At 33.3% G+C, this 69,727-nt stretch overlaps 3 protein-coding genes and 1 long non-coding RNA gene across 5 annotated transcripts; 2 read left to right on the top strand and 2 right to left on the bottom strand.

The window, feature by feature from the left end:
- Window positions 1-9,204: 9,204 nt before the first annotated feature.
- LOC110664619 (glycerol-3-phosphate acyltransferase 1) lies at window positions 9,205-11,662 on the bottom strand. Its single transcript, XM_021824367.2, has 2 exons — window positions 10,432-11,662; window positions 9,205-10,249 (listed from the first exon to the last, which is right to left on the bottom strand). The coding sequence occupies exons 1-2, from the start codon at window positions 11,152-11,154 to the stop codon at window positions 9,359-9,361; spliced, it is 1,614 nt and encodes a 537-aa protein (XP_021680059.2). The 5' UTR covers window positions 11,155-11,662; the 3' UTR covers window positions 9,205-9,358.
- Window positions 11,663-17,883: 6,221 nt separating this feature from the next.
- LOC110664618 (callose synthase 7) lies at window positions 17,884-42,860 on the top strand. The gene is made up of 42 exons (XM_021824365.2): window positions 17,884-18,496; window positions 21,328-21,428; window positions 22,557-22,669; window positions 22,781-22,868; window positions 22,973-23,083; window positions 23,198-23,350; window positions 24,253-24,342; window positions 24,485-24,576; window positions 24,671-24,794; window positions 25,072-25,206; window positions 25,298-25,374; window positions 25,450-25,531; window positions 28,079-28,201; window positions 28,279-28,396; window positions 29,153-29,484; window positions 29,620-29,672; window positions 29,897-29,957; window positions 30,769-30,850; window positions 30,941-30,990; window positions 31,081-31,167; window positions 31,352-31,450; window positions 31,671-31,765; window positions 31,856-31,937; window positions 32,021-32,178; window positions 32,342-32,465; window positions 32,594-32,703; window positions 32,814-32,925; window positions 33,020-33,171; window positions 33,488-33,597; window positions 33,675-33,791; window positions 33,889-33,957; window positions 34,062-34,248; window positions 34,342-34,453; window positions 36,851-36,973; window positions 37,054-37,172; window positions 38,552-38,635; window positions 39,213-39,325; window positions 39,395-39,624; window positions 40,493-41,290; window positions 41,400-41,450; window positions 41,662-41,847; window positions 42,262-42,860. The coding sequence occupies exons 1-42, from the start codon at window positions 18,283-18,285 to the stop codon at window positions 42,514-42,516; spliced, it is 5,772 nt and encodes a 1,923-aa protein (XP_021680057.2). The 5' UTR covers window positions 17,884-18,282; the 3' UTR covers window positions 42,517-42,860.
- A 4,221-nt stretch (window positions 42,861-47,081) lies between these two features.
- LOC131174500 (uncharacterized) lies at window positions 47,082-48,487 on the top strand. Its single transcript, XR_009144821.1, has 3 exons — window positions 47,082-47,363; window positions 47,466-47,623; window positions 48,072-48,487. It is a non-coding gene; the product is annotated as an uncharacterized LOC131174500 (long non-coding RNA).
- An 8,692-nt stretch (window positions 48,488-57,179) lies between these two features.
- LOC110646059 (probable receptor-like protein kinase At2g42960) lies at window positions 57,180-62,615 on the bottom strand. 2 transcript variants are annotated; one of them, XM_021799376.2, is made up of 8 exons: window positions 62,068-62,615; window positions 60,699-61,448; window positions 60,509-60,613; window positions 60,221-60,343; window positions 59,662-59,832; window positions 59,429-59,558; window positions 59,082-59,291; window positions 57,180-57,766 (listed from the first exon to the last, which is right to left on the bottom strand). In XM_021799376.2, exons 2-8 carry the CDS (start codon window positions 61,355-61,357, stop codon window positions 57,644-57,646), a joined length of 1,521 nt encoding a protein of 506 aa, XP_021655068.1. In that variant the 5' UTR covers window positions 61,358-61,448; window positions 62,068-62,615; the 3' UTR covers window positions 57,180-57,643. The 2 variants fall into 2 exon arrangements, with proteins under 2 accessions (XP_021655068.1, XP_021655069.1); XM_021799377.2 differs by having other exon boundaries at window positions 60,699-61,429.
- Between the last annotated feature and the right edge of the window lie 7,112 nt (window positions 62,616-69,727).

The raw sequence follows: 69,727 nt of genomic DNA, 5'->3' as shown, positions 1-69,727 counted from the left end.
TTCCATAAATCCCCTAAATCCGAACATTAAATCTTACCCTTAGACCTAGATAAACACTTTGGGAGCAAGAAGGCAGAGAAAAACTTGGAGAATTGAAGAACTAGAGAATCTACAAAGTGAGGTAAGCACATCAATTTGAAAGTTTGAGATTTAATTATTGTGTTTTTAGCTTGAATTACTTAGAAATTCATTTAAAATGAAAAGAAAATACTTGTTGAGGGATTATATAGAATTTTGGCCAGCTAGGGTTTGGTTGGACAAAGTATGAATTTGTTTGAGTTAAACATGTTAGGAAGCATAATTGAGTTAAGGAAGCATGCTTATAAGTGTTTAATTAGCTAAATGCAATAAATAACATGAATTAGGGTTTTGGACATTAGGGTTTAGAGACCAAAAATGTGAGAAACTTGTAAATGGTGTCTTTGACCTAATGTGAGGTGAGAAATAGTCATTTGTGACCTAATTAAGTGTGTTACAAGTGTTGGAATTAAAGTCAAATTCGGAGGGAGTGTGGTCATGCTACTGCAGCATGACCAAGTCAACTTTGAAGGACCAAAAATGAAATTTTATAAGTCCAATTGATATGGGACCAATTGGGGATGAAAATAGGTGCTAAATGACACAATTTTCATTTAGGAAGCATGCCCAAAAAGTGACTAAAACCTATTGTACAAATTGATCAAAGTTGAAAAATTGCAGGCTGCCCTGCACAAATTGACCAAATGAACAGTGTTTGTTCATTTGGTCATAACTCGAGTTAGGCAGGTCAAAATTATATGAAATTTTACTAGTGGTTAGATGAGATATACATCTAAAACTTTAATGAAGAACACAAACCCAAATTATGCCATTAACCCAATCAAATTACTGAGCAAAATTGAATCACCGAACCTGCAGAACTGCAGATTTATCATATGAACAGTAAAGTTTCAATGGCTATAACTCTCTCTAGAAAACTCCGATTTAGGTGATTCTTGAACCGATGGAAACCTGAGACATAGTAGAATATTTAATATGAAGAAAATTAGACCAAATTATGGACTTAACTTGATCAAATTGCTAACCGAAGTTGGATCAATAAATCTGCAGAACTAAATTCTGTAGCATGAACAGTAACCGTAATTTGGATATAACTTGAGCTACAAAACTCCAATTAGAGTGATTCAAAAAGGAGAATAAACTTAAGACAATAGGAAACATTTTCTATGAAGGAAGTTTTGCCAAATTCCAATAGAAAAGTGACCAATGGAGCAATGCAACCTTAGACACCAAAACTGAAAAATTGACAATTTTGCCTAAAAGACTTAAGTGTTGAGAAACTGACCAAAACCAACAAATTTAGTGACCAAAATGTGGTATGTGGGTGAAGTTGGAATTCCCATACCTATTAAGCCTTAGAAAGTCAATAATTTGACTTGAATAGTGTAGTGAATAGTAACCCAAAACACAAAAATTTCAAGAATGTCGAGTTTAGCACATTAGAGCTAGGTAAAAGTGAAGTTAAATTTATTTTTGGATGCTAAGTTATGGTACTAAAACACTGTGAAACTATGTGTTTCAGCTGAAAAAAACTTGGAAGCTCGGAGAGACTGAGTCAAGGCCTAGAGGCGACTCACGTCAGGTTTGTGCACAATAAACTTTATTTGAGCATTTTGTCATTGAAAAATTGATTTAGTGTAATTAATGAAAATTTGAAGTTAATTATGAATTGTGTTGCCATCTTGTGAATGAAGTTGTGACTTTGGAAATTTATTGGATTTCTCACGAATCATTTGAATAAAATGTTTGAAATTAATTTTTGATTCACACTTAGCATGACAGTATCTTATTATTCCTTCTCCATTTATGGGGTGAGATCAGTTATCTTTCCTCCCTCTCTGGTTTAACAGTTGAGGTTGTAGATCGGATGAGTACTCATTAGCTAGCTAGCCACCTCCCTCATTGATTTCGATTAGTGGAGTTGTAGATTGCTTTATCGTGTTGTACAACACGGCATTGATCGAAAATTTTGTGTCATTGCTTGAGTTGTGTATTAATTGGCAACACTGTGTTTCTTAAATTATTTGACTAAATTGTGTTATTATGAGTTTTGATAATTTGAGAAATATTTAAATTGTGTTTTATTAATGAATGATTTATGTATTGTATTAAATTTTTTTTTTTATTTATTGTGCACCACTGAGTATTTTTATACTCAGCGATAGTTTAATTTACTGTCGCAGATAAGAGCAAGGAGAAAGCAGTAGAGTGAGCTGTGAGATTGACAAGAACTTCTTGATCTCTTTTGTACGGGTATTGTTTTATACCCTTGTAATTATTTTGATGTAAATACTGTAATATCATAAGTATCAAAGTAAAGTGAGCAGTTGTATAATAAATTGTAATAATATTATTTTTTGATTTTATATCTGTAAAGTTAATTTGTGCATACAATATTGATGAAATGATATGAAATAATTTGTTTTGATAATTTTGAGATGTATTGACTTGAGAATATTTGGAGGTTGGGAGTTAGAAAAAATTTATTGGAAGTGCTTTTTACAGGTTTTTGAAGAACGGTTTTCTCTAAATACAAAAGAAACTCTGTCAAAATTTTTATAAAATTTGTGGTAAAATTAAAATGGACAAAAATTCTTACTAGTTTATAAGCTTTGAATAAATGATTTTAATTCCTATCAAAACGCTCACCACTTCCAAGATGTAAGAAAATAGTTTTAAAATCCCTTGTAGTGTACTTAATGAATTATCGGTAGGTGAAGTTTGGTAGTTCATTAGGTATTCTACGGGATCATGTTATGCCTTACAGAGGGATAAGGTGTGATAGTTGTGGTCATACTCTCAATAGCTTGTCAGATAGGCTGTATGATCTATTTACTTTAGTCAAGTTTTCAAAGGAAATTTGAAATTCGTTAGAGTTCAAATACAATACAGAAAAATAAGGTGTGAATAAATTTCTTATCATAAAATATTTTTGAGTTCCAAATAGTTAATAATGTGTCTATTATCGATAAGTAACATATCCTTCCATGAGTTATGTATCCTTATTTCAAAACTTAAGAATTTGAAAGTGGTGGTTCCTAAGTCATTACAAATAGGAGGAATAATAGCAAAACTTACTCCTAGTTTGAATGTTTATACGAAGAAATTTTTGCACACTATATAAGACTTTTTCTTAAACAGATTCAGAAATACTTGCACATTGAAAAAGTTTTTTATGTGATAATTTGTCTTATATTGATGACATACTTATAATTAGAAGAAATATAAGGCTATAATAAGATGCTAAAGCTCACGATGAATGTGTTAAAGAAGTTAATAAGATTTATATGCATAAGTTGAAAGACACCTTTTGTATGCATAAATATTATTCGTGTTGATTGTGTTTATCGCTAACAAAGTGGAGGATATTGTTAGAAATAGTTAGTGATAGGAAAAGTTGTTCCATAATTGAAAGAGTTATGTCTGTTCATTAAAAAGCATCAAAATGAAATGATTATTACCAATAATTAAATCTCTTCTAAGAGGTATAAGTGAACAAATATAATTGTTCTAAGAGATACAGAGTGAACAGTTGTATTTGTTCTAAGAGGTGTAAGTGAATAGATGTAATTATTCTAAGAAATACAAAGTGAATAATTATGTAATTGTTCTAAGAAATACAAAGTGAATAATTATTTATGTTCTAAAAGGTATAAGTGAATATATATAATTATTCTAATAGATAAAGTGAGCTGTTCTATATGTTCGAAGAGATACAAATGCTTTATAAAAAGCAGTTTGGAATATAAATCTATTAACTTTTCTCTTTTATCTCTTCTCTTCTCTTTATTTCTACCTGTAATCCATATTATTATTCTTTAATTTATTCTTAGGAGAATTCTAAAATTTATTGTCTAAAATTTTGTTTTGGCTGTTATCCTGGAGGGATTTACTTAAACTATCTTGAACATAGACATTGGTCTATGGTGATAACGGTTGTAGAACCTCTGCAGAATTAAGTTACCATTTATGACCCTATCGAAAATTGATGCCTTAATTAGATGTCCCTCGAAAGAAATAATGAATATGTCCAGTTATTATTCGAGTGATGACTTCTATCTATCTATGCATTTGTGGCATAAATACTTAGTTCTGTGGTAGTAGTATGGGAAGACGGTGCTCATTAATAGACTTGATTTTATTAAGATTGTATAAATTGCATGTCTATAAAATGTTGTCTGAAGAAGTAGTACTTAAGTGAGACCGATGTGACTCCGCCATATTTTCTGGGCATTACCTAGTGCACTTCAAGCGATTCTAGTAGATAATCTTTCACCTAATGGCATATGATCCCCCATGCCGCATAAAATATATTAGCAACCATGGTATTTAACCTTGGAAGAAAGTTCAAGGGTTTTTTGGATATTTAAAAATAACTAAACTATTGATTGTTTTGTAATAAACTTCAAATTGTGTTAAAACCATATAAAGAGCTGTATCCATACAAAGAGTTGTGTCCATTGGCTAAAAGATATAACTGAATGAAGAAATGCAATTATTCTTAATAGTTATATGCATAAAGGGATAAATTTATTAGCCAAAATGTTGGTATACTTTGAGTAGTAAATATAAGAACCTTACAAGTCATTTGTAAAGAGTGACAAAAGGACAAATGAGTATGCATTTGTGTATGTACAAGTTTGGCCTATTTCTTCATTTTTGGAGGCTTTCGTTTTAAATAAGTTGTAGAGTAATTTGGTTCTACAAATAAGGTACACATCTAAATTATGAATTATCTATGGTAGACCAGTGAAACAAATATGGTAAAGATTCTAGGGTTATACAGATGCCAGTTCGATAATTAGTACTAAGGTTAATAAGTCAACTTTTGGCTGAGTGTTCATCTTGGGCGAAGGTGTTAGTTCATGGGCATTAAAGAAATAAACTTGTATAACTCATTTTATAATGGAATCTGAGTTTATAGCTTTGGCAGCTGCATGTAAAGAAACATAATAGCTGAGAAACTTATTATCGGATATTAAGTTGTTGCCACAACTGATGCCATCTATTTCTTTACATTATGAGAAACATGAATATATGACACAATTAGTCTCTGATGATGTTATTACCATGTTTATATTAAATCTTGTAATAATCTAGTAGATCCTTTAACAAAAGGGCTCTCGAGAGTTATGATCTTAAATACATGTGCTGTATTAAGATTTAGAATATTTCATTAAATTTACTAGTGATGGGAATCCTACTTTATAGTATTATTATTAAATAAAGTTTAAAGGGTAACAACAAGTCATTGGTAAATGTTATAATTAAATATTTAATGTGTTAAGTTAATGGAATGAGGATGAGTGTTTATACTCTTAATAAAGTTTAGTATTATAACAAATGAAACTTCACCTATATGAACATAAGAAGTGGTGCCGCTTCAACAAAAAGTGAGAATAACTTTTATAAATGTTCATGAAAACAGAAGGTAGCACAAGACCATATTCATGCTAAAATTTTGGTAAACTTTAATTCGAACTAATTGGTTCATGTGTGTAGTATTTCCGATTCTATTTAATAGGAATCTAGGTTTAAGCTAAAGTCACCATAATTTCTTTAGAACTTTGAAATACTTACACTAAGGACAAGTTTAAATCAAAAGATACTTTTTATTATGCATGAAATAATGGGATCTAACAATACAAGCTAAGTAGGAGATTGTTATAAATAGCTTGTATATTAGATAATAGAGAAAAAAAAAATTCCCACGTTGTTGAAATACATGAAAAGAAAAAAGTGAAAAATATATATAGAATCATATATGTATATATATTATTATGTTGTGGCACTCGGCACGTATTCATGTGAAATAAAATAATTATCTTATTTTAATTCTCATATATAAATTACGAATATATGTATTTGTTAATCAGTAGATGTATCTGTTAATAAATAGACATGTTTATTACACACAAACAGTCATAACTGTTAAAAAATGTGTATTTTAATGAACGAATATAATTACATCTGTTAGAAGATATACCGATTTAAAGAAACAGTTATGTCTGGTGGAAATAAACAGATATGTTTGTTTGGAATACGTGTCATGACTTTTCATCATCTATAAATATGGATGAGTTTTCAATTCAGATACATATTGCTTCTATTTCTTCTTCTTCTTCTTCTTCTTCTCTTTTAGTCTCTCTAAATTCGGTTAGTATAAAGAGTTCTTAAGGGAAATCTTTAGGAGTTGCTGTTTGTAGATTTAAGACTTTATTGTATCCTGGAGTCATATTACCATAATTTTATAGCAATCTAACAGGGACAATTAATACCTTAAAGATAATAATTCATCACTTCTCAAAGCATATTTTACACCCACTGTCTCAATAATTATTTATGTTGTGCTTCTTTTCTACATAAAAAAAAAAAAAATGGTAGCCAACCACGCATCCCAGTATAGCATGTAGCCTGGGAAAGATAATTAACAATGTTCCCATGAATTTAGTATAAACCAACTGCTCACTGCAATTTATTTATTAGTTCCACAGAGTCTCTTCACCGTCCCAACTAGAAAATTATTACAATTGCAGATTATTCAGTGAACAGAAAAATCATATGGGGAGAGAATTTGGAACAATTGGTTTAAATCGGGGATCATCCTTTTGATTATTAGTAATTCTCCAGCCTCAATTCGGAAATATCTGAGGGATATATAGGGATGGGCAGAGAGAGAACACAGACATCTCTCTATTTCTTTGGCTTCGTATTTTTTTTTTTAATTTGAATTTAATTCAAAATAATATATTATTAATTCATTCTATTAAATATTTTATATATAAAAAATTATAAAAAAGACAATAATTTATTTTAAAGGAATAGTTTATATATATATATATATATATATATATATATATATATATATATATATATATATATATATATATATGTCCTTAAAAAGAGCATTAGCTGCTAAATTTAGTATAGTGGTTGATGGCATATTACTCAATTTCAAGAAATTTTTATCTAAATCTGCTTCATTATAAATTGAAAATACAATCATATGAGTCTTATATATTTAATAAATAAATCTCATTATACTAAATATATGATAAATCAAATTTAAATAAGAAAAATCCTTTAATTTCACATCACTACTCCAATTTCAACTTGAAAAAAAAAACATTAGAGTTAGAAGTCGTCATTTATTAATTATTTCAATGAAATATCCATTATGTTAAAAAAAAAAAAAAAGGCTAGCGGCTGGCTACTGTTTTAGCTTATAGTGTGACATTTTTTTTATAAAGAATTAAATTTGAATTGAAATTTTTCTTTTTTAAAAGTATTTAGAGAGAAATATATATAACTTTAAGAGGAAAATATAATATTTAAAAGTGAATTGGCTTATTACTTAAAACAATTCTGCATTTTTTTATAGAATATTATTTTCAATCATGTTTTCGTATAGAATTATATGCCATTATTTGATAAAGGGAAAAATTTATCTAAATTTGACTTATAATGAATCAAGATATAAATATTTTCGTTTCATTTATTTTATATGCAAGCCGATCTCATATTATATATATATGTGTGTGTGTGGTATTTTAATTTTGTGAATTTCATGTTGGTCAATTAATAAGTAAATTATTCTAAGTTAATTAACACCACATCTAATTTAAATCCAATAGAAAAATTTGTTGATTTGGCTTGAAAATAAAAACGAGGTTTCTTTCCCCAATTCTATTCATTATCTCTCTCAAGCTCATCCATTCATATGAATTTCTCCAAACCCAACTCTTTCCTTCCTCCCTTATCCCATTGATAAAGCAACTATATATTAAGTGAAATTAACCTAATTATAAGCAATTCACGTGCTTTATCAAATGGTATTATCTTCTCTGTCCTGTGTGTATTCTTAATTGACAACTAAAAGTAAAGGGGGTGTCACAGAAAGCGATATGTGCCTGAAAAATCTAAGGAATAGAGGTGCTTGAGTGTTCTTGAAGGACAATATGACTGCTTTCTATCGTGCACTATGGCTGTCTTTGGGGAGGATGACATAGGAGTGCTTGGAGAAGCATGATAAGAATTAAAAATTCTACCCCTCTTAGTATGGTGGATCCTTATTTATAGAGCAAGTGGACTAATGTTTAGAGGACATATGTAAAGTTTCAGTAAGTGAGCTGTCTTAATCACTGAAGTTTGTTTTAAGGTCCAATCAAGTTATCTTTAGAGCAATGATGGCTCAGGGGCACGAGGACCAATGATAGCATGCAATGCCCAGTCAGATTGGCGTAATTGACGGCTCATCCGACTAATTTCTTCCAGGGCTAGTGGGTGTGCCAACCTACTTATAGAGGACTCTCCGACTTAAACAAGTCAGAAAACTACATGGACTACACCCACACGGTAATAGAGCTCAAATCCTTACTTTTACGAGCAGCATGTAGGACAAACATAAATTCGACAATCATATAAAAGACTTTAGTCCTAATAGTAATGTGTTTACCTGTTGCACCAAGTATTTCATCCCAAGACATTCATCACAAATTTGTTTATTTAGTCTGAATGAACATTGTCGATATGATTGCCCTTAAAGTGAATTAATGGTTGTCTTCATTTTCCATCATGTGAACTATTTGACTACTTTCGATGCTGAGGTTGACTTGACAACTTCTTTCATTCTGAAGTGAAGTCAAGACTTGAAGGGTAATATTATTAATTGGGTTTTTATTTCATCGGGCCTAAGGGATATTCGACCTTTTTAGAAAGAACGGGCACCCTTTTTGAAGGGCTCATACAGTTACACCAAAAGATATCTGACTCCTCTTTGAAATGTATATGTTCCTACTAAGGATTCACCATTCCTCTCAATAGCGTACGTACGTTTCCTTCATATGCACATACGTGTTATTTATTTAAGGACTTGTTCATTTATTTAATATCATTAATCAATTAAAAAAACTGTAATTAAGTGATATTATCGAAACTATACCACTAAAATTAAATTCAAAAGTCATAGAGATTACATATGTTATAACTGGAAAAAAAAAGTATGAAAAAAATTCAAGAGGCCATCACTTAATTTAATTATAGTATACATTTTTGTTCCTCGAGTACTCCACGAAATTTCCCTCAACTTAATTTGACAATGAGTGTTTAGTCATATAAACATCATTAGCTCTAATAGGCGTACTATTGCTTGAGGAGCAACAAAAATGACCATGCCAAAGAATATATTAACTAATTATACGGTAACTAATCATATAAAGCATCATAATAACAAAAATAAAAAAAGAAAAAGAAAATATCTAAAATGGAAGCCCATAAATGCGTAAAGGTTGATTCGTTGATAATATAATATGAAAAATATCTAGGGTTTCCTATTATTACCCTGGACAACACCTTCATTGCCTGCTAGCATCATATACTTATCTTTCCTTGTAAGAGTAGTGCACTCAAATCCCAAAGCATCAGCCAACAGTCTTTGGATATAATTTGCCACTTCACAGCTAGATCTTCCCCCAGCACAAGTGAGCTCTATGGGTAACTTGTCAAGGATATGAATTTGATAGCAAGGTCTAGGGTTCATAAAGAAGAAAATTGGATCCAAGCATTTCAAACCACTAGCAGTTGTCCCATAAAACATGCTTACACGAGTATTGACGGCCACAGGGACTATCTCATCAGCTAACTCTGCAAACAGTGAACTAAATCTCAACAAATATGGCTCTCTACAAGTGGTCCCCTCAGGACAAACCACCAAGTCTCCTTCACTTAACAATCTTTGCATGGTCTCCCCATCTCGTTCTCTATCTCTGGTCAACCTCACTGTTCTAATTGGTGCTATTATTTCAGACATCTTGCTCAGGCTATATGTCACAGCAGTCAATGGTTTACCTAAAGATAGGCTGAGAAAAACTGGGTCCAATAGTGTCCTATGGGTGCAAACGTAGAGGACACCCCTTTTGTGGCCTGAACTTTTTGCAGGAGGGTAGCACATTTTGATCTTCAGCTCTACTCCACTTTGAATGCCCATAAATAAAGCTAATTTGTAAGGAAGGAAAATACCAACAAGGAGTCTGAAGATAGCGAGAATTATTCCAAGGGGAAGCCACATAAACATTAATAGAGCTGCTAATGGAGTGGGCAAGAAAGCTAGCCTACCATCATGAAATATAAGTGGCTTTGGGTATTTGTCCCTTGTCATTACTGAACTACTCTCACTGTTCTTGTTTTCTTCTTTGTACACCACATAGGCTTCCTGTCACATTCACATTCAAAAATCATATAAACAACACAAGGAGTAAGACCACATATTTGCCAGTGTAGAATTGTTGCAGAGCGTTCATATTTATACCATACAAAAGGTAAGACAGGAAAAAGAAATGGTTTTGCTTAATGGTGCTTGAAATGAAGGTTGTTGAGAAATGAGAATATATATACCTTGCAAAGAGAGATGAAGAGACGGTCAGGGAGGCTTGAACTTCCAAGGCCTATCTCAGGCGTTTTTTCTCCAAAATAATCCTTGAGAGCTCTGTGCTTTACTAGTAAACCAGAATTAGACAACAAACCAGTGAAGTAACTTCCAACAGTGTGCAACTCTGTACCCATCACTTTGTTAACCCTCAAATATTCCTTAAGAAATCCTTCCACCATCACCCTAGGGACGCTTGTGAAAACAATCCTAGTTCCTGTTGAAGCCAACAACTCATAAGCCTGAAGATGAAGATTCTCTAGATAAAACTTTGGCAAAACTGCCCTACCAACACTCTCAATATCCGTTATCTTGAGCCCACAGAAGGTGATGAAGATCATGACCCTTAACTGGAGCTCATAGTCCAAAACCCACGAAAGGAGACATGATAGCAACAGCAAAAATGCTCTAAAAATGCTACCACCTTCGAAAGCAACTAGCATGAAATAAGGAAAGAAAGAGCGGGTTCTTAACAAGCCCCCGTGAATATCACACACCAATGTATCAGACCCTCTATTCTCCAAACCGCACTTGCTCACATTAGGAAACAACTGAGCTTGTTGCTGTGATGATTTTTGAGATGGGTTCTTCAATAAGAAGCCATAACTTCTCATCTTCCTTGTAGCCCTGTACCATGAGTTAGCTAAGAGCTCGGACAAGCTGACCCAGTCTGCTAGCTTGAGAATCACCATTTCTGGAAGACCGTGGATTTTTCTTTCTATGTCAAACTGCCTTAACGAAGGAAAAGAAGGTTGAGAGCTTCAGTTTGAGAGGAAGAGAATAAGTAAAATAATTGAAGAGTGTTGTGAAAAAACAGGGAGGGATGCAGAGGATATTTATAGGAGTCATTAAAGGGCAGTGCATGGGAGGAATTGACCACAGCATTTGAGTTTGGTTAGCCACACCGCTGGCATTAATTGCAATACAAGTCACACAACTTTTAATTGCACATGATTTTTCCTTCTATAGCATGGCTAGGCTGGCTTGTTGGTGACCGTCCTCGTAACTTTATGGTTTTTGTTTGAATTTTTCTCTTTGTGGGCGTTCGATTCTCATGCAATTACAATCGAAATGCGTGCAATTTTTTAAGGCCAACCATGAGGTGCAAGTCCAGGTTTGCCCTTGTGAACACAAACATTGAAAGTTGGGAAACTGTATCAAACTTCAGGCCTCAACCCAAGGGATTTCATTTCCAAACCACATGTGGACACAGCTGGAGTTAGATGACCCATCATTTGACTTTTTTAGCCAATTCATGAGCCGTAACAGTGAAAATCTACAACAATTTTCAACTAGAATTTATGGCCTTTTGATTTTTGGTAGTAGTAGCAATCAACCATTTCTGCTAGCTTTGAGATCGATCACACCAATTGGTTTGTTTGATCACAACAATTGCGTTTGATTGATATCAAAAGAATATAATGCTCGAAATCACAACCTCCTTGATGCTTAATTCTTTTTACATGGTGGGGGTCCTTGAATCCCTTTGAAGAATTTAATTAATTAAAGCTAATGTTGAGAGCTCAACGGCATTTCACCAAGAACTTATGAGACTTTCCTCTTTGATGTGGTAGGATATTGTATAGCAAATAACGGCCTCAATGAAAATCAAATAATTTTGAATAAACAATTAATCTCTGAAAATTAACTCAAGCCTTTTTTTTTTGGTTGATGTGGCAGTTAAATTCATGCCATTCTTGTTTATACGTAGAGAAAACAGATTATCTATTTAATTAAATATCAATCATTTGAATTTGGACACTTGATCCTGTCATGCATACTGTTCGAATGAATTTCGGTCATATGGTAGTTAGGTTCATGCAGTTCTCCTTACCTGTTTGGTAGACCTTTATCATTTTATTTTTATGTTTGATTCCTAAATTCAGTTCATATACTTAAAACATAAACATGTGAGATCTATATATTTAATAGGTGATGTGTCTTGAGTTTATGATAAATTAGGTTTAGATAAGAAAAATTCTATCAATCTGACCTTCCAATCTCGTGAGAGAATTTGATGAATCAAATCAATAAGAGAATGATATACCAGTTTTGGAGGGTCACACATCATTACATTGCAATCGCAGAATGGTGACCTCCTTATATGGCTCATAATTCTGCTTCAGTGATTAAACATTTCTCAAAACGAGAAGCAAAATAGCACGAAGCAACTCTCAACCAAAAGCATTGCCGCCCTCCATTTTGATTTCCCCCAATATATACACTATACATTAAACTGAGTTCTCTTAGGAACTAAACTTCCCTGTCAACATCAACATTCGAGGGAAGATAATTTTATTGCGTTAAGAGAGTAAGAACCAGTAGATGACACTAAACAAGAATTTTAGGTCAATTAGATGAAAAAAGTCAAACTTTTTTTTTTATTAATTGCAATTATATTTGAACATTCTAATTTTGAATCACATATCCTAATATTTAATATTGAGAGCAATTATACCAAAACCTCATAACTTTATAATTCATTTTGTTGATCACAACAAAATGCTTTAACTATAATTTTTTTTTTACTTAATTTTATTATCTATTACCACCCAATGAAAAAATTCAATATACCCAAATTGATTTTAAAATTTTGACTATAATTAATTTCAATTTTAAAAGTTAAGATATATGATATAATATTATAACGTTTGGATATAATTACAAATTAGTAAAAATGTTTGATCTTTTCTGTTCAATACGCTTATTTTTTATTGAGATTATTAGAAAATCATTTTTCACCAGGAAAAGAATCAGGAAACAGCCCCACAATATATGAGAAATTAAATATTTCTCACTTTCAAACATTTCTCACTTTTTTTTAAATAATTGTACAAAACAACTTAAATAAATTTTGAAATTTGAAAAATTAATCAGGCTTTAATTTTATCTAATTTTAACCTCTTACTATTGTATCAAACATTTAAAAAAATAATTTTATTTGATAATTTAAGAATTAAAATATTATTTAAAACACTAAAGTCTAAGTAAATTAATTAAAAAAAGAGAAATTTAGTCAATAAATAATTTTCCATTATAATTATTATAGATAGAGCAAATACAACTTCATTATTAATTATCATAAAACTCACATAAAAACAGCATAATTATACATCAATCAATCAATGAACTATACAAAGAAAACATAAGAAATTGAAGAATATAATTCTTTATAAATCTCATTGAAGCGTATGTAGCATTTATATAGTGAATCTACGGATTTATTTTTGCTTAAATCTAATCTATTATAAACTCAAGACACAAAATATATCATGAGACTCGTTTATTAAATGCGTAAAATTTCACATATTTATATTTTAAGCTTATAATAAATTGAATCAAGATAAAAATTTAATGTGAACTGACATGTAACAAACTAACTGCCCATAAGAAACTAACATGCACGCATATTACTAGTAAATGATTTTTCTAATCGTTTTACTCTAGCTTTGTCACTCCAAGAAATAAATACTTTGGTTAAAAAAAATATGTTTAGTATGAATAGTGGCAGAGCTTGAGTTAAAAAAAAAGATTGTAATCGACCAAATCGGCTGCTAATATGTTAAAATCAGTTACTAATTGATTTAGTAATCGATTCAATTGGTTGTAATGAGTCTGATTGTAAATAGTAATCGACAACCAAATTAATTATAAATAACAACCGACAATCAAATCGATTATTAAATTAATTAAACTTAAAAAAAATAAAATTTTGGTTAAAAAATTATAGTGATAACCAATTTACCAACTGGAACATAATCAGATGTAAAAAAAGTTAATATTTTTAATTTTATAATTTTACAATCATTTTGTAAATTGGTTGTCATTTGAAACTAATTTAAACAAGTAGGATGCTAATTAAATAATATATAGATATAAAAAATTAAATTTTCAAATAAGAAATAAAAATTTAAATAAATAAAATTTTCAAAATTATTAAAATAGTAAATTATTAATGAAAATTAGTAGTAAAAATTAGTATAAAAATAATATAAAAAATTACTAATAATAACTATTATAAAAAATATAAACAAAAAATAAAATATAAAAACATATTTATAAGACAAATTACCAAAAAAATACCAAATATATATTATAACAACAAATTTACTAAAAATCAATACTACAAATAATTTGCTAACAAAAAATATATTTATACAAAAATTTTTATTTTATCCAAAGAAGAATAAATTAAATAAAAAAAATGAGGAAAAAAATGAAGAAGAACAAAAATGAGAAAGAAAAAAGATAATGAAAAAATAAATGAGAAACAAAAATATGACAAAGAAACCAGATGATAAAGAAAATATGATGAAAGATAAAATAAATACAAAAGAAAAAAGATAATGAATAAGAAAATATAGGGCAAAGAAAAAGATAAAAAAATAAATGAGAAAAAAATATAAAATGTATGTTAAAAAATAAAAGATTATGAATCAAATGACGAGAATGAAGAATATGATAAAAAAAAAAAAAGAAGAAAGAGAGATAAAATGAGTAATAGGGAAAGAAAATGAGTAATAGGAAAAAAAAATTAGTAATAATTTATATAAGCGAATTAGCAATCAATTTTGGCAATCGATTGTCAGTTGCTAATTTTTTTAAAAAAATTGAGAAAGGATTTTTAAAGAGAAAATTTTGCAATCAATTTGCAATTGATTGCAAAATCGGTTACTAATAACAATCGATTTCAATCGATTGCTATTAATAACTGATTTTGTAAATATGTTGCAAATCAAAATAAAACAACAAAAAATGGGCATAAATTTTTTGGGAAAAAAATTAGTTGATGTTAGCAACTAATTTGCAAATCAGTTACAAAATAAAAAAAAATTTGACAAAATTTTTGAAGGAAAAAAAACCAATTACAAAATCGGTTATAAAAATCAGTTGCTGTTAGCAATTAATTCGCAAATCGATCGTAAATAAAAAAAAAAGAAAATAAAAAATTAAGCAAAAATTTTCTAAGGGAAAATCAGTTATTATTAGCAATTGATTCATAAATCGGTTGCAAATCAATAAAAGAAAAAAAAAATAGATGGAAATTTTTGACAAAAAATTTAGCAATTGTTTATAATTGATTGCAAAAATTGGTTGCTTTTAACAATCATAATAAATCAGTTGCTAACTCTAGAATTAATTAAAATAATTCTTTACTAATCGATTTCTTAATATGTTGTTAATAACAATCGGTTTTAAAATTAATTACTAATCGTATATTTAAGGTTTTTCTAATATCGATTAATAACTGATTGTTAAATCAGTTCCTAAATTTGTTTAAAATTAATTATTTTATTAAAAATAATTTTGAATATATGACTAATAATTTAAAATTAATAGTTATTATTAGTAATTTTTTATAATATTTTTATACTAATTTTTAGTACTAATTTTTATTAATAATTTATTATTCTAATAATTTTAAAAATTTTATTTATTTAAATTTTTATTTCTTATTTGAAAATTTAATTTTTTATCTGTTTTTTTAATTAGGAACTAACTTTTTTAAATTAGTTTCAAATTGCAACCGATTTATAAAATGATTATAATATTATAAAATTAAAAAAACTATTTTTATTTACAATTGATTATGTTTCCACTGTTAAATCAGTTGTTACTATACTTTTTTATCAAAAGTTTTTTTTTTAAGTTTAATTAATTTAGCAATCAATTTAGTTGTCAATTACTATTTACAATTAATTTGATTGTCGGTTACTATTTATAATCAGACTCATTGTAACTAACTGAATCAATTACTAAATCAATTAGTAATTAATTTTAATAAATTATCAACCAATTCAATGGGTTATTAATCTTATTTAAAAAAAAAAAAACTCAAGCTCTGCCATTGTTCACACCAATAAAACAGTTATAGTTGGCATAATTTTATTTTTTATTAAACGTTTTTTTTTTTACCAAAGTATTTATTTCTCTGAGTGACAAAGCTAGAGTAAAACGATTAGAAAAATCATTTACTAGTAATATATGTGTATGTTAGTTTCTTATGGGTAGTTAGTTTGTTACATGTCGGTTCCCATGAAATTTTTGTCTAGATTTAATTTATTATGAGATTAAAATATAAATATATAAAATTTTACGTATTTAATAAATAAGTCATGCTATATATTTTATATATTGAGTTTATAATAAATCAAGATGATAATGTTAAGGTGGATGAGTGGTCATACTAGACTATATAAAGTCCGTAATGAGAGTATTAGAAAAAAGGTAGGAGTGGTGCCAATTGAAGATAAGTTGAGAGAAGGGAGATTGAGGTGGTTTGGTCACGTGAAACGTAGACATACGAATGCTCCAGTTAGACAAATAGAGCACATTAGGTTACAGGATAGAAAGAAAAAAAGGGATAGACCTAAATTGACTTTGAGGAGAGTAATACAACATGACCTAGAAGTATTACACATTTATCAGGATTTAACCCAAAATCGTTCAGAGTGGAGAAAGCGAATCCATATAGCCGACTCCAAATTTTTGGGATAAAGGCTTAGTTGAGTTGAGTTGAGTTTATAATAAATCAAATTTAAATAAAAAAAATTAGTTGCTAACTCTGGAGTTAATTAAAATAATTTTTTAATTTAGTAATCGATTCTTTAAATCGGTTACTGTTATAACAAATTTTAGCAATCGATTTCTTAATTAGTTACTAATAGTTGCCGATTCTAAAATTGATTACTAATTATAGATTTAAGATTGTTGTTGAATATTGATTAACAATTAATTATTGAATCGATTACTAATTTTTTTTTAAATTAATTATTTTATTAAAAAAAATCACAATTAGTTGAAAAATTAATTACTAATAGTAATCATTTTTAGTTAATTACAATAATTAGTTATAAAACTGCAATTTTTTTTGTAGTATTATTTTTTGTGAGAGGGAATATAATGGAGAATATAAAGTTATTATAGTAATATATATATAATTTTATTATAATAAAAAATTTATAGATTTTATGGTAAATAAAATTTAGATTAGCTAATAAATAATTAGTAAAACAAATTAAAATATTGGTAAAAAGTTAAATTCACAATTAAATATTTGAAATGTATAACTAATAAATTGAGTTCGAATGCATTAATTTAAAGTAAAAATAAATAAAAGAGATATTAAAATTAATTTGTAATATATTATAAATAAAAATTTATTAAAATTTAATTTATCATAAATTTATTATGAATTTATTAATATATAATATATTAATACTTTGAAAATTTTGGGAGGCCTTGAGCAGCTCCGCTTTTGGGCGTAGTTTGGATTCTAGATCAGACCAATCCGGATAAATTCAGATTCAAACTGATCAGAGGAAATAAACAGTAGGTTTCGGCCCGAAACCAGAGCGGTCGGTGTCAACCCGCGGGAAAAATAAAAAAGAAATAGCAGCCATGTTTTCTAATTTCCGGTTGTGGCTTTCAATTCCTCCAGTCCAAACGTATTCTGTTACTTTTAACAAAAACAACAAAAGGCAGCAGCAGTAGCTAAACAAAAGCTTCATCTTCAGAAAAAAAGAAAAAAGAAGCCAGTTTTCGATTGCTCATTTGTTTATACAATAAAGCAAAAGCACTAATTCAAAGAGATTAATTCTTTTCTTGCTATCTGAGCAATCACTTTGGCTTTGCCCCACTCTACACCCAAAGCATCTCTTTCCAAATGGCGTCTCTCTTTTATACCGAAACTAAACATTGTCCACTCCTCACCATTTGCAATTCTCTCAAACCCCAATCTGCCATTCTCTTGCTTTTCGTTTGTATCTTCAGTATCATAATCATCCAAGTCATTGTAATTCTGGCTGTGATTGATCCCGATGGCTAGTTCCAGCGGGACCAAGAGCGATGCGGGCCCGCCCCGCTCGCTGTCTCGGAGGATGACTCGGGCTCAGACAATGATGGTCAATTTGCCTGATGAGGATACTTCTGCTTTCGATAGCGAACTTGTCCCGTCTTCTATGTCGTTTATCGCTCCCATTCTTCGTGTAGCTAATGAGGTTGAGAAGGACAATCCCAGAGTTGCCTATCTCTGTAAGCTCCTTTTGCCTTTTCTCCTCTGTCTTCTTCTTGTATAGTTTTTTTTTTTTTTTTTTTTTTAAGCTTACTGCCAAAAGAAGAAACAGATAGGGGTTGTTGTTGTTATTGTTGTTGTAGTTATTAGCTAACCCCAAGTATCATTTATTATTATTTCAATCTTATGGTGAAAATGAAAAATAGATAATTTTATTAAGGATGTGTGGTAGTCAATTCATAAGCTATTCAACTTAAATTTTTCTATTTAAAATGAATAATATCCAAACAAAGGCCCCTTTATAAAAAAATAAAATAAAATTTAAAGAAGCTAAGGTCATATATTGAGCTTCATCTGAAAGATGAGTGAACTTTTCCAATGCAACAAAGAAATAATGGGTGGCTTCAGTTAACACCTGCAGGTGGAACCAGCAGTTATGGAGTGTTTGTGAACTGCAAGCAGTGTGTGTGTTTTTTTCTCTAAACAAGGACTTACCAGAAAAGAATCTTTGGGGTTTTAATCAACACCTAGAAGCATTTTAAGATGCTGGATCAGTTTAAACCAAGTTCTCAAAACACTTATCTCATTCTCATACAAACAATAATAATAATAACAACAACAACAATAAATTCTCAACATCTTGCATTACAGAAGATATATCGCTGCTGTATTCAGGATTAAAACTGCTTATTATAACTTGACAAAAATGTATGGGACCCACAACCATGTAGCCATATACTCATAAGAGAACAGCAATTCACCACTTCTCTTTGGGTAATTTTCTCTTCCATTCTAGTAAGTTGAAATAAAGTTAAAAGATATTGAGTCCAAAGTCCAAATATTCTCATGGTTTTCGTTATTGAAAGATATAATAATAATAATAATAATAATAATAATAATAATAATAATAATAATAATAATAATAATAATTTTTTATCTAATATGCTTCAAATACCAAACAGCACAAGGTCTCTTTGCCGTATGTTAGAGGTCATCTTATCACCTCTGGTGCCTTCTTCTTTCACAAATGTTTGGCACAAACACTATTTCCAAAGACAAGTTTTGCATAAAAAAAGCAGAGCTTTTTAGTGACAATTTGCCCCCTGATGTGCGTGTCATTGTGATGATGAGACCTAGGCCATATTTTTATTGAATATTTTGTCTCTTGGGATGTTTGAAATAAACTATTTGATATGTTTGGTGAGCAAAGAGGAAAGTTACTTTGGAGATGTGTTATGTTTATGGACGTTTTATGTTTAGGACTTGAAAGTAGTGTTTAAAAATTGTAAAGATTAATTTTTGTACGGATGTTACTTCAGGACTGACCAGTCATTTTAACTTTTTTTCTGAAGTTATAGATGTATAACAGTTCTGGAACCTCTTTTATCGGAACAGATCTTTTTCTTATATTGTTTTCAATTATATTTTTGTTTTCATACTTTATCTAGGTCAATTTAGTGTCTGGCTATGGCGCGCTATTTTTTTTTTTAAATTTATTCTCTTTTTAGTCAAATTTCCTTTTCAGTAGGGAGATAGAGAAAGCCAATGAAGTCCAACCTTACAACCAGATTTTGCACAGGTCTACTTTTTATTTATATATTGTTTTCTTTTTGGCCTAGGCAGTGGGGAGTAGTTGAGTATTACTAGTTCATACTTCTAATTTTGGTCCATGTGAATGCAATAGCATATAAGTAATTGTTGTTGCTAGCACATTTTGATCCTTATCCATTTAAGCTATGACATCCCAATAGCTGGTTACCAAATTAGAGAGCTTTACTGGTTATACAGGATAAAAAAAAATTACAAAATATCAATTAGAAATGCACTTATATTGGCAGTTGTTTTAATGTCAAATAAAATCTTTAAAGAGAATGGATGCATTTGGGTTGGACTACTTTTCATAGTAGGGGGGCGACTATTTATCTGGTCCTTATGATTTGATTTGAATTAAATATTTATTTGTAGCTGATCTCAAATAATCGCAACAACTTATAAGCACTACTAATTTAATTGAGCGATTGTGGATAAAGGTTTCTTCATTCATGCTTTCCTGGTGAGGTTCAAAGTTAAATTTCTGATTAAGGGCTTTGGTTAGGAGAGGTTTGTTTCAACAGAGATCTTTCTTTTTAACATTTTGTGTGTGTGTGTGTGTGTGTGTGTTGTGGCCTATTTAGAAGAAATGGTTTTGAGATAGGATGTTATCCCTGTTCTTCATTTCTATTATTTTTATAATTCTTCTTCTTCTATAGCATGGACCAAGAAAAGGTTTCTTCTTTTGTTCTTTTGGTGTGCTATCCTGTCTGACTATTCAGCTTCCATTTCATTTGAATTTCATAAGCAAGGGCTTTGCTTTGACTCTCTTTTATTATTTTTTTTCTTTAATTTGTTGTAAAATAGACCTTATTATCTACCTTTTAGTACATGGTCTGACTATTTGTGGGAAAGTTGTGATAAAGTGCATACTTGGAGCCTTTGCACCAAGATGTGTTTGAGACATTTGTCTTAACCATGGACAGAGTACTAGTTGGAACCAAAAATATTATAAAGACTTTGAATGCTAACCGACATTTCTTAGTGCAGTGAATTTAAGCTCACCATGATTTCTTTGGTCATAAGGTTGGGAGATTTCCTTTCCTAAAAAAATAAAGCAAAGACTGATCTTGCATTTCCCCCTCTTACCATGTTTGCGTTACATGCTACATTTAAATTACATTCACAATGTTTTTTTTTACTGATTTTGTGCCATTGCTGAAGACTGTCATGTATTATGCATGGTGAAAAGTGCCTGTTGCTTTGCCAAAATTTTACATTTTGTCATTCCCTAACCTTGTTATTCTGTTATCTAAATTAGGCCGCTTCCATGCTCTTGAGAAGGCTCACAGGATGGACCCAAACTCAAGTGGACGTGGTGTTCGTCAGTTCAAGACCTATCTGTTGCATAGGCTTGAGAAGGTAAAACTGATTCCCCATAATCTGATTCTTTTGTACAGTGATATATTTCTGAGCCATTTGTTGCTGAATGTTACATTTTGTTGGGTGTCATCACCAGGATTTCAGGAAAGTTTGTTTGTGGTATTCTGAATAAATTCTTTCTGATAGTAATCTAGGACAGCTTGCAAATTACAGTTTAGGTCCCTTTTATTTGAAAGATATGAAAGGTAGGAAATTATTCAGATAAGTAGGATTGAACAAGGGGGATCGATTCAGTATCACAAATAAACAAGGAAAGACAGGAATATGGACCGTTATTATTCTCAATATGGACTGTTATTGAGATTTTAGGTAAAACTTAGTTGATGATGTTTGTTATGATTACCCTTACCTTAGACATCCTGTGTGCTAGGTATTCAGACAGAGTTGATATAGGATATGATACTTTATGGTATGTAGTGTTTTTTTTTTTTTTTTCCCACCCCTTCCCTCCCTCCAACCCCCCCTCTTCCTCTCCTCCCCCCCCCCCCCCTCCCTCTCCTTCACTTCCTTTTTATTTCTTTTTCCAAATAACCTTAAAAATTCAAATTTGTATTCATTATCATTTGTAGCCAAATCTTTTAATTTTATCCATTAATGCATTGAAACTTTAACATTTGTTTCCATACGTACACTACCATCAAATTTCCAAGAACCAAGGAGTGTAAACCAATTACATCACAAAGTGTAGTACTTATTAACAGAGGTGTCTTCTTTGAATGAAGGGTCTAGGTTAGATTGGGGAGTGGTCTTGGCTTTTCTTTGAAGTTGTGTGCCATGTCTCCTATGCTTCTAGTCTCCTGGCTCTTAATTTGAATAAAAGGTCCAGAGTGAACTTCAGTTCCATTAATAAAGAAAACATTGACTTTGAAAGTATATATTGAAAATTATGAAATGGATAGACAGTTTAGCCTCATTACAGATTCCTAATAGATGAGAACGAGCAACCTGTTCACTTTTTATGATTGACTTAATGAATTTCTTGGCCTTTAATTTTTCATCATGTCTTAGTGATTGTTCAAATTCCAATAACTAGAACAAATCTGGATTATATTTCACAGTTGTTGAGTTGAAAAATGATTTTGATCTTTGGATTTTTCTTTGTTGTAGGAAGAACTTGAAACACAACGTCAGCTTGCAGGAACTGATCCAAAAGAAATCCAGCTATATTACCAGAAATTCTATGTGGACAATGTAAAAGAAGGCCAATATGTGAAAAAACCGTAAGTCATGATCTCTAATTAGCCTATTTTCCTTCTATACAACTGTTTGAGTGCCCAAGTTTTATTAAGCACATAAAGCATCCTGATCTTTGGTTTTCTGCTATCTTGAAGGGAAGAGATGGCTAAGATTCTTCAGATTGCAGCAGTATTATATGATGTGCTGATAGCAGTTGTACCTGCTCCAAAAATTGAAAATGAGGTTTGATTTATTTGCTTTCATAGCTGGGCACAAGATCTTAAGGCACCTTTTTACATGTGGCATGTACTTAAGAAGTGTTATTAAATTTTTGTTTTTCATCACAGACAAAAAGATATGCACGGGATGTTGAAAAGTTGAGGGAACAGTATGAGCATTACAACATTCTTCCATTGTATGCTGCAGGGATAAAACCTGCAATTATGGAACTTCCTGAGGTTGGACACGTGCAGTATATCTTATTTGGTTTTGTTCCGCTATTTATATTTATCAATTTATGCTAATTGCCTAGAAGTCATCATGGCTATCACTTTTATTTTTTAAAAATGTAGATCAAAGCTGCACTTCACGCTTTACGTAATGTGGATAATCTTCCAATGCCTAGAATTAGCCTGGCACGTGATGCCCCACATGACATGCCTAAGGAAAGGGTTAAATCAGTCAATGACATTCTTGATTGGCTTTCTTCTGTTTTTGGTTTTCAGGTGACATTGAATTCATCTCTTCTTTTTCTTTTTTATATTTGCATCTGTTGTGACATAGGCTTTGGGTCTTATGTTGGTGGGCCTTTATACCTAGTCTGCATGCATAGTTACCAAAGACCTCTAAACTTCTTAAAGGATTTGCAGTCTTTAATTTTAATCTCCCTTAAGAAGCTATTAGGTGATTTTATTTTCTGTAATTATGGAGGAAATCTGAACAGAATTATTATTGTTTCAGAAGCTAGTAAATCTTAACATGGCAATGAGGAAGTCTACAACTAGACAATGTATTTCTCTTGAATGCTCATGGAAATATAGTATCACAAGATTTCTCCAAGATAAATTGTTTCCTAAAGCATTAAGTATTCAAGGTTCTAAACACAAAAACAAGAACAACATGCAAATAGTTGTTTTCTACAGAACTACAGAATCTGTAGTAATGCCTTTTTATAGATGAAATCATAAAAACAAATTAAGCTCCACGGTTTTCTGTTGTGGAGGATGTTAATGTCACTTACCAAAGTTAATCCTCAAATAACGTTTGAATTTGGATATATAAAACTGGTGCTTTGTGAATTTGTATGCCTCAAATTTTTTAAATCATGGAAAAACTATTTTATAAATGCTGTTACATTATGTAACAATCAATATTTGAATCCATGCTTTCACTGGATATTCACTAAAGCATATAACATGGATTTCATTAGTACTCTTGAGCATCCACAAGTTAAATTACCCTACCTTTTATTTGCATAAACAAGTCAACTTTATGAGTGTGAGTTTTTTGGTTTCAATTATTACTCCTACAGTCCTACTTGTTTTATCATATCGTATGAATTTCAATGAAACAAAAGTCAGTTTATCTAACCACATGTTGTTGTCCTATCTATTTTTGTGGATCAAAGAGAGGAAATGTGGCTAATCAGAGGGAGCACCTTATATTGTTACTAGCCAATATTGATGCAAGGAAAAGGACGCTCGAAAATTATTCTATGGTAAAGATCATAAATGAAAATTGCTTTATAATTCCTTTGAAATAAATTCTTCTATTTCCTCTGTAGCCTATAAGAGCTTTTTCTTTTTTCTTGGGTATCTTTGTGTATTGTTCATTGAAGATTGATTAGAAGCTTATTGCAGCTTGATAGTGGCACTATAAAGCAATTGATGGATAAAATATTTAAGAACTATCGTTCATGGTGTGACTACTTGCGTTGTGAAGATAATCTTAGGTATTTTTTTTTTCAATATCAAAGCATCCCAGTGTTTCTTGAACTATAATAGGCATGAAATCTTAATTTAGTTGCCTTAATTTTGGTTCTGCAGGTTTCCACACGGTTCTAATGAACAACAGTTAGAGCTTATCTACATTGGCCTCTATCTTCTCATATGGGGTGAAGCTTCAAATATTCGATTCATGCCGGAATGCATTTGCTATATCTTCCATAAAGTGAGTTTTTTAAATTAACTTTCTAAAATACTGTTGTGTTTGATTATCTAATAAACCAACTTAAAGCAACAATTGATGTTGAAGATGATAACATACCTTTCTTTTGTTTTTGTAAAAATATTGTTTTTGTAAAAATAAAGTCTTACCTTTTTGCTGGTAGTTATTATATCTTAGAACTTCAGATGAACCATGCCTCTTGTATGTGATGTGTTGAGTTGCCTTTTTTCTCATCTTCATCAACTTGAAATTAATGCTTTTTCCTCTCTTCATGTATAAGATGGCAGATGAGGTCTTTGGAATATTATATAGCAATGTGCATCCTGTTAGTGGAGAGACATATGAAACAGCAGCTCCTGACCATGAAGCTTTTTTGAGGAATGTTATAACTCCAATTTACCAAGTTGTGCGAAAGGTATTTCATTGCAATCTGCTCTTTGTTTTATTCATACGCATTCTTTTGCATGTTTATGTTCTGGAAAATGATTTTATTTCATGTGAAAAAGGAATCAAAGAGAAACAAAGGAGGCAAGGCAAGCCATTCAAAATGGAGAAATTATGATGATCTAAACGAATACTTTTGGTGGGTATCTTGAATGGTAAATTCTGTTTGTATACTTAAGTCAGAAAACTAGCTGAACTCTTCCTATCTCTCTAGGTCTGACAAATGTTTCAAGTTAGAGTGGCCAATGGATCTTAAAGCTGATTTTTTTGTTCATTCAGATGAGCCTACAAATGAGGTAATTCTCTATTTGTCTCTCTTTCTAGTTAAATCATGTTAGTCATACGTAGGGTAAATTTTACACAAGATACCTGAACTTAGAGTGCTATACTGTAATAGTGTGGTACCTAAAATTGAAATTGTAACATAAAACTATACTGTAATAGTGTGGTACCTAAAATTGAAATTGTAACATAAAACCCCTCAACTTCAATTGAATTAAAAAAAAAAAACCCATTATAGTCAGTTTATCGGTTACAACATGGTAAAATGACTTAAATGCCCCTAAAAAAAATTAATGAATTAAATGCCCCTAAATAACCATCTCTCCCACCCATATTCTATCTATATCTACCTCTCTCTTTCTCTCTCTTTCTCTCACTCTCTCTCAAACACTCTCTCTCTCTCTCTCTCTCGCACACTTTCTCTCCCATTAACCCTCTCACTGAGTCTCGATTTATCTCACATATCAACCCTATACATTGTGAAATTGGTCTCAAATAGAGTTGAATAGCAAAAAAGGATCAATATAGTCCACTTAACTAGATTGGGATTAAGGCTTAGTTATTGTTATAGCTGTTATATACTAACTCAACACATATCACAAATGAAAAAGAATCCAAATTCAAACCAAAATATAGTAAAAAAATATAAATAATTAACAAACCAAATACAAAAAATAATAATAAATTTAAATTCACAATATCAAAACTCATATAATTCCACAATCAAATCTAGGCAGAAAAATTCAAATAAACAAAAAAATTGAATAAAATACAACTGCATAATCAAATCCAAATACAAATTCAAGTATAAATTTGGAATGGGAGCAGATCTAGAGAAACCATGGTTTAAACAAAAAGCAGAGACATGAAAACAAATCCATAACCAAACAAGCAATTGAGTGACATTGCTATAGTAGGAGCACCAAGATCCAATTCAGCCTCATATGAATGGCCATGAATATCTCCTCGTACTTGGATCCTGTCCTTTAATGAGTTGCCCAAGTGATTGGCTGATTGTAGAGTGCAGTGATATTGGCATTGGCTATTAAAAATTCCCCTCAAAACTAGGTGAGAATCTAAACCATGTAGAGAGGGCCGAGAGGCAGTGTCCAAGATGGATGGTTGGGTTCTACAATGTTTTTATCTAGGAGAAACAACCAATAGCATCGAAACTGCAGGGCAATTGCAAAAAACCAATACCCATATAAGATTCGAGCGTCTCTTTTGGTGAGTTGACTCAGAATCTTTCCAATAACCAGGTTCAAGCCTGTAACAGAGCCCAAATCCAATGTTTTGGAGAAATGCTTCCACTCTAAGCTGCATGGGCTTCCAGAAAATAATGAGCCTTGCCTATATGATGAATGGCTTAGTAGTGAGTGGTCAAATATTTGTTTGCAATCGATGGCGAGAATCTAAACCTTGCGGAGCAAAAATATTGCCAAGGTGAAACCCATCTGGTGATTGGACTGGCAACTAAAGGGAGCTATCCTCAACATGAAAAGTGTAACCATGGACAACGAGAGAGAAATGGAGTATGCAGGAGAGGAGGAGGGGAGGAAGGGGATGAGAAGAAAGAGAGGGGGAATTAGGTGGTAAGGAAGAAACAGAGAAGAGAGGAGAGATGATGGTAGGTAGGGTTTTTTATTTGGGGGTAGAAAAAGTAATTTCAATTTTTTAAAAAATAAAATGATGTCACATCAATAGGATTAACTGGGGAACTGGCTATTATGGGTCATGAGGGTTAATTCATTTAAAATTGAGGGGGGTTTATGTTGTAAATTAAAATTTAGATGCCATGTTGTTACAATGCCCTAAATTTAGGTATCTTGGGTGAAATTTATAATTTCACCCTTCATATGTATACACACAAACATACATATTCATTAATTATAGGAGCTGAAGTATTCTATTAAAGTTGAAGATGGCATAAACTCTTTTACATATGTCATCTACTCATCTTCTAATTTGATATTTCATAGAAGTAAAAATACTAACAAATAATGCTAGTATCATTATTTAGGTTGGACATTTTTCCATGAGAGAGGTATTTTGCAGCATGGAAAGATTGCATATTATTCTAGACAGGGAAAAAATGTATCATCCAACAATTCAATGCATGAACGTGCAAAAGAACCATTCATTGACAAAGGGTATTTGGAAGATATGTTTTGCAAGGGGATATGTAGAGACAATATATGAAAAGGATAAAAAGAACTTGGATATATTTGTGTGCTATGAGTAATCATAGAAGAATATAGCTAAGATTTGATATTTGTGGCAAACGAAAAAAGAAAGATATATGAGGATACATATAGATGATAAACATCTCTTATGAAAAAAAAAACAATCTTATGATTGCTTACAATATTTACTTTATATTAGTGAAATGTGTACATTTCAATTCTCAAATTTTCTTCTCTTGATCCTTGTAAAATTGTTTGAAGTTATATGTATTTTTGGCATCTTATTATGCAGGTCGTTTTCTAGGTTTTAATGGATGGGAAGAGGTTCATCTAGTATCACTTTCTAAAAAGTTATTGTCCAAATTTGTTTTGTTGCAGAGATCTAATCAGGGCACTACTGGACATAGGAAGCCTAAAACAAATTTTGTTGAAGTTCGCACTTTTTGGCACCTCTATAGAAGTTTTGACAGAATGTGGATATTCTTTATATTGGCTTTTCAGGTAGCTTAAATGTTACAAGAATTGGTTTTTAATCATATTCTTCATGAGGAATCAACTTCATCTTGCTTGTTTTTCAGGCTATGGTTATTATTGCATGGAGTTCATCAGGATCAATTGTTGATTTTTTCAATGAGGATGTCTTCAGACGTGTTTTGAGCATTTTTGTCACTTCTGCTTTTCTCAATTTTCTCCAAGGTATCACTGAAACTTTAATTACTTCAATTTAGCCTTATTCTGTTATCGGTTCATTTTTTTTTTTAAATTTTCTGACATTGGTTATTATTTTGATTTAATTTTAAAAATTTAAGAAAAATGACCAATTGTTTAAATATTTTATGAGAAAATTTGAAATTATTTTTCTTAAAGAAAAATCATTAAGATTTAATCTCTAGATCCAAAGTTTTCATCCCCTCTTTTTATTTTTATTCTTTTATTGGATGATTACACACCGCTAATAACTCCTTGTTTGTATTATGTGCATTTAGGAGCTTATATTTGTGGCCTTATCATTATTAGTATTAACAAACTAGTTTTTTTTTTTTCTCCATTTTTTGAACCTAAAACCTAAATGCAACTTGAAAACGCTAAATTGTTTTATGGCTAGAAAGAAAGTAAAATGAAATGACAAAAAATTAAAAATAACCAAACTTAAATTTTGTGGTTCTGTTATTTCAGTTTTATCTGTAGTTCGGTGTTGTTTGTTTATTCATTTCATTAACTTTGGTTATTTTGGTTGTACATTATATTCAATCTGGTTCAAGTAAACTAATTGAATGCACACCACTGCTTCTGGACATCAACCAAATAAACAAAAGCTTTATGATTTATTACTTTCTGTAATTTGTATTTTATTTTAAGTGTAAATATAACAGTTTCAAGCATTGTAGCGAGTTTTTTTGTGTTTTGGTGGCATGTTATATGGTTGCTTTTGGTGTATTATCTTTCTTGCAGCTGCTCTGGATATAGTTCTTAGTCTTAATGCCTGGAGGAGCTTAAAAGCCACACAGATACTAAGATACCTTCTGAAGTTTGCAGTAGCAGCTGTGTGGGCTGTAGTTCTGCCAATTGGTTACTCCAGTTCTGTGCAGAATCCAACAGGTCTTGTAAAATTGTTTAGCAATTGGGCTAGAGATTGGCAGAATCAGGAATTTTATAATTATGCTGTTGCATTGTATTTGCTACCCAATGTTTTGGCTGCTGTACTTTTTGTGCTTCCACCTTTGCGGAGAAAAATGGAGCGTTCAAACTGGCGGATTATGACTTTAATTATGTGGTGGGCTCAGGCAAGCATATTTAGCACCACTACTTCTGACTGAAAATATTTTTTTCTTGTTTGGTTGATATTATTATTATTTTTTTTTTTTGTCTTTTCAAGTTTAACTTGGGTGTTAATTAATGTCCATTTCTCTGTACCGCAGCCAAAACTATATGTAGGAAGAGGCATGCATGAAGATATGTTCACACTTTTAAAGTAAGATAAATGAATAGTCTAGGTTGTAAAGGTGTTTTTCATTTTATTTTATCTCATTACTGTTGTTATTTTTGTGGTAGCAAATGTTAAAGGAAATTGCTCAATTTCGTGACAATCTTTTGAATGATTTTAAGGTTCTAACTTGGGAAATTTATGATGTGCTGCTGCTGCTATACTTGGAGATTTTTTCCTTGTACTAACTTAATTACATTTTCTTTTGTTAGGTATACACTGTTTTGGATCATACTGCTAATTAGCAAGTTAGCATTTAGCTACTACGTGGAGGTTCTTCTCCTTAAAATTCTTGTTATCTTGATATCCCCTGCAATACAACTTTATTGCTTATCTGATATCATATGCATTTGCACACAAAAAATGTTTAAATAGTTGTTTGAATGAATATATCAGTAATCTTTTTTATTATGCACACACTCACATGTAAATATGCAAAATTCATATAAACACAGTCAGAAAAAAGTTGACAAACAGGTGTCCTTTTTCCACCAGGGAAATTGATGTTTTGCTTGTAGCATGGCTTGTTACCTATATAGGTACTTTACACGTTTAAGAATATTTATGCAATGTAAAATTTGCAATTAAGGGTGAATTCATGCATAAAGAAAACATGAGAAGGAATAATGTTCAAGCCCCTAAATGAGATGAAATCGGGCTTTCCTAAATTTATCCTTTTTCTGGAAATAATAATCTTATTATATTAAAGTAGTAGTGAGAGCGCTGAACTTTACTGGCTCTCAACTGAAACAATAGAAACTTCTCTTCAAGCATATGACTCTTGACTAAAACAATAGAAACTTCTCTTGAAGCTTATAGAAAGTTCTTATAAATTGACTTTCATTTAGAGTCTAATTATGTAGCTTTTTTATTAACGTTTTATTGATATAAGGGGAAAAAGAAGAATAAGAATCTAAAACATACTAGCAAACTCCTTTTCTTGGATCTCAATAAACAGACATTTTTATTGTCTTATATGGATGGTTTAGATTCCTTTTTCATTTTACGTAGAATGTTTAATTTTCTACTATTGTTTCGCATATTCATCAATTTTTAAGATGTATTTTACATATTTTGTCAATAGATACTGCCTTTGGTTGGACCAACCAAATTGATTATGGGTATGCATATTGACAACTATCAATGGCACGAGTTCTTTCCAAATGGTAGCATTTCATCATTTTTTGTGATTATTCCTAATTTCTTTTGTTGTGTGGCTATAATTGTACCAAGTCATATTTTTGAAACTGCTGTAGTTACCCACAACATTGGTGTTGTTATTGCTATATGGGCTCCAATTGTGCTGGTAAGTGGACTGCATAACATCATGCAACATTTTGAATTTGTTCTCAGTTATGTTATTAGTTATGATAATTTCTGTCTGTTGGTGCATTAGGTTTATTTTATGGACTGTCAAATATGGTATGCCATATTTTCTACTATTTTTGGTGGGATTCATGGAGCCTTTAGCCATTTGGGTGAGGTAAGTGGCTGTTCATTGTTCATACAATTATAAAGCAGCAAATATAATTTTGTTAGTTATCATGTGTGCTTTATCATCCTTTTAGAATTGAGGTTTTATTTTATAATTGATTGTAAAAAATATATTATCTACAGATTATGGTTTTTATCCTAAATGATACTGTATAAACCTTTGGCAATTCCAGATACGAACACTTGGAATGTTACGGTCTAGATTTGAGTCTGTGCCTTCAGCTTTCAGTTTCCGTCTTGTTCCATCATCTAAAGAGGATAAATATGCAGAGGTAGCAATTCTAACAGATCTAGGAATTTTGATTTTTGTTTTCTGGAATTTTTGTATATGTTTCCGCTTTATATGCATTTTATTTACCAAAACATAAATGCAAGCCTTTTTTTTTTTGGTTTTCCTGATCTGTTTTATTTAGCATTCAATTTGAACCTCGTTATTTATCTATTTATTATTTCTTTTTTGTCTTTGGCTAAAGTAGCATTTCTTCATGGCAGAAAGCATTGATTGAAAGAAAAAATATTGCAAATTTTTCTCGGGTGTGGAATGAGTTCATCAATTCTATGAGAAACGAAGATTTGATCAGCAACCAGTTGAGACTCTTCTTGCTTAAAGATTTATTGAATATTTCTAACATGTCATACTTTATATTCCTAATATTTGTTGTTTTTTCACTGTTCAGTGAAAGAGACTTGCTACTTGTGCCGTATTCTTCAACTGATATATCTGTTGTTCAGTGGCCTCCCTTTTTACTTGCTAGCAAGGTATAAACTGTGACCCATTGTTAACATCAATGAGCAACACAAATTATGTCTAACTTATTTCCTTGCTTTGATCAACGTATTAGATTCCTATAGCATTGGACATGGCAAAAGATTTCAGGGGGAAGGAAGATACTGACTTATTTAAGAAAATGGATGATTATATGCTTTCAGCAGTAATCGAGACCTATGAGATGTTGAGGGACATAGTATATGGCCTTTTGGAAGATGATGCAGATAGGAAGTAAGAGGCATTCAAATCCTATAAATAATCTGTGATGCAACCTGGCTCTATTTGATTGTTAAAATAATGACAATGAAAATGCAATCATAGTTTTTTCCCCTTAGAAGCCTATCAGTTCCTTATTTTTTTTCTTACTTCTTTTTCTGCTTACCTTCTGAAATAGGATTGTAAAAAACATTTGTTATGAAGTGGACTTAAGCATTCAACAAAATAAATTTTTGAGTGAATTCCGGATGAGTGGCTTGCCTTTACTCAGTGAAAAGTTGGAGAAGTTTCTAAAAGTCTTGGTATGGTGCTTTCCTTGTGATTCCATTTTTCCTCTTTACATTTTCTTCTATACTAGTTATTTTGTCAATGAACATATCATCATGGTCCTTCTAAGATTTGAGCACTCATGCTACTCATATGTTGACAGCTAGAGCTAGATGACAGTGAAGATGTTGATGCGTACAAATCTCAGATAATTAATGTTCTCCAGGATATCATAGAAATTATTACCAAAGATATTATGATTCATGGCCATGAGTAAGTGCTGAAGAATTTCAAATATGCTGGGAAGCTTAACCTGGTTTCAGTTTTTTGACAAAATGAACCTTCACAACTAAATTATTTGCCATGGTTTTTCTGTTGTGCAGAATCCTGGAAAGAGCTCACTCTGCCACTATGGATGATCAAAATGTCAAGATAGAGCAGAGCTTTGGAAAGATAAATATTGCTCTTACACAAAACAAATCATGGAGGGAGAAGGTGCTCTTGATACTCACATACTTATCGTAGATATCATCTTGTCATTCTATGTAAAGAGCTTCTGTTTTTATTCTGTTGTAACATTTCCCCCCAGGTTGTTAGGCTTCGTTTGCTTTTGACCACAAAGGAATCTGCCATAAATGTACCATCAAACTTGGATGCTCGCCGCCGTATCACTTTCTTTGCAAATTCCTTATTCATGAAAATGCCAACTGCTCCAAAAGTCCGGGACATGCTCTCCTTTAGGTTAGTGGTTACAAAACCATTCTTGTCAAGGGACAATATTGTAGGTTGTCAGATGGCAAGTATTAAGTTATATGTACATTCCTAATGCATAGATATCATCAATCATCAAAAAATGAAGAAATGATATATAAAAATTGTGTTCAGGATTGCTTATCTTATTGATTACCTTTACAATTAGTTGCTCATTTAATCTTCATATGTTACACAATTGAATTACATGCTTCCATTCAGGTATTGTACATAGGTCAGAAAATAAATTGCTACTTATTTTAATTTTGTTTCTCTGACATTAAATGTGCTTTGTTTTTATGGATAGTGTGTTGACTCCATATTACAAAGAAGATGTTCTTTATTCGGAAGATGATCTTAATAAGGAAAATGAAGATGGGATAACAATGTTGTTCTACCTGAAGACAATATATCGTGGTGAGTTTCAGATCTGTTGCTGCTAGTTTGTTTTGTGGTGAATTTGAACTTGCTAAACTGCATGGACCACATTCCAGATGAATGGAAAAATTTTGAGGAACGAGTAGATCACGACCCTACTTACTCTGCCAAAGAAAAGACAGAGTTTCTTCGTCAGTGGGTATCTTACAGGGGGCAAACACTTGCTAGAACAGGTGTATATAGTAGTGATTTGCATGCTATCTTGTACTGGTTTCATTTCTTTTCTGCATCTTATTTAAGCTATATCATCTATTTAAAACTTTCCACCAGTGAGGGGGATGATGTACTATAAGAAGGCTCTGGAAGTTCAGTGCAACCTGGAATTCACAGGAGACAATGGTTTGTGATTTATATGTAGATATTTTGCTTCAAATCTGAATCTCAGGATTTGGTTCTGTTGCATTTCTTTCCTTAATAAACTAGTTGCTGTTTTCTGTCACCAGCAAGCCACACCAAGGAATTAAGCGGGCAGGATCAACTTAATCAGAAAGCTTTCCTTGATCACGCACAAGCTCTGGCAGATTTGAAGTTCACCTATGTTGTGTCTTGTCAAGCTTACGGAAACCAGAAAAAATCCCCTGATGCTCGAGATAGAAGTTGTTACAGTAATATTCTAAATCTCATGTTAACGTAAGTTAAATTACTGCTGAAGCCATTATAAGCAGTTCCTTTATTCAAATCTGCAAAGTTGATGGCATCCTTAATTCTGTGAAATTTCTGTAGGTATCCATCACTACGTGTTGCTTACATAGATGAACGAGAGGATACAGTCAATGGAAAATCTCAGAAGGTTTATTACTCTGTTCTGGTCAAAGGAGGTGACAAGTTGGATGAGGTATGGAACCTATTTCCTTTTTCATGTGGAAGTTGTTTGCTGCAGGATTTCTAGGCTAAAATTTAGTTTTAATCCCACATTTGCAGCCCTTAGGCTTCTCAAAGGCTGGTTGTTGGTAAAGCAACAATTTGCTGCTTCCACAACGTGATTTTCCTAAATTGCTAATCTAGACGCCGTGATACTAATGCTGGTTACGAGGAATATTTTATGGCTCATTAATGCAGAATAGGAAGATGATATCCCCAATACAATTTAGAAATTATGTTCCATGTAAAATTAGGAAAATTAAGAGTTTTATTTTTTTAGGAATTTTATTCTTATTAGGTCTATTATTTAAGAATGTTATTATTTCCTAGTTTATTCTGGTTTAATTTAGTATCCCTTATTAGGATTGAATTAGGTTTCTAAAATCCTAATATGATTGGGATTCCTAATTTTGTAAATAAGACTTAGGGTTTCTATTGTTATTGGATAAGTTTTGTTATGACAATTTCTATGAGATAAATAATATCTTGAGAATTAGTTCTCTTTTTCAAGGATTGGTTCTTGATTTCTCTTCTTCTTTGTTATTTCCCTTTGTTCTACATCAATTTTGGTATTAGAGCCTAAAATTCAATCCAAATTCCATAGCTTCCTAAAAATTTTCCAAACATCCCATTCAAACATTCTTCTGTTTTAGCCTTCGAAATTTCTGCCTTTGTTCATCCAGCCAAAATTTCCACTTAAACCATCTAAAACTTTTTCTACCTTTTGCTATTTGAAAAAAAAAAACTAGAACAAAACTTCGAGAAACAGAGCACCATCAGAAGTCAGAACCTTGTTTTGGCATCCCTGGAGCTTTAACCTCACAGGTCGGTTAGATCCACCCCAAACTAAGTTGTGCTCACCAAGTCTTTTTTGTACTCCGACTTGCACTAGATTTCTACCATGTCAATAGAATTTGACAATGAAGTTTGAATTTTCTGGAGGAGGTATGTTTTCTTAATTGAATATCATGAACACTTATATTAAGAGGCTAGAAGAGGAGATCAATTACTGCAAAAATGTTCTCAAAGAAATTAATTATGACATTAGATTTAATAAGGGTCATTTACTATCTCTATGTCATTGGATAAATAATTATTGTTACAAAGGTGATCTTGAAAGGTGTTCTTTCTTACGTAGTGAATATCAAGAGGTCAAACAGATTTTACTAGATAAAGAAGGCGAATATGAAGATTTACAACAATTCTTACAAGTCAAGGAAAGAGAGCTTGAAGAACGCAAGAAAGAACTTGTGATTTTAAGTGTGAAAGAATTGAATGCATAGTTGTAAGTTCTCCAAAGTAAAGCTTAATGAGTTATCAAAAGTAGAACTTAATGAAATATCAATAGCTTTGCAAGCACTTGAAGAAGAAATTCAAATTATAAATCAAGGGAAGAAATATGACGCTGAAGATGAACAAGAAGAAGAATTCGAAGAGCAGCTTAAAGATGAGAATGAAGATTATGAGATTGAAGGATCCAAAGATTCGAGTCTTGAACATTCACATGTTGAAGAATCTAGTCTAGAGCAAGAAGTTGATGAAAATGCAAAAGCTTGAGTAGAACGAAGAAGATCACTCTATGGAAACTTCAGTGGAGATTGAAGAAAATCAAGTTATTCCAAATGATTTGAAGTGCATTTCAATTATTGATAAGCTTGATTTTATTTGTCCAAATCTTTTTAGAGATGCAAAGGAAAGCATGAAATGCTTGATTTCAAGCTGCTTGATTTCAAGCTTGTTGCTACCATACAAGAATAAAGAGTTGATTGTTCTCCTCATGCAGTTTCTGATTCTCATGCATTCCAAGACTCGAGGACGAGTTTTTTCCAATCAGGAGAGAATAATGCATAATAGAAATGTGATATTCCTAATATAATTTAGGAATTATGTTCCATATAAAATTAGGAAATTTAAGAGTTTGATTCTTTAGGAATTTTATTCTTATTAGGTTTATTATTTAGAAATTTTATTATTTTCTAGTTTATTTTGGTTTAATTTAGTATTCTTAATTAGAATTGAATTAGGGTTCTAAAATCCTAATATAATTGAGATTCCTAATTCTATAAATAAAACCTAGGGTCTTTTGTTATTGGATAAGCTTTGTTATGATAATTTTTATGAGATCAATAATATCTTGAGAATTAGTTCTCTTTTTCAAGGATTGGTCATTCATTTCTCTTCTTCTTGGTTCTTTTCCTTTGTTCTACATCACTCATAGAACATAAGGCAATTGTCTTGGCCTTAGGCCTCATGAGCTTTTGGTAAATTGTGAATAGGTGATTGTGATGCTGCTATTGTTTACAAGCTGTTTTCTGTTTCTTGTGCAAATCCCTAACACCTCTTATTATTGATTGATTTCTTATACTGCTAGGAAATCTACCGAATCAAGCTTCCTGGTCCCCCAAATGAAATTGGTGAAGGTAAACCTGAAAATCAAAATCATGCCATTATCTTTACTCGTGGAGAAGCCCTTCAGACTATAGACATGAATCAGGTGGCTTCCACCCCTTTTATTTTTCTTTTTGTTTTTAAGATGAATTAGAAATTAATCATAGTGCTTTTCTTTGTTTTCAGGATAATTACTTTGAAGAAGCTTTCAAAATGAGAAATGTGTTGGAGGAATTTCTAAAACATAGGCGTGGGCCACGAAAGCCTACAATCTTAGGTCTAAGGGAGCATATATTTACTGGAAGGTCAGCCTGACCATAATTTCATAATAAAATTTGATTTTATTTTTCATGGTTTGCATTTTAGACAATTTTTAAGGGTCCTTGTCTTGCGCTCAAACAAGTTAGCAGGGATTATGTCAATTTGGACAACACCAAACTGAAATCTAGGCGTAAAAAAAAACAGTCACAGCCTTTAAAAACTAACTGAGCTGAACTATTTATAAAGCCTAATCTAACCAAGCTGCAATATCTCTACTGAGTTATTTTGGTGGTTGTGCTTTTAGAAGGGCTTTTTTTTTCATATTAGGAGTCTTTAGATTAATTCTCAGATCCTGTAATTTAAAATAAGAAAAGAAAAAAAAATGAATCCTACCAAATTTCAATATACAAGTTATATGGCTTTAAAAATTAAGCTCTTATTAATTCAAATATAATTGTAATCTTGTTATGATCCCATAGCAAGAAAACTTGTATCCCATATTGAAAGTATGAGATTTCAATGTGAGGTATATATGAACTTGGGCTCTCCCACCTCAATAACTAGCTTTTGGGGTGCGGTCCTCCCAAGTTCATATCAGAGCCGTCCACTATAACTCCTAGTTGCAATCGTGCGGCGTGGGCAGTGAGGTCGGAATAGCACAGCAGTGTTCACCCGGGGCTAGATTAAGCTAGCGCAAAGCCAGCCTGCATGAGCGCCGGGGCGCCGAAGTGTGGTGGAATGTTACAATCCCATTGCAAGAAACCTTGTGTCCCACTTTAAAAGTATGAAATTTTAATATAGAGTATATATGGACTTGGGCTCTCCAACCTCAACAGCAAGCTTTTGGGGTGTGGTTTTCTTAAGTTCATATCAAATCCCATCTTACCATAAATGTAAAATAAATTTTCTAAACAATAAACAAGTGTTTAAGTGTATTGATTTATTTAAAAGCAAATGGAAATCAACACAAGTTCAATTCTAATGATCTGTTTAATTTAGTTATTAGTAGTTGATAACTGATACCTTATGGTTGTTAGCTAGTGGCTGGAAAATGTTAATTGTTTGTTATTAATAATCAATTGTTATGTGAACATATTTCTGATAATATATGCATACATCTCTTACACTTAAAAAAATATTTGTTTATTATTTTATAGTAGTTTTTTTTGGAAGCTATTATTTTATAGTAGTTAATTGTTTTGTTCATCTTAGTTGTTTTTTTCATGTAACCATGTTGATAGCTGATTATTATTATTATTATTATTATTATTAGTATAACCTAACCAAATTGAACCCAAAAAATGAAAAATAGAAAAATGATATCACTGAAGCTCATTGGTCTGGTGTATTTATTCAGTTAGAAAAAAATATTACTTACCCTTGCAAGTTAGCGTGTGTGCTTATTTCTTTCTTTTCATTTCAGTGTTTCATCACTTGCTTGGTTCATGTCCAATCAGGAGACCAGCTTTGTAACTATTGGCCAACGTATTTTGGCTAATCCTTTGAGGTAAACTCGCTAATCAATGGGGTCATGCAGCATTGCATGTATTGTGCATTTGGTGTGATCCTTCTTGTAGTTAGATATTCTTTTCTCTTTATTTCTCTCTGTTTTTCCCCCTTCAATATAATTTTCAAATATGGGAACACGTATATTTGCCATGTATATCTGTCCAGGGAAAATTTTTTTTGTGGAAATTTTTTTTTGTTAAATTGCTCATAGACAATCAAATATCCTTTTGCGCAATGAATATCAAGTTTTGCCCAATGTGAAATTGAGCATGATGAGTAGAGTGTAAAGTTTCTTTTCCACACTCACATTCTTCTAATTAATGCTAAAGAAACAGAATAAAAAAAGAATTCTGTGGACTAATTTATTCAGTTACCTGCAATATTGTTTTTGTGTTCATGGTACTTGGCTGATTTTGAATATCATCTGTATTTGTGCTCTCAATTGAATCCAACTGCCAAATTTATTATCGTTTGTTTTGTTACATTACAAATATTATAAGATAGATTCATACAATTGACTTACTTGGTGCTCTTATTATTCAATGATCTTCTAAATATTTTGTAAAACTTTACAGGGTGAGATTCCATTATGGTCATCCTGATATATTTGATAGGATCTTCCACATAACAAGGGGTGGCGTAAGCAAAGCTTCAAGAATAATAAACTTAAGCGAGGATATATTTTCAGGTAATTTTCAGACTGAAAATTACAGACTGATATTTATACTTTGAAAGTTAAACATGTTGATCTCTTCAGGTTTCAATTCAACTCTGCGGGGGGGATACATAACACATCATGAATATATCCAAGTAGGCAAGGGGCGTGATGTGGGAATGAATCAGATATCATTGTTTGAAGCAAAGGTTGCAAATGGAAATGGAGAGCAGACGCTTAGCCGTGATGTATATCGACTTGGACGTCGATTTGATTTCTACAGAATGCTGTCGTTCTATTTTACAACTGTTGGTTTCTATTTTAGTAGCATGGTATGTTGAACTGATCTTTTTATCTATTGTCTTCTTTTGAAACTAGTCTCTTAATTTATTATCTAGCTAGTTTTTGTTTTAGCCTCTAGTCAGATTGCCTGTGAATATCTTCAATGTTATGAATGATGAGGATATCTTTTGATCTGTTGGAGAGGAGAGAAAATGGAAATATCATTGATGGGTAGTAGCTTGTGTTAATGGAATCAAGAAGATAGCTGTTATGTCTTTGTTACTTTGGCTCATTAGTCATCAAAGAAGTTCAGTCATTAAAAAGTGGGCTTTCATAGTATCTAGACTATGGTCATCGCTTTCAAGCTGATGCAGATTGTAAAAATTCTTTCTCTCTTTTTCACTATCTTCCTTCATACATTGGTCTTAGACCTTCCAAAGAGGGATATATAAATAATATTTACCATACACACCAAATCACTAGATTGCCCCTGTAAAAGTTGGGTGGTTGGGCTATGTATGAATTAGATTGGATTCTGTTCCATGCATGGTAAAAACATATTTTGTCGGTACTGGCAACATTGTGTTGACTGTTCAAATTTCAAGCTGTTGGCGTCGACTAGTACAAAAATCTGAGCTGCGTCAATATTTTTGCTTCATTTAGAAACTCAGATTCTGGCCATTGCTTCTTTTAGAACTTAATATCTGCATTAGTTGGCTAATATAAAAGAACTGTCTGCCCCAGTTTATCAAATATCATGTCAAAATCGATTTTGGTCTTGTAAAAGTATAAAAGAATTGACAGTGAGATGCCTGGTCAGAAAGTCGTCTTTTCTTTAGATGCTATTTCAATATATCCATAAAATCCTGCTTCAATAACTGCATATTTGTCACTTAATTTGGATCTTTGTCATTTCAGATAACTGTGCTTACTGTATATGTATTCTTATATGGGCGTTTATACATGGTAATGAGTGGATTAGAAAGTGAGATTCTTACTAGCCCAAGCATACGTCAGAGCAAGGCTCTTGAAGAGGCCTTAGCTACTCAGTCTGTTTTTCAGTTGGGCCTGATATTAGTGCTGCCCATGGTCATGGAGATTGGCTTGGAGAAAGGCTTTCGCACTGCTCTGGGTGATTTTGTCATTATGCAGCTGCAGTTGGCCTCTGTATTCTTCACATTCCAGCTGGGAACAAAGGCACATTATTTTGGTAGAACAATTTTGCATGGTGGATCGAAGTACAGAGCAACTGGACGTGGGTTTGTTGTTTTCCATATGAAGTTTGCTGAGAACTACAGAACTTACTCCCGAAGTCACTTTGTAAAGGGATTAGAGCTGATTATACTTTTGGTATTGTATGAAGTCTTTGGTGAATCATATCGCAGTTCAAATCTTTATTGGTTCATCACATTCTCCATGTGGTTTCTGGTTGGATCCTGGTTGTTTGCTCCTTTTGTGTTTAACCCATCTGGTTTTGACTGGCAAAAAACAGTGGATGATTGGACAGACTGGAAGAGGTGGATGGGCAATCGGGGTGGTATTGGGATCCCTCCTGATAAAAGTTGGGAATCTTGGTGGGATGGAGAACAAGAACATCTCAGGCACACGAATATAAGGGGACGGGTGGTTGAGATAATCCTTGCATTTCGTTTCTTTATCTATCAGTATGGCATTGTCTACCACCTTGATATAGCCCACCATAGCAAAAGTTTGCTGGTATGATGTATATTTGAATAATATTTGGTTACTTATCCTCTGACTGATATTCAGATTTCTGCAATCATCTTAGAGGCTTTGTTATCATTACCTTTTATTTTTATTGTAGGTTTATGGCCTTTCTTGGATAGTTATGATAACTGCTCTTTTAGTCTTAAAGGTATGCCAATTGAACAGAGACATGGGAGTAATAGCTGGATAAAAGTTTTCAACAATTCACATATATGAGATTATTGTATTTCAGATGTGGCTGACATGAGCATCTTTTTCCTTAAGTCTCTTATATATTTAAATTCTTGTTTCCTTTTCTCTGCATAAGATACATATTCACTTTGTGAATTGGTGTTGTGTGATTCCAATGCTGCTACCAGTTGGTATCAATGGGTAGACGAAGATTTGGTATCGATTTCCAGCTTATGTTCAGGATTCTGAAGGCGCTTCTGTTCCTTGGCTTCATGTCAGTCATGGCAGTCTTATTCATAGTTTTTGGACTCACAATAACGGATTTGTTTGCTGCAATCCTTGCGTTCATGCCCACTGGGTGGGCCCTCCTTCTGGTAAGTTCAAACTTTCAGTTGTTTTATGAAGTTGCAATATACTGTGAGGTTCTGCTACAACTAGGTCATCATGGACTATATTACAGCGTTTGGAAAATGTTTACATTTATAGATAATTAAATTTGAGTTCACACAAGAAAATGGGTTGCATATTATTCAAGAATTTACTGTAAATTCTTTTTAAGGAAAAACTAACGCAAATTTTGAGACAATCTGTGTGGTTTAATTAAACTTCCTGTTATTAAATTATATTTTGTTATGCAAAATGATTGCAAATATTTTATGGCGTTTGCCTTGGATTTATTAAACTTGAAAACGAGCAGCAGTATTTGGTGGAAAAGATAATATATTAGGAATGATTTGTAGTCTCTGCAAAATGAACTTTTTCCCCTTTCTTTCCTTGTCCTGGAAAAGATTGGGCAAGCATGCAGGGGCTTGTTCAAGAGGATAGGATTCTGGGACTCAATAAAGGAGCTAGCAAGAGCGTACGAGTACATAATGGGACTATTACTCTTCATGCCTATAGCCATTTTGTCATGGTTTCCTTTTGTGTCAGAGTTCCAAACTCGTCTGCTGTTCAATCAAGCCTTTAGCAGAGGCCTCCAGATTTCTATGATTCTTGCTGGAAAGAAAGATGGATCTGACGCAGGGAAGAAAGACAAGTCATAATACTATAATTTCTACATTTTGATGGTTCATGATTCATGTTGTACTTTCTGTACTTGTAACTTCACCATCTCCTTTTTATTTTATTTTTTTTGAGAAAATTCTTTTTATTTATTTATTTGGAAGAAAACTAGCTACTGTATTATTTATTTTTTCCCCCTGAGCCTGAATTCCCGGGAAATTTAGTTGGAGAATAAATTTGAAAAACCCTTACCTTTAGACCATCCAGCGGAGTAAGTGCATTGGAGATTTGGGTTTTCAGACACTATGCTACTCCAGGTAGGGTTCTGATTGATGGAACGAGAAATTATTTAATGTTTTAAGAGTTTATATTTCTTCTCTTATAATACATTTATTTAAATTTGTTAAATAAATAACATGTTTTCGTACTGATATTATATTTACCTTTTTATCTAATAACACATTAATGAAAATTTTATAATGGAAATACTAAAACATAGCATTTTACCAAACATAAAAATCTAATTATTTTTTATTTAAAAAAGAGTATAATTGGAGCTCAATGCATTGCCGACTGATGGCATCATTAATCACTATTGCACGTTCACGCTCAACCAAAAAGGTGACCGACTCACTAGCCACTAGAGTTATTAGGAGAGCAACGGTCTCTCTGATTTTGAATTTAATTAAATTGACAAATTAAAAAATAAATATATTTTATATAAAATTTAATTAATTGAAAATTTACAATAATCAAACTAAAACAAAAAAAAAAAATCTAGCAAAATCACCAATCAAATAAATCCAAACAAACCTAAATTAGCTAAAGTCTAAAAATTGAAAGATTCCTAGAGTGCGACTTTCTTACTCCACTATCTTCGTTGTTGAAGCGACTTACGCTATGTTTGGGATGGAAATTTTGAAGGTAATGTATAGATTTTTAAAGTATTATATTTATTTAGATTAAAAATTTTTTTAAAGGGGTTAAGATTTTTAAAAGTTTTAAAATTTTAAAAAAATTTATTTTTTAATTCATTATCTTTCATTATCTTATTTTATTTAATTATACAAAAATATTCTTTCACTCTATCCAAAGACATTAGGAGGTTATTGTTAGCAAAGAGGGAGAGTGTGTTTGTGTTAAAAGAAAAGATTGAGATAATTATGAAAAAATATAGTATTTTAATACACAAGTAAGCAAAACAATATAATACATAGTAAATTTTTATTTAGTTATAGGTTTAATATATAAATATTTAATATTTATATATTTAATAATTAAATTTTACTATATATTTTATATAAAGAATTGAATCTAAATAAGAAAAATTCATATTATATACATAAAAATTTTAATCAGATTGATTATTTTATTTTGTATGAATTAATTAAACTAAATTAATTAAATTTTATAAATAATAAAAATCTAACTAATTATATTAAAAATTAAATAAATTAATTCAATTTAATGTAATATGACCGTTAGATGTCCAATATCGCCATTAAAGTCAAAGTCCAGAGTCTCTATTTTAAAAAATGGCGGCCAATTGATGGTAAGACCTATTCCATTACTAGATCACACCACCATTTCATGAAAATCCACAAGGGAAAAAAATAATCACATGATTAATGGCAATTAACTTAATTAATTATAATAACCTGAATTTTAAAATATAAATCTTATACTTTTTTATATAGTGTTTAAATATTATTTAATTAATTTATAATTTTATAATACTTTTATTTATATATATTATGTTAATGTTATTTTATTCCTAAACATGTTTTATGAATTATTTAATAGATTTAATTTTTAATCTAAGTGATTGGTTTTTAAGATTAATATTAAATTAAGTAACAAAATATATTATTTCATTATTATTAGTTTTGGCTCTAAGATTTGATTTTGTTGTTATTAATTTGGTTATTATTATTATTAGATAATGATCAATATTATTTATTGTATGTTTTATTATTTAGTTATATATTATTGCATTTTGGGACCCAATTGAAAAGATTTTGAGGATTTGAAAAGTTTTAAGAAGTTTAGGGTATTAGTAGGTAATTAAAAGTTAAAAAAAAAAACATTTTTTCAAAAATGCAGCAAAACCCCCACCCCTTTCTTTCCTTTCTTTCTTGAAGACTGGCCAAGAGGCAACGCAGTCCAATCACCTCCACCTGCCCAGCAACTACCGGTGATCATGGGGGAACCATAACGACAGCGATATGGGTCTTAATGCATGCACAGAAGCATTTTTTTCAAGTTTGATTTTGGTGGTTTCTGGCGACAAATGGAGGTGTTTTGGTTGGCATTGGAATCCTCGTAAGACGAGCTTTCTTTTGGGACCAACCTCGTGTAAGGTGATGGCCGGAGGAAGAAGTTATGGAAGAGAAAAGTTTTGTGTTTTTCAATCTTTCCAGCTAGATCCAGGCCAACCAGTGACCGAAAGGGTGATCCAGCCTAGCAATCTTCATCTACTATTCACAAGCTTCTATTTGACACCAACCACGCCTCGATCGGAGATCGGACGGAAAAAATGCTCATCGGATGACCTAAACTAAATCGGCCAATATCGGGCGATTGGAGTGGAATTTTAACTAACCATCTGTGAAACTGTTACCAATAACTCATGGGCATTTCGGATATGCACTCTGATCGACAATAGCTCACCAGCACCCGGAACTAAGTTTCTGGCCTGATTCAGACATCTAGCAGTCCGTCTCCGAATATAGTCAATATTATAGTTGATCATAACATTTTTAGACATTTTTTATGCATTCCAAGTAGCAAAATTTACAAAAGTAATCCTAAATTCAAATTGTGTAATTTTACCAAGAATTAAGCTATCTAATTAATTTGTTTAAAAATGATTAAAATAAAATGTGTGGATTTTAAGATGATATGAAGGATCCTAGGAATATTTTTGGAATTTTTGGAAAGTATTTGATAATTAAATGGATAGTAATAAAGTATAGAGACCTGAACTGAATATGGAGAATTGGACATAGATTAGATATCTTGTAGATCCCGGATGGGCGTTGTGTTTGCTGTTATGGTCTAGAGGCTTGAGTATTGATTTTTTATAAGTTTTCTTAAAGAGGATTAGGTTTAGCTATAAAGAAAACTTTGCCAAAATTTCGATAAGAACCTAGAAATAATTCTTATTTCTTTAGTTTAAATTAATTAATTATTTTATCAGTAGATTGATAAAGGTCAATATGTCTGTATAGGTGTTCGGTGTCAGCCATCCTTCTTCGTCTAGTTGGACCAACTGCAGTCGAATCAATTAATCTGTGAGTTAAATATTTATTGTTTTTGCAATTTCAATATTATTTATATATCTGACATACTCATGCAATTTTATAAATATTTACTTATTTATGTGTATAATTATTTAAAATATGTTAAGGGTATTCTTATTGTTGTATATTTATTTGTTGATCATTATTTGTGATTGTTGCCCTCGAGATATATATATGTGTGTGTGTGTGTATGTGTGATGGATATGATTTGGATGGGTAGTCGAGGCTTGAGTTAGTCTCATTGGAACCTGATCCTTATGGATATAGAAAGTTGGGGTGAGGCATGACTTTGAGTTGAGCTCGCTGACAAAATTTGGATTGAAAGAGCTTTATAGGGGATCAGCTCTCATATTTTATGCAGTGATGTGATACACTAAGTACGTGAATAGCTCTAAATTATTTTCTCGTGTAAATATTAGATGGATTAATTGTTATATATGATGAATGTGCATTTCAAGGTATGCCTAGACTAGTTTTAGGTAATTATAAAAGTTATAATTATAATTAATATCTAAACTTTTTTAGTCGAACGCTCATTCCTGTTTAAATATTTTTCTAGGTCGCAAGGGAGCAAATTTATTTTCAGGTCTAACCTGTATTTTTTTTCCACATATTGTGATATTTCTTAGTTAGTAGTTTCTATAGTTTTTATTCATTTATCTATTTATTTAATTATTAGAACTTAGCTATGACACTATTGTATATATGTATTATATTAATTAATAGAAATTAAGTGGTTTGTGCATGCTGAGTATCATGGTTGAATTGGGCTTCCTTAATTTTGGTTTTTTTAATAATTATCGAGTTGAGTTAGCCAAATAAATTTATAATATTTTATTTTTATATTGTTTGCATGTTGGACCTTGAATTTAGTCCTGGTTTGTAACACCCCAAATTTTATTATTTATGAGTATTTTTGATATTTTAATTTTATTTAAATTTTAGGAATTTTTTTGAGATTTTTCGGATTTTAAAAATCGGGTTCGATTTTCCGAAAATATAAACTTTGATGATTTTTAAAAATTAATTTAAAGACCACGTGGCAAAACTAAAAATATATTTGGAGTCTACGTATTTTTCTGAGTTTTACGGAATTTTTTCGGAATTTTTGGACCTCGTTTTCGGTCCCGAGGCAGAGTAAAAATTCAAAATTTTGTATTTCGAATCGAACCGGCCGAATCGAACCGGACCGGATCGGACCGGTCGAATCGAACCGGCTCCCTTTCCTTTTTCTTCTCCCGCGCGCGTCGTCCCTCTCTTTTCTCTTTCTTTTCTCTCTCCTCCCCTCCGCGCGCTGCCGCTCCAGCTTCCTCGGCCAAATCCGGCCGATCCGGCCACCGATTGGACCGGGTCTTGTGTCTAAAATCATCTACTCGGCGAGAGCTTTCCATAGACACCAAGAACGCCGAAATCCATCGAGCGGATTGTCCGATTTTTGCTCGGGAAGATTTTAGCCCATTTCGACTTTTGGGCTAGATTTCTCGAAAACCGTGAATCCCACGAGAAAACCGAGGCCACCAGCACGCTCCATTCGTCGAGAGCTTCGCAACGACATAAATTTCGAATTTTTTCGACACCGTTTTTCGGTGGGTCCCACGGAACTTCGCAGTGTTTTTCCGAGCATTAAATGAGCTTAGAAAATTCTGAAAAATTTATGTACTAACCCCCGTGTTATGGGCTTCGTGTAGGTATCCTCGATTCGCGGAAATTCGACAGTTGACCGGGTCTGCAAATTTCGGGCCAGACAGACCCGTTACCGGAAAAGTGCCCGAATTGGGCCGAGGTTTTGGCTAGCCCCCCATTGTCAGACGTCCCGAGCGCGTTCCCGAAGTCGGAATCGGCAAAGGTAAACCCGAACCTTGTTTTTACGTAATTTTCTAGTGCTTAAATAGGATTAAAAATCCATAAAATATTCGTGGTAGCTTAGAAAATTACGATTCTTTTTGCAATAGCTTAGTAATATTGCTAAGGACCGCGGGGCAAAGTTTTATAATTTTTAGAGCTTGTTTGGGCAGTTTTTGCAAAAATGATCAATAATAAGGACTAAATTGAAATTTTGCGTATTGTGATGGATGACTGATTTGATGGGCCCAGGAGGGGCTGTGTGATATAATTGAACTGTTGATATATGGATTGTGAGTATAGAAGTGTGTTTTGAACCCTTTTGCAGGTTGGGTAGGTCCTAGGTATAGGGGAGACTCTGCCGGATTTTCGGCACGACTTAGGACGTAATTGGTCTTTTCTTTGTTTGTATTGAGTCAGATTGTATTAAATAAATGTAATATGATTGTCAGGTGAGCCGGGACAGCCTTCTTCCTCCGCCCAGCCGCCACAGTAATTTGTCGTCAAGTTTGTGAGTAAAATATTAATTTTAATTATAATTTCGATATTATTATATGTTCAGCATGCCCATGCATCACTTATATGCATATATTTATGTAGTTAAACTCTAGGCACGATTTATGTTGCATTCATAACTGTTGATGTACCATGGATGTTGTTGTGGTAATTTGGAGCAGTGTGCGTGCGTTGGCGTGCGTGTGATGTGGTGTGGACTATGGATAGGACGGGGTAGTCACGGCTTGAGTAATTCGCTGGGACCCGTTCCTTCGAGGGGTAGTCACGGCTTGAGTAATTCGCTGGGACCCTCGATTTGGTTATTAAGTGGAAGTCCGAGCTTGAGTAATTCGCTGGCACCAGGTTGGATTTAAGAGAGTCAGATAGGGGATCGGCCCCATATGTTATGATTGATACTACAGGTGTGTGAGTGCTCCAAATTACCTTTTGAGGTTATGATGTGAAAATGTTGTTTTTGTTGCATTTCACTCCACAGGTGCATTAGTTGAGATAGTTATAGAGATTATAGTTAAGATTGATATTTTACTCTTCGAGTCGAACGCTCACTCTGCTCAAAAATTTTACAAAGCTACAGGGAGGATATTTATTGCAGGTTAACTCGCTTTTATACTTCGCAGTCGTTTATCAATATTTGTGTAATTTTATTTACTCTTAGAATTTCGCATGTGTTAGCGTGAATTATTTGAAATTGGTCCGTAATATTATATTCATGTTGGACTGTAAACTTAATATTTTAAGTCTGCTTTGATGGATTGGATGAGGAGCCGAGCTCCCATTTATTATTATGTTGATGAGTATGTGGAGGGTGGTGAGCTCCCCAATGGATTGTTTATTGTGTTTACAGTCGGGTGAGTCTAAAACTCCCGTTGGAAAGTCCATTTTATGGCCTGACTGTCCGCTTGTTTTCTTGATATTGGGCCCAAATGGGCCTTAGAGTTGGGTTAATGAATAGTCAAGGCTTACTACGCCTCGGGGCTTTAGGTCGCCTAGTGCCGGTCCGGCCCATAGGTTGGGTCGTGACAAATGTGGTATCGAGCTTAGGCTCCATTCTTAGGGAAAAGTTGTCTAAAGTGTTGGGAAGAGTCTACTAGGTGTCACATGCGGAAAAATAGGGTCCATATTCGTCTTGCATTGTCATCTTTGCTTCTAGTTTCTGCTTCATATATTGTGTGTAAATATGAGTCTATAGAGCTGTGCAATGTGCAGTTTTGAATTTTGTGGGCTAATGCTGCTGAATTTCAGGAAAATGCGTAGAAGGTGAGAGCGCCATCGCACCAGAGCAGATGTGCCCGACGAGGTGTCAAGACAGATGAGGCGCCGCCCGAGGAGGCGGGGTAGGAGGCCTAGAGCTGCTCAAGTAGAAGAGCAGCTACCCACAGTTCAGGAACAGTCTTTCATGGCACAGGGTCCCATGGACCCTATGGCAGCTACTCTAGCTGGTCTGCAGAGAACCATCGACATGATGGCGCAGTATATGGTCCACCCTCCACAGCAGCAGCAGTCCACCGCACCAAGAGGGGAACCTTACAAACAGATCATAAATTTTAAGAAGTTGGTGCCTGGTACTTATGATGTGTCAGACGATGCATATCGATTTGGATTCTCGCAGACAGCAGAATAGAATTACTGATTGATCGATAGAAGATTGATAGAGTGTGTGCAGCATGTCATGGGGCCCATGCCTAGACAATGGATGAATGACTACGTGTTACCCCGGATGGAGGGTTTGACATGGGCTCAGTTTGTGGAACTTTTTATCAATCGGTTTGTGCCAGAAAGCTTCAGAGATCAGAAGCAGTGGGCCTTTGAGGCCTTAAGACAAAATGGCAGGTCTGTAGATGAATATGCTACAGAATTTCTGGAATTGAGCAGATATGCCGCTACAGCAGTAGCTACAGAAACTATGAAGGTGAAGAGGTTCCTAAAGGGGCTTGACAGGAGGTATGCGAACCTGGCCATGATGTCGGATCAGTCTTTTGATGTGGTGGTTGATCGAGCTGCATGATTGAGATTAGCTATGTGGATGACAATGGAAGAGCAAAGAAAAACAGAGCAGAGGGTTCTCGGTGTCCCTTCCATGGGTACTCGGACGGTGGTGGCTGTGGTAATTACAGAGGAAAGGGTAGGAGCAAGAGAAGTGGTTTTGCATACGAGACCACGAGGATCTGCAGTGCGGATCCAGGCGGTGGTCAGTTCGGTACAGCAGATTGGTGCAGTTCAGATCCTCCTTGGCACCTTGTGCAGTGTGGGAGAGGACATTCAGGACCTTGTTTGATGGGATCAGAGTATGCTTGGTGTGGCCAACCGGGTCACTTTGCTAGAGAATGCCCCATGTTCGTGAGCCACGAGATGGGGTCACGTGGTTCTCATTGCGAATGTTCCTCGACAGTTGTATCCGGGTGCTTCCAACATGGCAGGCAGTCAGTTCAGTGGCCAACAGGGCCGAGGACAAGGGGGATGTGGATTTGGAGGCAGATCAGGAGGTAGAAGTCAGTATCAGGGTTCTGCCACTCAGGGTAGGGGTCAAGCTCGGGTTTTCACCCTGACCCACCAGGATGCTCAAGCTTCAAATGCAGTTGTGGCAGGTATTCTTCTGGTCTGTTCTTATGAGGCTCGTGTTTTGATAGATCTGGGTGCTATGCACTCATTTGTCTCCCCTGTGTTTGCCATGAGGTTGGGTAGAAACCCTACAACCTTAGAGTGCCCTTTGTCAGTAGCTACCCCACTTAGTGACAACATAGACGTAGACATGGTATTTCCGGGTAGCCCAGTGGTAGTGGATGGAAAGATCCTCCCAGCAGCCTTCATGGACCTGATGAACAGGGTGTTCAAGCCATTTTTGGACCGTTTTGTCATCGTATTCATAGATGACATTTTGGTATACTCTCGGACCGAGGAAGAACACGTGTGGCACTTGAGGATGGTGTTGCAGACGTTGAGGGAGCACCAGCTATATGCCAAATTTTCAAAATGTGAATTTTGGCTAGAAAGCATCTCATTCTTGGGACACGTGGTTTCAAGTGACGGTATTCAAGTGGATCCCAAGAAAATTGAAGTCAGAATCGATTGGCTTAGGCCTACAATACCATCGAGGTGCGAAGTTTTCTGGGTTTAGCTGGCTACTACAGGCGTTTTGTACAAGATTTCTCCAGGATAGCGGCTCCCCTAACTAAGTTGACCAGGAAGAATGTTCCATTCATTTGGACAGATGACTGTGAGGTGAGTTTCCAGAAGCTTAAGGAGTGTCTAACCACTGCCCCTGTGTTGACACTACCTGTGAGTGGTGAAGGATACACCGTGTATTGTGACGCCTCGAGTTGGCCTAGGGTGTGTTTTGATGCGAGAATGGAAGGGTAGTGGCTTATGCTTCAAGGCACTGAAGAGGCATGAGCAGAACTACCCCACCCATGATTTGGAAATGGCGGTTGTAATCTTTGCACTAAAGATCTGGAGACACTATCTGTATGGTGAAGTGTGCGAGATATACACCGACCACAAAAGTTTGAAGTACATCTTCCAGCAGAGGGATTTAAACTTAAGACAGAGGAGATGGATGGAGCTTCTGAAAGACTATGATTGCACCATCCAGTACCACCCTGGGAAGGCCAATGTTGTGGCAGATGCTCTGAGCAGAAAATCTTCCGCGATTGGCGCACATTTCAAGAGAGAGAATAGACCGTTGATTCGGGAGGTACATGAGTTGATGGATCAAGGTTTAATCCTAGATCCGTCGGATGAGGGGTATTGTTGGCTCACTTTTGGTGAGGCGGACTTGAGGGACAGAGTTAGAGTTTCCCAGCACAGAGACCAACAATTGATGAAGATCATAGAAAGAGTACAGCAAGGCGAAGGTGGTGAGTTTGGATTTGCTAATGATGGCGCCCTAGTGCAAGGTTCTAGGATATGTGTGCCCGATGTGGACAATCTCAGAAATGAAATCATGCAAGAGGCACACTACACACTTTACAGTGTCCATCCAGGTTCCACCAAGATGTACCATGATGTGAAAGATAGCTATTGGTGGAATGGCATGAAGAGAGACATCGCAGATTTTGTGTCCAAGTGCTTGACTTGTCAGAAGGTGAAGTTTGAACACCAGAGACCGTCAGGGAAGCTGCAAGAGCTCCCTATCCCAGAATGGAAGTGGGAAATGATCACTATGGATTTTATGACTGGGTTGCCTCGTACCACGCGAGGATATGATTCGATATGGGTAATTGTAGACCGCTTGACCAAATCAGCTCACTTCTTACCTGTGAAGACTACATATTCGTGCACAAGATGCTCGGCTCTATATTCGAGAAATAGTCGATTGCATGGAGTTCCGCCCATAATATCCGACAGGGCCCCGATTCACTTCTCGGTTTTGGAGAAAGTTGCAGGAGGCACTTGGCACACAATTGAACTTGATGCGACTTTCCACCCTCGCAGACGACAGAAAGGACAATCCAAACATCGGAAGACATGCTTCGCATGAGTGTCTTGGATTTTGGAGGTCAATGGGATGAGCGACTAGCTTTGGTGGAGTTTGCCTACAACAACGATTATCACTCCAAAGATAGGGATGGCACCCTATGAGGCGCTATATGGAAGAAAGTGTAGGTCTCTCCGTGTTGGACAGAAATGGGGAAGCAAGGGTGCATGATGTAGACCTAGTGCAAGACACTTGAGGTAGTTCCTTTAATCGTGGAACGATCGAGGACGGCTTTCGATATACGTAAGAGTTATGCAGACCCCAGACGGAGGGATGTGGAGTTTGCAGTGGGCGACTATGTATTCCTGAAGGTTTCTCCAATGAAGGGAGTCATGAGATTTGGAAAGAAGGGCAAGTTGGCACCTCGGTATATCGGACCTTTTGAGGTTACTGATAGAGCTGGAGCAGTTGCCTACCGGTTGGAGCTACCACCCAACCTTTCTCACGTTCATCCCGTGTTTCACATCTCCATGCTCAGGAAATACATTCCTGATCCTTCTCATGTCTTTATGGATGTGATAGAGCTAAAAGAGAACTTGACATTTGAGGAGCGACAGAGCCATAGTGGACTACCAAGTGAGACAGCTGAGATCCAAACAGATCCCTATGGTTAAGGTTTTGTGGAGGAGTCAGTCAGTGGAAGAGTGCACCTGGGAGTCAGAGCGGGACATGCGTAGCAAGTACCCTTACTTGTTCAATGCATAATCATGTGTTTTATTCTGCCTTGTGTAAAAATTCGAGGACGAATTTTCTGTAAGGGGGGAAGAATGTAACACCCCAAATTTTATTATTTATGAGTATTTTTGATATTTTAATTTTATTTAAATTTTAGGAATTTTTTTTGAGATTTTTCGGATTTTAAAAATCGGGTTCGATTTTCCGAAAATATAAACTTTGATGATTTTTAAAAATTAATTTAAAGACCACGTGGCAAAACTAAAAATATATTTGGAGTCTACGTATTTTTCTGAGTTTTACGGAATTTTTGGACCTCGTTTTCGGTCCCGAGGCAGAGTAAAAATTCAAAATTTTGTATTTCGAATCGAACCGGACCGGATCGGACCGGTCGAATCGAACCGGCTCCCTTTCCTTTTTCTTCTCCGCTGCGTCGTCCCTCTCTTTTCTCTTTCTTTCTCTCTCCTCCTCCTCCCCTGCTTGTGCCGCTCGCTCGATTTCTCGGCCGATCCGGCCACCGATTGGACCGGTCTTGTGTCTAAAATCATCTACTCGTGAGAGCTTTCCATAGACACTAAGAACGCCGAAATCCATCGAGCGGATTGTCCGATTTTTGCTCGGGAAGATTTTAGCCCATTTCGACTTTTGGGCTAGATTTCGAAAACCGTGAATCCACGAGAAAACCGAGGCCACCAAAGACGCTCCACTCGTCGAGAGCTTCGCAACGACATAAATTTCGAATTTTTCCGACACCGTTTTTGGTGGGTCCCACGGAACTTCGCAGTGTTTTTCCGAGCATTAAATGAGCTTAGAAAATTCTGAAAATTTATGTACTAACCCCAGTGTTATGGGCTTCATGTAGGTATCCTCAATTCGCGGAAATTCGACAGCTGATTGGCCGCAAATTTCGCCGCACAAACCCGTTCACGGAAAAGTGCCCGAATTGGGCCGAGGTTTTGGCTAGCCCTCATTGTCGACGTCCCGAGCGTTCTCAAGTCGAATCGCAAAGGTAAACCCGAACCTTGTTTTTACGTAATTTTCTAGTGCTTAAATAGGATTAAAAATTCATAAAATATTCGTGGTAGCTTAGAAAATTACGAATCTTTTGCAATAGCTTAGTAATATTGCTAAGGACCATGGGCAAAGTTTTATAATTTTTAGAGCTTGTTTGGGCGCTTTTGCAAAAATGATCAATAATAAGGACTAAATTGAAATTTTGCGTATTGTGATGGATGACTGATTTGATGGGCCCAGGAGGGGCTGTGTGATATGATTGAACTGTTGATATATGGATTGTGAGTATAGAAGTGTGTTTTGAACCCTTTTGCAGGTTGGGTAGGTCCTAGGTATAGGGGAGACTCTGCCGGATTTTCGGCACGACTTAGGACGTAATTGGTCTTTTCTTTGTTTGTATTGAGTCAGATTGTATTAAATAAATGTAATATGATTGTCAGGTGAGCCGGGACAGCCTTCTTCCTCCGCCCAGCCGCCACAGTAATTTGTCGTCAAGTTTGTGAGTAAAATATTAATTTTAATTATAATTTCGATATTATTATATGTTCAGCATGCCCATGCATCACTTATATGCATATATTTATGTAGTTAAACTCTAGGCACGATTTATGTTGCATTCATAACTGTTGATGTACCATGGATGTTGTTGTGGTAATTTGGAGCAGTGTGCGTGCGTTGGCGTGCGTGTGATGTGGTGTGGACTATGGATAGGACGGGGTAGTCACGGCTTGAGTAATTGGGACCTGCCTTCGAGGGGTAGTCACGGCTTGAGTAATTCGTTGGGACCCTCGATTTGGTTATTAAGTGGAAGTCCGAGCTTGAGTAATTCGCTGGCACCAGGTTGGATTTAAGAGAGCTGTATAGGGGATCAGCTCCCATATGTTATGATTGATACTACAGGGTGTGTGAGTGCTCCAAATTACCTTTTTGATGTTATGATGTGAAAATGTTGTTTATGTTGCATTTCACTCCACAGGGTGCATTAGTTCAGATAGTTATAGAGATTATAGTTAAGATTGATATTTTACTCTCTGAGTCGAACGCTCACTCCTGTTCAAAAATTTTTACAGGCTACAGGAGGATATTTATTCTGGGTTAACCTGCTTTTATACTTCGCAGGTCGTTTATCGATATTTGTGTAATTTTATTTACTCTTAGAATTTCCGCATGTGTTAGCAGTAATTATTTGAAATTGGTCTGTAATATTATATTCATGTTGGACCTGTAAACTTAATATTTTAAGTCTGTTTGATGGATTGGATGAGGGAGCTGAGCTCCCATTTATTATTATGTTGATGAGTATGTGGAGGGTGAGCTGAGCTCCCCAATGGATTGTTTATTGTGTTTACAGGTCGGGTGAGTCGAAAACTCCCCGTTGGAAAGTCCATTTTATGGCCGGACTCTGTCCGTTTGTTTTCTTGATATTGGGCCCAAATGGGCCTTAGAGTTGGGTTAATGAATAGTCAAGGCTTACTACGGGCCTCGGGGGCTTTAGGCTGGCCCAGGTCCTAGTGCCGGTCCGGCCCATAGGTTGGGTCGTGACATGGTTATGGATTTGGGGATAATGAGACTTGTTACGAATCTTGAAAACTTTATATCAATATAGGTCCTAGTGCCAATCCAGCTCACAGAGTTGGGTTATGACATTAATACATTTATTTTTCATTTTTATCTATTAGATTTAAATTATGGAGCCACATAGATTAGGAAACAATTAAATTCCTCTAATTACTTGTATTGTTGCATTATTTATCATGATAATTAGTATAATCATATAATAAGTAAATAGTTTAAAAAGTTTAATTACTCCTTAATCAATATCTTAAATGCACTCATTAGAAAAATTATTTTCTGCGTTTACAAATTTTGCATTTCCAACCCAAATAATTTATCTTTAATTGAATTAAATAAATGCATTTAATATATCATAAAAATTATCTCATAATACTATTTTATTATAATAACTAATCAAATAATATATATATATATATATATATATATATATATATATATATTATGAGCCAAGAGATTTTATAAATGCACTATTGAAAAATTTTCCAATGTATAATTATAATAATAATAACAATTTGAGATATTTCAAGTCCCACTTTCTTAAATAAATTCATTTTCTTTGTAACATTTTTAAGCATAGTTTTTTCCTCGTTATGAATTATTTTTAACCCTTAAACTTTGCGTATAATCAAGAAAAAATTATTAAATATACTTTGAATATTAAAAAATAATACTTTTTTAAACATAATTATTCAACTTTTTCCTTATGTAAAAAGTAGAATTTATATTTTTTTCATTAACCCTTTATTTAGATCTTTAATTTAGCGGAGAGAACGAAGAGAAATTATAGAGAGAACTAAAGAGGAAAACTCTATATTATTTGGATGTAAGAAAAATATAACTCTCCTTTAAAAAAATAGAGAGAAATAAATATTATACCATCATTTTTTTTATATTTATATTACAAAAGGATATTTAAATATTTCAATAATTATTATTTTTTTTTTTATTAATTTTAAAAACAATATTTTAGATTAAAATTTCTCCTCCTCCCTCTCCGATTCTCTCTTTTGTTTGATGTCCAATCAATAAAATTTAAAGAATTAAATTTCTTATCTTCTTCTCTCCATTCCTCTGAGTAAGAGAATATTTGTTCCTAGAATACATGATAATCCCTCATCAGCAAGACCCAATTCAATGGTCAAATACCAAATTCCAATTTAATCAATCAATCAAATCAAACCTTAGAAACTTTTCCCTTTCACAATAATGGATCCCCATAATGTGGGACCTAATAACTTATAAGATTGACGAAGAGTACACCAAAAGTACCTATGCTTAAGGGACAAGTAAAGTAATAATTAGAGCATTAAAATGCCAACATATAAAGAAACATGGATTGAATCAATAAAGGGAAAAGGGTATTGATGCCTAATACAAAATAATTAAATTACGACAACATAATAAGTAAAAGGAAAGTGAGACCAAATAAGTCATTCACCATCCCAAGAACAACAACGGTAAAGTGAGAAACAAAAAGCAAGTGATGAAGGAAACATCTGTACAACAAGAAAGCTCTCTTCCCCCTTGTCCAACAATTCTTGCCTCTTTTTTTTTTTTTTTTATCATCAAAAACATCTCTTCATCAATCCATACTGATGAAGGAAACTCCAACAAGAGAGATGGTGATCACTACACAGTCTAAATAGGCTAATCTTGTATCCATTTCCTCCCTTGCATACAGGGAAGTCAAGATGAAACTTTAGCTGTATTTTAAGACTTTGAAATAGGAGATGAGAAAGCAACTCTTCCTCTGGATCAATTTTGTCAGTCCTATCCACGATTCATTTCAGAGAAATTGCTCTCTGAATCTCCCACCTTGTTTTCCATGTCAGTTGATTCCTTCATGGACTCAATTTCAATGCTTGCCGTACGACTCTTTCTGTTCCTTCGGTCCTGATACAAGGATTGTACAAATCTATTTATGTGCTTCTCAATAACCATGTATTGCAGTCAACATAGCAGCTAGAATACACTTTTCAAATCCTTCATGGCCATAATTGATTCAATAATTAGAAAATGATTGATAAACCATATCATTAACAGACTAGGGAAGACTAATGCAAATGAAGGAAAAAGTATACAAGTCACCCTGAAGCTCATTAAAATTTTGGATTTCACATCATAAGCCACCACAAAATATAGTAACTGCAGCTTGCATATGGTGGTGTCCATCAGGATTTGAAGACAACTAGCATTGGATAAGAATGTGCACAATAATCATGAGTTTTCCTCCAACAGTAAAACAAAGTGATCTTACCCTTGATGCAAAAAGTTCTTAGTCATCACGCATACTTGAACATCAATACATCATACACCATCAGAAGTAATAGCAGTAATGCTAACATTATATATGGGTTAATAGTTTGAAAAATCCTAAATTTAGCATTTTCTTCAGTTATATGTTGTGCTTTTAATTTTATTAGTTCATAAGTTAATGATTTTATTTAAATTGTATCCAATGAGTTTGGGTTTGTCCATGCTAACATGACATTGAGATGGAAGACAAACATGGATGCAAGTCACTTATTTGGAAGAAGTAAGCCCCTAATAAGAAGCCCTAATAGCCACCAAACAGTGGCATTTTGTGAAATTTTGTCCACTCACAGAGTCGCTTAAAATGTTTTTTGAGATTCACATTATAAAAAACGAACATCTTTGGTGGCTCTTAAGAGTTAAGAGGGACTTGTATATTTGTCTACATTGAAAGTCCACCTCAATGCCCTTACATGGGCACACACCTCAAACCAATTAGATACAATTGAAAACAAATTGAGCAACTTCTGTACCAAATTAATAAAATTAGAAGTATAGGATGCAATAGAAAAGCCGAGCAAAACTCAGAATTTTTTAAACCAGTGGGTCTATCATTTCAAAATTTTATGAAACCAAACACAGACATTATTCTACAGATTTTGTTGAGTGATGAAATTGTGCCGCCATAAGTTGCCAACCAGGCAATTTATGTTCAATAAGAAACTCAGAAGACATTCCAGCAGAAAAGGATATACATTTCACAAGTAGTTGCCCAAGAGATCAATTGTAGTTGCCCAAGAGATCAATTGTAGTTGGACATGAAATACTATCAGAATTTGATAATACATCATAATATTAAGGACTCTCTACCGTTTCTGGAAACAAAAAGGAATTTGATGAATTTGCAATTAACATGTTGAAATGCAAAAGCCATAAGCAGAAAACAACTTCATACCTCACGAAAAGGGTACTCATCTGCTTCAAGCATTTGCACAACCTGACTCATTTTGGGTCTCTTTTCTGCATCAGGATCAACACACCTAACTGCAGCTAAAAGAGCATGTTTTAAAGCTCGTGTTGTTGGTTTAACTTCAAGATTTGGGTCCAGAACTTCCTCAGCTCTTCTTGTCCCCACCATCATCTTTAGCCACTCAACAAGATTGACCTGCCATGTGCATTTAAGATGCTCAGAGAGAACTTTTGCAGGAAACAGTTTATTTACTTTTTATTAGTACACACAAAGAAATTCCCAAGTAAATGTAAAATTGGTGTCAACAGTCACTAGATTAAAGAATCTGCTACCTCATTAACAGGCCGGCTATAGTCCACAGGGTCCCTTCCAGTGACTGCTTCTAGCAGCAGTACACCAAAGCTGTAAATGTCACTCTTCTCATTTAACAAGCCAGTATTAGCATATTCTGGCGCAACATAACTGATTTCCACACACACACACACACACACACCAAAAAAAATCATCACAAGTTATTTTCTATATTATTAATTGAGAATTAAAGAGAAAAAAAATCTACACATACCCAAATGTACCCATAACTCTAGTTGTGATGTGGCTTTCTCCTGAACCTAGGAGCTTGGCCAATCCAAAATCAGAAACCTTAGCATTAAACTCATCATCGATCAAGATATTACTTGACTTTATGTCTCGGTGAACAACCTTTGGTTCAATTGCTTCATGCAAATAGGCAAGCCTGCAAAAGGATTTAGTATTTCATAATTGTACAGACTACAGAATCAGAAAGTGGAGCAGGGGCAGAGGGGAGGGGGGGGGGTGTGGTGTGTGGGTTTGTTGTGAAAGGGGGGCCACATTTCAATTCTCCTATCAATTATAATTTTGAATATACTCATAGAACACAAATAAAATCCCATGATTTCAAAAAATCATGTGTTGAATCTCCAATCTTACATGTGTTTAAAACTTGTGCAGAAAAGAGTTAAAATTGGTTAAAACATTTAAAACGGCGCAAATAAATATATATATATATATATATATATACACACACACACACACACTAGCCATTTATGAAATAGGGGTTCAAATAAAATATCTAAAATAGTTGAGCATAGATATGAACTCACGCCTTAGCAGTGCCAAGAAGAATCTTCATGCGAGCCTCCCATGTCAGGGTACCAAGATGGCACATTGCTCCATGTAGCCATTGTTCTAAATTGCCATTGTTAACATATTCATACACCAGCATCCTATACAACAAATAGCAAGATTTTGTAGACAAAATTTTAAAACGCCAATCCAAGGCTACAGATGAAATATTAGGGGAGCTATGGTATAATCAATAACAGTGATATCATAAAAGTGAGAATAGTAGAAAGTAACAATTTAACTGATGGAAAATAAATGAACCATACCTGTGCACTCCTTCAATACAGTAGCCAAGAAGCCGTACTAGGTTCTTATGACGAACATGACCAATGGCCTCCACTTCAACCCTAAATTCTTTCTCTGCTTGTCCTCTAAATTCCAATGCATAGCAAATTATTAAAAGGTTACATTATAACACCACAAAAATAAGAGATAGTGCCTCTAAAGCATTCTTACAGATTGTTAAGAAGCTTCTTCACAGCTACCTCAGTTCCATTGATTAGCCTACCCCTATAAACAATCCCATAACCACCCTCACCAATCACATTCTCTGCTGCAAAACGGTCTGTTGCAAACTCAAGATCCCTGAGAGTGAACCAGTGGCCCCATCCAAGATGTGAAATTTCTGGCAGGCCAACTAAAGGGGAGGCTGTCACAAGTCCTGCATATGACAATGAAGACTGCTTCTTCACAGTCCCAGAGCTTCCTTCTTCCCCTGAGTGCGAACTAAATCCTCTTTCATGATGATAAATTGAACTAGTTTGGCTGATGTTATCAGCATCACTCGATTTGCTCATTCCCAAAACTGGTGTCTTTTCTGAGTTCTTATCTGTTGATTTATCATGGACGGTGAGGTATAAACTTCCGGGGTGATCATTGAAACTCTGAGCCCCAACCCTGTCAACATTGATATCCTTCGACACATTTGGTATTTGACAAAGTGAGAACTTGTCCACTGATCTTCTAGTTCTCCGCCGAAACGTAACCCATACAGACAGGATACAGAGAATCAAAATTATAAAAGCTCCAACAGATACTCCAATTAACACCCACAATTTTAAACCCAAAATTGATGTCTTCTTTGATAATTCTGCATTCAGACTCTCAGACGACATCTGTGATCCTCCACAGTCAAAATTGTATTTGGTGGTCACGCTTAATATGCCAATAAATCAACACATGCCCACCTGGGTACCAGAAAAATGTCTTGTAACATGAAAGGCAACAAAATTACTAAAACACATCTGAATTTTTTAGGCTCCTATATGAACCTGAATGTTTTAATCATACTCCTGTAGCTACGAATAACAAATGCACCCCTACTAAAAATCTATCCTAACAATTCAATTCAAATACGAAGGGAACAAAAGGCAATGAAATTCATTCCTTTCAACTTCAACAAATTAGATTCTTGGCTCACATCTACTTCTATTTTTCGAAGTTACCAGACAGGAGAACTAATAAAATATGAGCTAGGAGAGAACCCAATACGACATTACGACCGACAGTTCCATGAATAATAAACTGCATCCAAAAAGGATGAGAAACGCACTACCCATTAAGAATTGAACTAAATCACATTTCCTCTATAGCTCAACAAATAAATTCAATGTTCAATGAGCAAAACAAACTCATAAATTACAATTCACAAATCCTTGACATGTAAACTATGAGAAGAGGAATAAGTTCTCAAAGAGCATCACTTGCGATCCAAGTAAGAGACAGATAAAGAGAAATGGGAACACTTCACAAACAAAGTGAACCAATTAAAAAAAACAGAAAGGGTTAAAAAACAAAACTAGAAACAAAAAGGAAAGAAATTTACCTTTGCAGCGATCCAAGGGTATAAGCTAGCCCCCTTGATCTTCTTCCTCGAGCATCAACAAAAGCAAAGAAAGGGCTTCCCTTTTTGGATGCAAGTGAAATTCAATAAGCATAGATGGCCCAATGTAGACGTCAGTCTTCAAATAATACAAACCCACCAAACCAGAGGCCTAAAAAGGCACAGTTGCATAGATGAGTAGTTTAGAAGCACAAGTGGTGGCAAAAAAAAACTCGGTGAATGATAAAAAGAAACGGCAAAGGAAGCCAGAGAAAAATCTAATGTTCAAAAGCAAATGTGTACAGAGAAAGAAAGAGAGACTTTAATATAAAATGGATGATTTTTGGGGAAAAAGGCAGAGATGGGTGAAATGGTTAGTGGGTCTTGTATGTATGTGGAGAATAGATAGGGGCCCCTCAGAAAGCTTGAATGGAAGCTTGGTTTGCAATGGAGGAAACTGCTGAAAGGGGGGAGAGAGAGAGAGATAGAAAGAGAGAGAAACAGTAAAGGAAAAGCAAACACGAAGTGAACACACATGTCATTTGCAACTAGGTAAAGAATATATATATATATATATATATATATATATATATATATATATATTGAAAACCCAAGTCCCAACGGGCAACAGAACAAAAGCAGGGCAGGGAAGAAAGAGAGAGAAAAAGGACGTCAACCCAACAGCAACAGGAGGGAAGCCAAGCGAACTCCAAATCCAAATCCAAATCCAAATCTTGCTTGCTTATAAGCTCTACTCACCAAACTTTCCCTTTTTCTTCCTTAAAAGAAATTCTTTCCTGACATCACATTTAAGTTGGTAAATCTTCTTTTTTTTTTTTTTATCAATCTAAGAAACTCATATTATTTAATTATATTTGTGCATTGAAGTTTATTGAACTACAATTCTTTTAGAACAAAGTGAAATACACACTGCCTTCCACAAAAAAAGTTCCAAGAGTTTCTACTTTGATATGATATCATAAGTCTTTCATTTTATTAAATTGGAAAAACTGTGAATTTAATAACACACAATAACAGAATAAAAATTTAATAGATAAAATTTGAAAGAATTAAGAGTTTGAAGCCTTAAATCTATTTATCATTTAATAAAGTTAGAATTTCCAATCCAATACATACTCTCTCCTATTAATCAAAACGTTAATTTTTTTAAAATTAAATATTTTTATTCTTTAATATTGTAAAATTATAATTTTATAAAAATTAACATAATATGTATTTATTATGCTTTCATTTGTGTTGCTCTCGCTTGCAAAATGGTCGGAGGCAGGTTTTCTCAAGGAATGCTTCGTATTCATTTTTTATTGTGTATATTAATATGTAAAAAAAATAAATATATATATAATATTAATTTTATAAAATTAAATTTTAATTTTATAAAAGTTTAAATTAATTAAATAAATTTTAAAATTATTTTTTTAAATCATATATATATAAAACTTTCCAACTTCAAATACAATCTATGTGAAGGACATTTTTACATACGAGAAATTATTAAATATACCTGATGTATCATTTCTTATAATTATGTGATATCACTCTTCATATCATAAGAAAGATTTGTTTTTTTTATAAGAGATAATACTATTTTTTAATACTCATGATGTATCTAATAAATAGCCCATAAATAGATGTGTTTATTGAATTTTTATGATTACTTGATTTCATTCAAAGAAAAATTATTTTATTACGAAAAATAAGATAATTTCACATAAATTTATTACTCATCTTATTAGATTTTCATAAAATAATTCTTTTTTTTTTTAATTAGTTGATTATTAAAATTTTATTAACTTAATAAAAAAAAGTTTCCTCACATAAAAAAACATATATAATATTTTTTTAAAAAAATCAAGATGAATTATGTATGGTAAATTTTGTTAAAAAATTATAGGAACAAGTTTAAGTTTATTAAATATTATTTATTAGATTTTTAAAAAATATTATATGCATTTTTTTACATAAAGAATTTTTTTTTCGTTTATTTAATAAAATTTTTATAATTAATTATTTTATAAAAAAATAATTATTTTATAAAAATCCCATAAGATAAATTATAAATTTATATAAAATTATTTTATTTTTTATAATAAAATGATTATATTTTATGTGAAATCAAATAACCATAGAAATCATCTCAACTTAAATGTACTCTACAGGATGGGTAATTGGATGATATTTGTAAACAGATTTTGAATTTAATATAAGCTGAATCCAATGTAAATGGGCCTACATTCAAAATGAGCCTAATAAAAAGTCCAAATAATTTAACTGAATTTAACTGAAATGATTATTTTAGACTTTATTTGATTAATTTTTCTTCTTTATTAGGTCTATTTTTTTTCAAATTCTTAATTATTCAATACAACCAATCGTTGTGAGAACTTCAGTATTTTTTTTTTTTTATTGATTGAAATTATTGACAGAGATATTTTGTACATAGTGAATACAAGAAAGTGTGTATATATCGAGTTAATAAGTTATTAAAAATGAGTTATACATTTAATTAACAGGTGTCGGGTACAAGGATAAGGTGCACTATATTACTAAGAGGAGTCTTCACATTCAATCATTGAAAAATATATTGTTAACCGTAAATTCCGAAAAAATTAGTCTTTTATGGATCGCAAAATAAAGATAAAGAAATATATTAATAAAAATAATAAATAAATTTTACATTTATACGAGTGAAAAGCACAAATTCTCAGTATATTGTATAATTTGTCATACTGCATTGTTCTTTTTTTTTTATATAAAAAATAAAACCATATATTATTTTACTCTAGTTGTCTATCAACCCTTTATTTATCTTCTAAAATTCAAGAACAATTCTTGTTTAACCAATTTTAAATTTGACTTTAATTAATTTGTTAAAAGCTTGTTTAATTTCAATCACTTTATGCTCTTCTATTTTTTTTCTTGTTATTATATTTTAGCATATGTTTTAGTTTAATTGTAATAAATTTATAATTCTTATATATATATATATATATATATATATATATATATATATATATATATATATATATATATATATATATTTCTGAATTAAAAATATAATTATAGACCACACTTAACATAAATTAATATATGTCAATATGATTAGTAAAAAAAAAAAATCTCAAGATCTAATACAAACGTATGTGTCCACATTGATATGAATGTCATTTATTGAAGGAGGAGGAAAAAGAAAACAAAAGTAATGTAACATCCCTAATTTTTAAATAATTATTATATATATATTATTCTAACTCTGGTATTGTGGACTTCGTGTATGCACTTTCATTTCGTGGAAATTCGATCGTCACTTGGATCTGCAATTTCAGGCCAAGCAGATAAGCTGCTGAAACCATTTCAGTACTGGGTCAAGATTATAGGCTACCCCATCGTTTTCAGACATTCTGGACACGTTCCAGTTGTCAGACTTGGCATAGGTAAACTCGAACTCTACATTACTCAATTTTTGCCTTGTACTGGGTTAGAATAAAATTTATAAAATATTTGTGGATGATAAGACAATTACGATTCCTATTGCAATAGCCTTATAATATTGTTAAGGACCGTAGGGCAGGTTTATAGAATATTTAAATTTAGTTTGGATAGTTTTTGAAAAATATTAGTTTTAAAGTCTTATAATTAAGTTGTCTAATATTGTGATTATTGCTTGATTTTGAGGGCTCAGGAGGGGCCATACAATGATGATGAGATATGGGTTGAGTTTAGAAGTGTTATTTGAACCATTTTGCAGGTTGGGTAGCTCATAGATATAGGGGAGACTCTGCCGGATTTTCAGCACAACTTAGGGTGTCTTTGGTCTTTTTAAAACTTGTATTGAGTCAAATATATTAAATAATTGCAATGAAATTGTTAGGTGAGCTAGGACAGTCTTCCTCCTCCTCCCAGCCGCCGTAGTGACCTCGGTTCAAGTTTGTGAGTAAAATGTTAATTTTAATTGTAATTTCGATATTATTATATGTTCAAGCATGCCCATACATCACTTATAAATATATATCTATGTAGTTAAACGCTAGGCACGTTTTATATTGCATTTATAATTGTTGAAGTGCCATGGATATTGTTTGTGGTAATTTGGAGCTTTGTATGTGTGTGCGTGGCGTGCGTGTGGTATGGTATTGGATATGGAGTAGACGGGTAGACATGGCTTGAGAGACACTCGCTAGGACCCGGTCCTTCATGGTAAACACGGCTTGAGAGACACTCGTTGGGACCCTGCATTTGGTTTATTAAGCGAAAGTCCGACTTGAGAGACACTCGCTGACAGAGGTTAGATTAAGAGGGCTGTATAGGGGATCAGCTCCCATATATGTATTGCTTGACAGTGTTGGATGTGTGAGTGCTCCAAATTGCCTTTTTGCTGTTATGATATGAAAATTATAACGATGTTGCATTTCACTTCACAGGGTGCATTAGCTTTAGATAGTTATAGAGATTATGATTAAAATTGATATTTTACTCTCTGAGTTAAACGCTCACTCCTGTTCATCTATTTTTTTAGGCTACAGGAGGATTATTTATTGTGGCTAACCTGCTCTTCTTCTTCGCAGGTCTATTAATAGCATTTAATGTATTTTGTACAATTGAGTTAAATTTTAGACTCCGCAAGTGTTAGAAGCACTTATTTTTATTTTGGGCCTGTATTATAAAAGTTATGTTGGACCTGTAAAATTATTAACTGTATGCATGATGGGATTGGATGAGGGAGCTGAGCTCCTATTTGAGTTATGACATTTTGATTATGTAGAGGGTGAGCTGAGCTCCCCAATTTATTATATATTGTGTTTACAGGTCCGGCGAGTCAAAAACTCCCCGTTGAATGGTCCATTTTATGGTCGGACTCTGTTCAGTTGAATTCTTGAAATTGGGCCCAAATGGGCCTTAGAGTTGGGTTCAGGAATAGTTAGGCTTACTACGGGCCTCGGGGCTTTAAGCTGGCCCAGGTCCTAGTGCCAGGTTGGCCCATAGTTTGGGTCGTGACAAAAGTGGTATCAGAGCTTAAGCTTTAGATTCATGGGAAAGTGTGCACCTAGAGTTGTCACATGCGGAGTATAGGATTCTGTTTCGTCTTTTTTCTGTAATTCTTTGTTTCTAGATTTTGCGTTATTCCTCGGTTAATATAAGAGTGCTTCAGTTTAGCACCTCAGTATTGTGAAGTACATAGAAGTGTGAAATAGAGTTAGCAGACATGTTGAGGTCTGCCGTGGAAATATATTCTCCAAGAAACACTATATTTCTATCAGTATGGGTCTAAGTGTTATGCCTATCTGGTGCTAGACATGAGTACATAAAGGTGAGTTTTGATAGTATAATTGCACTAGATAAGGGTGAGGATACCACTGCTGGCAGTCATCAGTGGATGACCCAGTCAGAGTAAGTTTATGCTAATAGTAGATTCAAGAGAGATAAGAGATTAGGAGACCTAGTCTGTTAGGACGTATCGTAGTAACTATACAATATTCTTGATGTCTGCTCTGTAAGCTGCAGATTATAGTACTGATATGAGATTATTGTGTAGAGCTGCGTGCATCCCCATGGTGCTCCATAATGAGGGTGTTTGCAGATGGCCTCTATTTTGGTACAATTATGCCAGAATAGAGTTCTATATCTGCAGAGGAGTTGGGAACTCCTGGTTAGGGATCTAGAGTTAGAATATCGAAAGGTCACAGTTGGGTGATAACTAGAGTCGGTAACTCTGTTTCCCTAGCATGAGCTCGAGTTACATCAAGAGTTGCCATCAGACCAGAGGTTGCGGATTAGTTGCAAAGTAAAGGTGACATCTATAGAGTGAGACCATCTGGTCTTCGGTATAGAATTTTGGATGGTTTACAGTATGATAGACGTTTTGCTTAAAGCTTAGTGAGAATAGTATATCTTGTGTGTATCAGCAAGGTGTAAAGTACAACCCTACTACTTAGGGAAGGTCGAAACTATGAATTGATGATTTATAGAGCTATGATATGATAAGAGAGTCATTAATTTGACATGGTTTTGGCAAGGTGGTAAATATAGTACCTTTATTGCAGTAAGTTAGGGTATAGTCCTATCTTTTTAGAAGGGATCGAAGGTTATTACTGATAATGATGACTTATGGAGTAGTGTCCCAGATGGGATTGTAGCATGAGATAGAGAGTTGTTAGCTCAGGTGTTCTGGAGAGGGTACAAGTTCCATGTAGGAATTATAAGATGTAAGATCAAGATGTATGTAAGCCTTTAAATTGAATGACGGATTTGGATACCTAGTATTTTAAGTTTCAGCTAATTAAATGGATATGAAAAATTAGAGTTGCTACAGATCCCCTTTCTAAGGTAGTAGGGGGTAGTATGTAGGCCAAAAGGGTAAGAATAGAGATTACGCAGGAGAAGTATGACTGCTATTCCCTAAGTTCATCCTTAGCTTCTTAATGCTTAAGAATAAAGTATACTCCAAATAAAGTAAAAGAAAAAGGACAAAAGTTAGCATCGATAAATCATAGAATATGTATATATATATATATATATATATATATATATGGAGTGCGGTTCAAATGCAGTAGGAGAGATAGCCTGAATGCCAGTAGAAGTCTAGCTAGGGTAGTTAGAGGATCAATTCTGACTAACATTGAGGTATAGATGACGTGGTAGGGATAGTGGAAAGGTATAAGTTTCTGATATGATAATCAGGTTCAAAAAGAAAATAGAGCTAAAGGATGGGAGAGTGAAAGTTCGGATTTGGGTAAGATAAAAAGAGTTGGCTAAAGAATAAACTGGAAAAACAGATTAGGATAAGATTAGGAAGAATAGAGCCAAAATATCGAGGAGGTGAATGTGGTTCTAGGAAGGTAAACGAGATAAACAAAAAAAAAAAGGATAGAAAGAGTAGAAAAGGATGGCATTAGGAAGAACATTGTTAAGTTATGGAACCCAGAAGTACAAGACTTAGAGGATGTCATAATTGATGTAGTGTTAGGAGCCTGGGCCTAGAGCTTAGAGTTACAGGATCTAGATTAGACCTTATCTGTTTTCTACTCCCAAGGTAGGATAATGGGGCAATGACATAAGAAACCTTTTGGTTGTTGACAGTATAATAGAAATTAGGTGAGGTGTGCAACCAAAGTAGGTAGTAACTGTTGAGCGTGCTGTGGTAACTTGAATTGTATTGTCAGATAAAGAAGCAAGATCAGTAGAAGTAAGTTAGATAAAAGTCAACATAAGGGATATAAATATACAAGATGAGGGATAATGTCACAGAGGCTTGATATTAAAATTTAGAGTGGTGAGACCTAGAGTTAAAAATTGGAGTTAGACATATATTTTCAGTGTGATCGATAGAATAATTATGTAAAAAAAAAGAGTAATAATAAATAAATAAATAAATAATAGTATGATAATATGTAGCAGAACGCTATTAAGAGTCGGAATAGGACAAGATAGGTATAGGTGTAATTATAAGATATTGAGAAGTACATGAATTAGAAGAGTGATTATTGGTAAGATTAGAGTAGATCTGAAAGAATCTGTGAGTGCTTTTATCTTCTATAATATAACTAAGTATAAGGAGCATTGGACAAATAATTATAAGTATGGAAGATAAATGGAGAGTAAAAAGGAAATAGTAAATTCTAAGATGATATGTCAGGCAGGACAACAG

This window comes from Hevea brasiliensis, chromosome 16 (genome assembly GCF_030052815.1).
Source record: "Hevea brasiliensis isolate MT/VB/25A 57/8 chromosome 16, ASM3005281v1, whole genome shotgun sequence".
Classification (NCBI taxonomy): Eukaryota; Viridiplantae; Streptophyta; class Magnoliopsida; order Malpighiales; family Euphorbiaceae; genus Hevea; species Hevea brasiliensis.
Note: the sequence above shows the minus strand (reverse complement) of the source record. Positions and strands in the feature narration are given on the sequence as shown.

Coding starts and splice junctions, on each gene's coding strand:
- LOC110664618 (XM_021824365.2), top strand. CDS start 18,283: ATGGCTAGTTCCAGCGGGACCAAGAGCGATGCGGGCCCGCCCCGCTCG. Junction 24,577..24,670: donor CGTTGTGAAGATAATCTTAG/GTATTTTTTTTT, acceptor TTGGTTCTGCAG/GTTTCCACACGGTTCTAATG. Junction 33,598..33,674: donor CCTGAAGACAATATATCGTG/GTGAGTTTCAGA, acceptor ACCACATTCCAG/ATGAATGGAAAAATTTTGAG.
- LOC110664619 (XM_021824367.2), bottom strand. CDS start 11,154: ATGGTGATTCTCAAGCTAGCAGACTGGGTCAGCTTGTCCGAGCTCTTA. Junction 10,250..10,431: donor TCTTCATCTCTCTTTGCAAG/GTATATATATTC, acceptor TGAATGTGACAG/GAAGCCTATGTGGTGTACAA.
- LOC110646059 (XM_021799376.2), bottom strand. CDS start 61,357: ATGTCGTCTGAGAGTCTGAATGCAGAATTATCAAAGAAGACATCAATT. Junction 60,344..60,508: donor TGTATTGAAGGAGTGCACAG/GTATGGTTCATT, acceptor TTTGTTGTATAG/GATGCTGGTGTATGAATATG. Junction 57,767..59,081: donor ATGAGTACCCTTTTCGTGAG/GTATGAAGTTGT, acceptor TCCTTGTATCAG/GACCGAAGGAACAGAAAGAG.